Raw genomic sequence first — 72,089 nt, forward strand, 5'->3', positions numbered from 1 at the left:
CAAGCTCCATTAGATTTTGGATATTTGGTTGGAACACCAAGGGAACAAGCAAGTATTTTATGGGATAGTGGGTGAATGGATGAGGGATATGATAGTAATAGATAATGGATTAGTCTTAGTACACAAGGTGCCTGAATTACCAGGTTTTCACCAAGGTACCTATCCAAGGCACTTGAATTGCCAAGTTTTCACCATTGGATGCTTATTTCTCTTTACTATTTTTTTTTTTTTTTTTCAAAAGATAGGTATACCAAGGATCTTCAAGCATAGAACTTCGTGAGATGAATGATGTTAGTAGGATCATTCAAGAGTTCTCCTTTCAATGTAGATAGCTGATAGGCTCCGAAGCCAAAGGAAGTAGTGACAACATAAGGACCAAGCCATGTAGGTTCAAACTTGCCTTTCTTTTCTCAATCCACTTGGACTTTCATGTTTTCTTTGAGAACCATGTCACCTGGCTGAAAGTGTCATGGAAGCACCTTCTTGTTAAAATTCCTTTTGAGACGAGTTTGATAGACTGTGAGATGATCATAGGCTTGTTGTCGCTTCTCGTCTAAGAGATCTAGCTGGGTGAGCCAAGCTACTCTGTATTCTTCATCTGATATTTGCCCTTGCAAAGATATGCACAAGGAGGGAAGTTCAACCTCTATAGGTAGTACTGCTTCGGCACCATAGACTAGGGAGTATGGAGTTGTGCTTGTGGATGTACAGAAGGAAGTTTGATAGGCCCATAGGGCTGGATTTTTTTGTAGGTGCCAATCACAGCCGGAATCATTGAAAAATTTCTTTAGGATTTTGAGGAGGGTTTTGTTAGTTGCCTTTGCCTGGCCATTACCTTGTGGGAAATATGGGCTAGAAAAGCGGTGATGGATACGGAGGGAAGTGCATAATTCTTCCATGTTGATATTTTCAAAGTTACCTCAATGGTTGGTGAAGATGGTGGATGGGATGCCGAAGAGGCAAACAATGTGGTACAAGATGAACTTGGAGACATGAACTCCTGTTCCTGAGACTAGGGGGACTGCTTCCACCCATTTAGTGAAATAGTCTGTAGCTATTATTATCCATTTATGTCCATCAGACGAGAGGGGTGTGATAGTTCCAACTAGATCAAGGCCCCAACAAGCGAAAGGCCAAGGTGGTGCAATAGGTTGTAGATCCTGTGCTGGAGCGTGCACAAGATTTGCATGCTGCTACCATGGGAGACACTTTCTAACAAAGTCACAGGAGTGTACTTCCTTTAACACCATCGTGGCTTTGTTTTGGTCTAAACATCGAGAGAGAGAGTATTGTGATAACCTCGACGATATAGGGTATTGGCTATGATAACATAGCAGGATGATTTTCAGAGGAGGTTCTGGTGTTGGGTACGTGTGAGGTGAGGGGATATGATACCATCGTTAAGGTAAGCATGAATCTCATGGTACCAAGGGGATTAGGGACCAACCAAGATACAAACACAGTTTGAATCCTCATTCGCATAGGCGGGTGTGAGGAGTTGCTCCACTAAAAACTCATACTGTGTAGCTGCTTAGGGAATTTCCAAGAGTGATCCTATAGTATCCATAGCATCTGATGCTTTGTTCTGTATTCAAGTCACTTGTGTAAACTGAAGCCTTATAAAATGCTGGGTTAGCTGATCAACTAGCTCTTTGTAGGGTAATAGTTTTTCATCTTTGGTTTGATATTCATTTATGGCTTGCTTGATGATGAGCTGAGAATCGCCAAAGATTTGTAGCTTAGCAATGTTCCATTCTGCAGCTATCTTTAATCTTGCTATGAGGGCCTCATATTCAGCTAGGGAATTGTAGCTTGAAGGCTTTTGGAATGTAATATCCTTGAGGTGTGACCAACAATATTCCTACCCCTGATCCATGAGATGTGTATGAGCCATCAAAATAAAGTTTCCATGGGTGTTGTTCTTCAATTAGACAGATATGCTCATCTGGAAATTCTGTGATCAATGGATAAGCATCTATTAGAGGTGCATCAGCTAGGTGATCTGCTATAGCTTGCCCTTTGATTGCCTTTCTATCCACATACTGGATGTCAAATTCACTAAGGAGCATAACCCATTTTGCCAAATAGCCTGTAAGTGTTGTTCTGGAGAGCATATACTTGAGAGGGACAATCTTGGAGACTAGTTGGATGGTATGACTTAGCAAGTAATGGCGAAGCTTTTGAGTTGAGAAAACAACTGCCAAACAAGCTTTTTCCATAGGAGTGTAATTGAGTTCATAACCAACTAGGGTTCTACTGATGTAGTAGATGGCTCTTTCTCTGCTATAGTCATCAAGTTGTGCTAGAAGTGCCCCTAGAGCAGTAGGTGTTGCTGATATGTACAAAATCAAGGGATGACCAGGAACTGGTGGAACCAAGATAAGGGGATTGATGAGATACTACTTGAGATGGTCGAAGCTGCGCTGACATAAAGGATCCCACTTGAAGTTCTCATCCTTCTTCAGTAAATTTGAAAATGGTGTACATTTATCTGCAAGTTGGGAGATGAAGCGCCGAATAGATTGGAGCTTTCATTGAAGAGAGCGAAGTTGTCGCAGTGTCTGGGGAGGAGACATGTCTAAGATAGCCTTGACATTCTTGGGGTTGATCTCTATACCTCATTTAGAAACTATGAAGCCTAGAAGCTTGCCAGATGTGACCCTAAAGACACATTTCTTGGGATTCAGCATGAGATGATATTTGGCTAACCTATCAAAGACTTTCTCTAGGTCAACAAGATGATCCATGAAGGTATGAGACTTGACCAAGATATCATCCACATAATCCTCCAAAATGCTATGGATGAGATCATGAAAAATGGCTGTCATTGCTCTTTGATAGGTAGCCCCAGCATTCTTTAGGCCAAAAGGCATCATGTTGTAGAAAAAGGTTCCCCAAGGGGTAGTGAATGCTGTCTTATGCTGATCCTCTTTTGCAATCTTGATTTGATTATACCCAGAAAATCCATCCATGAGGGACAAAATTTCATGTCCAACTGTAAGATCTACAATCATATCTATGTTGGGCAAGGGAAAATCATCTTTTGGACAAGCTTTGTTAAGATCTCTAAAATCAGTGCCGATTCTGATGTCACCAAAAGGCTTAGTGACGGGGACCATGTTGGAGATCCACTCTGAATAGTCGATATGTCGGATAACCTTAGCAGCTAACATTCTTTCTAATTCAAATTTGACAAATGATGCCACCTTGGGGTGCATTTTTCTAAGCTTTTGTCTGACGGGCTTGATCTTTGGATCGACTGCAAGATGATGAACTACAAGCTTTGGATCAAGCCCTAGCATGTCCTGATATGACCATGAAAATTGACCAATTTTTTCTCTTAAGACTTCAAAGAGGAGATTAGCTTGGTCTTGTGATAGGGATGCAGCAATGTGAACAATTCTGGGGATCTATGAAGAACCAATGTTGACTTCTCAAGTATCCTCAATTAGAATAGAAGACACCTCTGGTCGATTATCTTAAGGAGGCAATGCTAAATCCTTATGTTCTTCTTGTGGCTCTAGATTTTCTTGCTGAGGGGTTCTCTTCGCTGCCTTAGCTAGTCCTGGATTCACCTTAGTTCCAGGTTTGGGTGTATCGAAACTAGGTTGGGGATTTTCTCCAAAATACCCCTTGGGATCTAGCTTGTAGATATAGGCAAAATCTGGCTTTGTTTTCTTGTGAGGTGTTTCGGCTCTCATGAATCTCAGAAGTGCTTCCTCTGATGTGAACTCATCAATGTGTATGATGCTTGGTTGGTCCCAATATATGAGTTGTGGATGGGCGAGTGCTAGGTCAATGAGGTGGATGGATAGTTCTTGGAGAACAGAGTCTCCAAGGGATATTTGGTCTAAGATATCATCGTAGGCTCTCTTTTCAACTTCTTTAGGAATGTCTTTGATTTTGACAAGGTCACGGTGAATGTTCAAAAAAGCGTGACCGTTCGTATTGGTGCCCTCAGTTGTGGGTATGCCAAAGCCAAGACCTGACTTCGATTCCCACTTGTGTGTGTCGATGGGGCACTACATGCCTCATTCTTCTAGTCCTAGACCACCACCTCAATAGTTCCATTTGTCAGTGATGAGCTTATGTTCTTGGGGATACTTTTGGCTGAAGTGATCAAGGCATGCCTGATTCCTTTGAGGTGCATCCTTATGTAACCAATTGTTGATATCTGGAGTGAGCTCCTCATGAAGAGGGATTTTTGAGGATACAAAGGTTGTTGGGCCAAACTATTTGTATCGAGGAGGTGGAATCTCCTTTGCTTTGTGATATGTTGATCATCCATGGGCATGTGGATCAAGTGGGGGTGCCCCGACAGCAAAGGCATTTGATAGACTATACTCTCCATAGCCTTTGTTATTGATCTTCATGGTAGATAGGGTGGAGGCGAGGATGGTTAGTGGGTCATTACAAGTGTGGGATGACCTGGCGATGGCTGTGCCGATATCAATTCTAGGGCAATGGTTTGTATATGAGGCTTCAAATGGATTGCAGTAAGCAAAGGGTTCTGGATCGGCATGGATGGTTACCTCAATGCCTTGATGTGAAAATTTGACGCACTGATGGTAAGTGGATGGAACAACTTTCATGGCGTGAATCCATGGGCGACCAAGGAGGATGTTGAATGGTAGGTTTAGATCAATAACATGGTAGAGTGTTTCTTGGATGACTGGCCCAACCTTGATTGGCATCAAAAGAGTTCCTTCTATGGTTCTTTCCAAGTTGTCATAAGCTTTGATGGTGATAACCTCACTGATGATATCTGCCTCAGTATACCCAGCTTGTTTTATGAATTTTAGGGTGCAAATATTCAAGGCTAATCCATTATCTATCATTACTCTTTTCTCGACAAAATTGGATACCATGATGGCTATGCGAAGTGAAAGGGTGTGATTTGGCTCGACCACGGGTATATCGGTGGGTTTGAAAGATAGGGCACATGAGGATGAAAGGTGTCCAACAAGATTATGAAAATCAGTAGCATTGATATCAGAAGGGACAAAGGATTCTATGAGAGCACTATTAAGGATGTTCTTGTACATAGGTCTAGTGCGAAGAAGGTCTAAAATGGAGATTTGAGGTGGCATGTTCCCAAGGTGTTCCAAGATATTATACTAGCTTTTTGATGGAGCTGATGGTGCTGGTGAAACTGGTGGGCCTGCAATGTTAAATTGCGCTCTTCGAGTGGTGACTGCACACTCATTGTTTGGTCCTTGGATATTGATAACATTGACAAAAGGCTCTTTCTTTGATATACAACCTATAAGGCTACCATAGTCTATATAGGATGAAGTGTGGTCATTGTTCTTCCCATGCTATTGGTTTGGCTAACGGTTGTTGGTGTTGTTGTTGTTGGTTTGGATAGGTGCTTTTCCAGGATCTTGGTTGTTGTGTGGAGGAAAAGCATTTTGATAGATTTGTAAGCCTGCATTGGGAGAGGTTGGGCACCAACAGTGATTTCTTTTCGATCAATGAGGTCTTGCACATAGTCTTTCAGTTTCATGCATCTGAGGGTAGTATGACCTTTTATCCTATGAAATTTGTAGTACTCATTATCTTTGTACGATGTAGCTTTAGGTTGGCTTGGGTCGATTTTCTGGGTAGGAGGAAATTTGATGAGGTTTTCCTTGACTAATTTCTCAAAAATGACATCCAAAGGTTCACCAAGGGGTGTATAATTTCTAGGTGCAGGTTGGAATTCGAGCTTTTGTCTTGCAGCTACATTGATGGCATTAGCTTGATTGCTAGACCCTTGAAAGTTGGGTCTTGGATTTTGGTTTTGATAGCTTTGGTGATTATTCTTTTGGTAATTGATAGCTTATTGACTGTTAGGTTGATATGGTGGGTTGGACATGTTTTGAGAAGGACCAACAATATTCACATGTCTGGTGTCACTGACACCATCTGTTGCAACGTGCTTTTTTTTGTTCCAATACCTAGACTTGTCATTGGAATATGATTGATTTTGATTGGCTTCCTTGTAAATCTTGACCACACCATCTTTAATGAGTCCTTGCTCAATGATCATTCCTTTCTCTTTGATATCTTTGTAGGTCTGCAAATAGTTCATGGTCATGTGGTGAGCCAAGCTAGTATGGGCATTATCAATAAACATTTTCACCACATGGTGCTCTGGCAAGGTGCAGGATATCCAGGTGGTAAGGGTTTGCCATCTTTGCAGGTATTCAGCAAGGCTTTCTCCACCTTTTTGCTTAGTGTGGACAAGGTCAACTATTGATAGCTATGTTTCAACAAGATGGACATATTGGGCTATGAATGCCTCAGATAATTTAGCAAAGTTTTTAATTGTGCCATAAGGGATTCTATAAAACCATTCAAGATCTGGTCCAGCCAAGCTTTTGGGAAAAAGGTGCAAGAGGAAGACATCATTGTATGCTACGTCCTGGCAGTGCATGTAAAATTCTTTGATATGTGTGACAGGGTCTCCTTTTCCTCTGAATTTGTCAAATTTGGGTACCTCAAAGTGTTTGGGAAATGGTGTCATGGTAATGGCTTTGTCAAATGGGTAAGGACACACATTCTCAAACTTGAATGTCTTCGGATCATTCCCTTCTTGGATGGCTTTTAGAGCTATCTTCATTTGGTCCCATTCTGAATTGACAGGTGATGGCTGGGGTGCCCCCAATGTAGGAGTGCCTTAAGGTAGGTATGTGCTAGATGAGGCCACTGAATACAGATGGCTATGAGGAATTTGCTGATAGGGATTTTACAGTGTTTGGGCAGCTGCATGGTGGATGACAGGTTGTTGAGGGGGAGTTTGCGCATATTGCTGCATGTGTTGCGAGGCTTGCTGTTGATATGGGATTTGAGGTTGGGATTGAAGAACATAAGTTGGCTATGGGATAAATGAATGGCTTTGTGGAGGTAAGGTATAAGATGGCTATGAAGCTTGGGGAAAGGATCGCGGGGCTTGTGGGGTTTGACCAAGGTATGTGGGTTGTGCCCCCATTTGGGATGGTACCTACAAATAATTGGTGGTTGGCTAGATTGGTGGATTACCTCCTAGAAGTGGCATTGAAAAGTAGTTGGTAATAGGAGGTAATGGATTAGTTGGTGGTGGAGGTGGTGGGAATTGAAAGCTTGGGAATGGAATTGATGGGGTTTGATAGCTTGGTGGCTAGATTTGAAAGCTTGGTAGAGTGGTGGCGGGAGCTGGGGTTACTTGGGAGCTTGGTAGAAAATTGGTAGTAGCTTGTGGGGTTTGATAGCTTTGTGGAATGAGGGTAGTAGCTTGTGGATTTGTGGCTGATGGCACTGAGCTCCCAAGACCTAATGGAAATGATGGGATTGTGCTTTGGGCTATAGTGAACAAGCTAGGGGTGACGAAAGGTTGATTACTTGGCCCATGGGTGGCATCCTTGTTGTATATTCCTGAGGTTGGCCAAAGATGCTAGCACTGATTTGGGAGATGGGTGGATTTGGAAGGCTGGGTTGGGGAGCAGCAACAACAATAGTGAAGGGGGTGAACGGTGAGGTTTTTTGGGTAAAGGGGGTTTGGAGCAGAGAGGTATGAACCAAGGACGGAGTGGTGGTGGCTGGGTTGGCTTGTGGCATGGAGATTTCAACTTGGGTGGATGATGGTATGTTTGGGTCTGTTGGATCATATGGATTGGCTGGAGGCTCTTCTTTTGGCATATATTGAGGATAATTTGGATCATAAGAGCCTATGGGTGGTGGTAGCTTCCCAAACAATAGGTGAGATGGATCGGATAATGGAGGGGGTCTTCTAAAGTCAAAGGTTCCTACATTGCCCCTTCAAAAATTAGACATGATTGTCTCTTTGTTCTTGTCTATAATGGCATTTACCAATACTGCATTTCCTGGTTGGTTCATGAAAGCTTCAATGTCAGCAGATGATGGCATAGCTTTCTCTGGGCTGAAAGATGGTTGAATGCTCAAGGGGGGTGAGGCTGTTTGATCCAAATGATAGGGCTCCATTGTTTCTTTCTTCTTGGCTAAGTAAGTGATGGGTGGCATGAAAAATGCTCCTAGGGATGAGATGCAATAATGCTAATGGATGCAAAAGGGAGAAGGCTTCTCTATGCAAATGATTTCCTAGGTTAAGGAAAAGCTATATGAAAAAACCTAAGGAGGATTGGGTTGGAGATTCTAACTTCAAAGATATGTTTCCAAAGCATGAAAGGTCTACTTTCCTATGTGCAAGCTTGGTGGTGATTGTGTCAACTTAAGGATAGACTGATGATCCTTTAGGAAGAACACGAGATTGACCACTTGTGGATCCCAACCTTTAACTCAAGGTGATGAGGGATAACAAGTGACAAAGCTGGATTACCCTAGAAAAAGCTCTGTCAAAGGGATAACCTTGGTGAGATTGATGGATTTGGAAGATTTTAGGAGTGGAAAACTTTAGGCAAAAGTGACAACAATTTTGAAGGCTTGGATGTGAGGTTTTGATTGCTGGCTAGATGGTTTGGTTCTAAATGAGATGAATGAGCTAATAATGCTTAAGGGGATAACCTAAAATGGCTGGCTTTTTTACAAAGATGACTCTAAAGTGAAGCTTATCCAAGAAGATGTGGAGAAACAAGGGGGTCTAATCATAGAAATCATGCCTAGTTGGTAAGGCATAAGCAGGATTAACTCCTGGATTTTGGCTCAATTTGGTGGTGCGCTCTAACCAGGCCTCTTGAAGTTCTTTGTCGGCAGGTTTGTCCTCTACTTTGTGGAGTTTGGAAATTTGAGGACTTGGTGTTAGTTCCCTTCTCTTGGCTGAAAGTTCTTGGTATGCCTGAGATGGTTTGAGTTTAACTTTGTGGTACTTCTGTTTGGGTTTGGGTTGCTCTGACATCAATTCTTGAATCTTCTTGGCTTTGAGAGACCTTGGTTATTTTGCTTCAACTCTGGGATAGGCAATGACTATGATAAATGTGCCCTAAGCTAGGAATGACCAAGTTTGGCAAACATGTATTCAATAAGTAAAAGACCAAGCAATAGATAGAAACAACCAGATAGAAGTTTTGATTCCAAAAATGTGATACTGGCACCAAGGAGTGTGTGTGTTCTAAAAATGATTCGATCAGTCACTTCAAACACATTAACATCCTAGATGGTTGTCTACAAGGCTAACAGTTGGTTTAGCTAGGGAGTCCTCAATATACACAAAGGTACGTGAGGCCCAAATCCGTAGATGAAACCAAAAATATGTCACATAGCCGAGAGGAGCGGTAACCCACTTCTCCTCTTTCACTTCTCAAGGGTATAATGTTCCTTGAGGCTTAGCCCGAGTGACAAAAATCTTGATTCCAAGAGAGGTGTCTTTGGATTCACCTCCTGATCTTTATACTCCGTCAGAACGCTGGAGTTGAGGTCATCCCAAGGGGTGATGAAATCCCCAAACAAGCCTCCTAAAAAGAAACAAGGTTTTGGATCCTAATCTTATGCACCCAAGATGGCCTCAAAAGACGACAAGGGGAGAGAAGACTTGGATGACCTTGGGATAAAAAAAATGCTTGTTCTTTTACCAACTAACTCTTATGTGTGCTGATCTAGACTTTGCAAGCACTCATGTTTAAGAGACAATGTTCAATTCCAACTTGAAGCGCCAACAAAACAAAATCGAGCGAAGAATGAATACAAGAAGAAGAGTTAGGGTCAAAAAAAAAGTAAACCCGCATACCCGGAGGCCCTCCACGTTAAGTATCAATTAATTTCCTTTTAAAGCATTCAAGAGTTGGTGTTATTTTGTTTTAAAGCCCAAAGAAAAGATGTGTGAGACTCGATTTGTCAAGCGTGCGCCCGGAGGCCCTCCACGTCAATAGTTGTTCAATTTTATTGCCCAAACTTGAAGTCTGATTGATTTAAACTAGAGTTTTGATCATTTAAGAATTTTTATAAAGTTAAAGCAAATGTTTAAAGACCAAGTGAGTGAGTTATATTGTGGAACATTTAACACCTTTTTCAAGTAGACCCATCCCCTTAAATGGTGCTGAGATTGCAACCAATGGTTGAATTGATGGGTGATTAGAAAAGAGGTGAGTCCAAGGAACTACTCAAATTGATTTTTATAAATTTGTATTTAACTTAACAAAGTTTCTTAAATGTCCAAAAATCAAACTTTACCTAGATTGCATGTGGAAAAGGGATTTTTTTGTTCAATTTTAGAAGCTCCAAATGAAGTGTTTGATATTGCAATGGTTAATTGATCATTGGCATTCAAGATTGGATTTGTTGTTTTAATCATGCATTCAAGGTTAATTTGATTTTAATCCATGGCATTCAAGAGTGTGTTTAGCAACATGCATTCAAAGACAAGTGATTAAACATTCAAGTTTTTTACCTTTGAGCATTCAAGATTGAGATTTTGTATGTTGTTTTAAGAACTTTGAAGTGCTTTGTTTTAACCTTAGATCATTCAAGATTGTTTTGGACTCAAAAGTGAAAATGACTCTTTGGAATTTAGTTTTCATTCAAGATTTTGTGTTCTAGTTTGCATATTTTAAGCCCAAAAATGATATTCTTAGATTGTTTTGATGCATGAAAAATCTAAGAAACATTCAAGATTTTGCAACAAGACATTTGTTTGGAAAAAATAACAAAGCTTTTAAGACAATTTTTGGCAACCATTTAGGATCCTTAGTTTTCATGAGATTTTTAAAAGAACTTTAAACTATTTACAAATGAGGTTCATTTTATCCTTGATTGATGCTTTGAGTTTGACTTAGATTTTAATGTGCACTTAGTGTTGATTTTGAACCTTTTGAAATGGAAACATGAAGTTCTTTTTAAATTCTCAAAAATGAAGTGTTCCTAACTTTGCATGAATGCATCTAAAACCTTGATGTTGCAAGGATGCAAATGATTGGATTGGTTTAGTTTCACTTGTTAAAATGCTTTTTTTTTTTGTTGCAAATTTTTAATTTTTAATGGATTTACGTATGATTTAGGGGTTCATTTTAAGCACTAAAAAGAAGTGTGTATGATTTTTCTTCCTTCAAAAAAAATGGCCAAGATCTCCCACAAGAAGAAGAAGAAGAAGTAGATGGAATAAGAAGAATATAGACAAGAAGAGGAAGAAGAATTCCAAGTGCTTTGTCCACCTATAAGCTTGAAAAATTTGCAAACGCTATGAGATTGACTATGAGTTCCTTTGTCTTTTTCATGCTCGTGTGGACCTACAAAACCAATTTATACAATCCTACCAATAAAAAAAACAAGCAAAATTAGCCAAAATTAGCAAATGACATACAAAACTTGACTAAAAAAGCTAATGAAGATGACCCATGTGGGCTCCCACCGGGCGTGCCAAAATGTATATGAGTAATGTTAGTATGCTAATAGAAACCAAATTTAAATAAAGCTTCTACAAACTAAACAAAATTCATAAACTTCAAGATAGACTAAGACGATCTCTCAATTGAAAATATGAGCCATTAATGGGCTCTCTCAATGAGAAGCTCTCTTGTTGAGTAGCTTTGTCTAAATAGATAGGATGTATGATCAAGCTTATGCTTCAAAAAGGGCTTCAAAAGGAGTTGGAATTTGGGTGTGAGTGTATGGTTTTGATGTAAAATGGCTTCTTAAAATGGCATTATGACATTACTTCATGGATTGTGTTATTTTTCAAAGGGGAAGGATCCAATTTATAGGCAAGAGGCTTAAGGGATTGAGGGCTAAGATGCAAGGATGGAAAAAAGCTCATAGAGGGCTTAGATTGCATGAGAGGAGAGCACATGGATTGTGCTTCCTTATAGCTAATCAGGGAGTGACACATGTTACAAGGTGAGAGGATGGAGGAAAGGGGAAGGATGAGTCAACAAAGGAGGCTCAAGGAATAAAATCTTCATAAAGACCCTCATAATGACTTGTAAGAGCAATAAAAGGCCTCGAAAGAGTCATTTATGGCCTAGTGGGCTTCATAAAGTTTTATGGTTGAGACATTTTGAGGGAGATGAGAGGACTTTCAACTTGGGCTTGATTAGGAGGGTTTTAAGCTTGCTTAGGCTTGTGCAAATAATTAGAGGATGGATTTGGATGGTTTAGGATTAGCTTAGGGATAGGCAAGTGGATGGCATTTAATGAGGGTGGGTGAAGGAGGAGATATTTGTTAACTTTGGCTTGGGTTAGGAAGTTTTAACTCATGTTTAGGGAATGTGACAAGGTTAGGAGGGGATTAGGATTAGGTTTAAAGACATTTTCTAGAAGAGTCTAGACTTTGGATGAGGACAAAGACTTTCTAGAATAGTCTAGAATTTCCTAGGATGAGGATAAAGACTTTTTAGAAGAGTCTAGAACTTCTTAGGATGGGGATAAATTAGATTTTTAGGAAATAAATAAAGTTTTATTTATTTCAAGGGTTTGGGTTGAGGAGATATTTATTAAAACTTTTTTAATAAACATGAGGATTAATATTTAATCTTAATTAAATATTTTGAGTTGGGATTAGGGGTAGAAAATGATGGGATTAGCCTTTAATCAAAATTAAAGAAGGATTAGAAGATTTTGGAAGAGGTTAGCGGTCTTAAGGAAATTGGCCAAGTTTTGGGCAAAAAATAAATTTTTAATTTATTTTGAATTTTTTGGTCAATTTATTAATTAAATAATTAATAAATAAGGAAATAATGTTTAAATAAGATTTAAACATTTTTGGGAGGGATTCCTTAATTAAATATTTTTAATTAAGATAAAGGGATTTAATGACATAAAAATAAATAAATTAATTAAATAAATAATTAATTAATAAATGATGATGTCATCAAGACTTTTTCAGAAAATAAAAATACTTTATTTTCTAAAGGTTTTTAGGTGTCTACAGTCTCTATTGAGCTAGGTTGGCTGACAAAAGAATTTCCTATTTTGGCATATTGATCTTAATTAATTTATCTATTGATTCCAGCCAACTAAGATGATCAATGCTAATTATTCTAAGTTGTATTTTAGCTATCTTGATAATAAGAAGGATATAAGTATAAGGTCAATATGTGATATAGTGGATGAGTGTGAAAGAGGATCATTATTGAAGATTTTAAGATTACTCTAGGAAAGAGAATCTCAAGGTCAGAAAGATGTGTTGAGGAGCTAAAAGGATGCATTTGATTAGGAAGGATCCTTCATAGGCCAGAACAAAGATTTGTAATATGTAATTTAGTTGCATCTAAATTAGGTCATCTTTTTGTTACTCTCTAACCATTGTAGAAAAGATCTAAATCTTTTAACAAAGTTTCCTTAACAACTATCTGTAAATCCTCTAACAAGGTGGTAGTTCTATTGAATTGTATGAAGACCTCTAACAAGGCCACTCATAATAGGGTGATTAAATCTTCCAATAGGGTCACACCTAACAATGTGTTTTGTAACCTTTAATAGGGCTGGCTCCTAACAAGGCTCACTTTAGAAGAGTGAAAAGAGTATCTAGTTACAATTGGTGGTCTTTCCCAAATTTGGTTTCCACATTAAATCCTGGTGTCAAATGTGTCCATGCTATTTTATTTTATGTGTTTACAACTAAATTAACATAATCGTAATAATAGTTAATATCTAAAGTTTGTATATTAACAATTTACTAGGTACATTTATTAATTACTGAATTACACCATTTTTATGTATGTTTACCGAGCATCAACAATATTAGTTTTCTTAATTTGCAATTTACATTGACATCTAAGAGATCTAGGATTTATTTTAGTAGTTACTAATTCACCCCTTCCCTCTTAGTTTTTCCTCTTATATTTCCAACAATTGGTATAAGAATCTTTGTTGCTTGTAGAGAAAGTTTCAAGGACCTAAGCTAAAGATCAATATTTTTAACAAAAGAGAGATTCCCAAGCTGAACAGAGATGATTTTGCAGCATGGCAAGGAATTATGAGGTTAAATCTAGCTATTATTAGTGATTTAGGTTGAAGATATTGGTACAAGGAAGAATCATAACATCATGATGATTGATATTGCATCTGCTCTTAGTTATGTTGAAATTGATGAGGTAAAGTACTATAAAACTACTCATGCAATGTGGACCAAACTAAAAGATGTCTATGGAGGAGATGACAACGTAAGAAGAACCAAAGCATAAAGTCTTAGAACAAAATTTGACCAAATGGGAATGAGAGAAGATGAAAACATTGGAAAATATGTGGAAAGAATCAAGGCCAGTATAAGTGCAGCCAAAGCATCTGGAGGAGACACTTAGGAGGAAATTGTTGTAAGTAAGGTACTCAAAACTTTTCTTCCTTTATATGAAATTAGAGTGTCTACTATTCAAGAAATGAGATGTGATCCAAATAACAAATTAATCTTGGATGCTCTAGTTGAAAGACTGACATCTTTTGAATTAGACAACTATGATAACTATGTTCCTATTTCAAAGAATATTGAATCTACCTTTGAAGCCAAACTCTTACTGAGAGAAAGGAGCAAGAAATCAAAAGCCAATCAATTAGGAAGTGAGGAAGAAACTGAAGAAAGTTCTCATAGTGATCTATAAATTGTTAAAGTCCCACTTGTAAAGAAATTTTCCAAAGGCAGAGGAAAGTAAAAAGGTAAGATTCCTCTAATCTATTTCTATTGTGAAAAAGTTGGTCATATTGCTACTAGGTGTCCAAATAGATAAACCAAGGATGAAAAGAAAAGCCAGAAGAAAAAAGGAAAGAAGGAATTCAAAAATCATAAGAACTACAATGATAGAGGTAAGAAAACATGTTTTATGGCTAAAATTTTTAATAATAGTGAAGATGAAATGGTGTGTCTTGTTGTAAAAGATGAATTTGATGATTAAGGAGATAAGATGGCACTTGTCTCTCATATTACAAAAAATGATACATGGATTATTGACAGTGGATATTCACACCATATGACTAGAGAGAAAACAAAGTTTGAACACTTTGAATACTATGATGGAGGTAGTGTAAGGTTTGGAAAAAATGAACCTTGTTGCATAAAAGGAAAAGATCATAATTCATTAACCAATAAACTTATATGTGATAATACCTATTGGTTTGAAGGACTAAAGCATAATCTATTGAGTGTGGCATAGTTAAACAACATTGGATCCAAGGTAGAATTCATGAATGACAAGGCAAAATTTTTGGATGACAATGGAAACCTGACTGGATTATGCAAGCAAACAAAAGGTAATCTATTTTATCTTGATCTTGGCGAATGCTCATGTTTTATTTCTCAAGTAGAAGGAAGTTGGTTATGGCACAGGAGACTATGTCATGTAAAGTTTTATAATTTGGTCAAGATACGAAAACATAAAAGAGTAAGAGGTATTCCTAGTTTAAAGAAACTTGATGTTGGTTTATGCAAGAATTGCCAAATTGGTAAGATGGGAAAGACTAGTTTTAAAAGAAAAAACTATCAGTTAGAAGAAGTCTTGGAAATTATACATACTAACTTATGTGGACCCATTGAAATAGAGAGTCATAGTGGAGAAACATTTTTCATTCCTTTTGTTGATGATTATTCTAGAATGATGAATGTGATGTATCTAAAAGAAAAATTAGAAACTTTTGTTAAATTCAAATGGTATCTAGCAAGAGTAGAAAAAGAAACTGGAAAAATATTAAAATGTTGAAGATTAGATAGAGATGGTGAATTCATCTCTAATAAAATCAATAGTTTTTGCATTGAAGGAGGAATGAAAAGACAAGTATCAACCCCTCGTACACCTCAACAAAATGGTATAGTTGAAGGAAGAAATAGATCCATTGTGGATTGTGCAAGGACACTAATGATAGAAAAAAATGTTTCTATCAAATACTAGAAGGAAGTTACCAGCACTATAGTTCAAACTTTGAACCAAGTTTAGTTGAAGAAAGACTCAAACCAAATTCCCTATGAACTATGGTATGACTACAAACCCAATCTAAGTTATTTGAGAGTATTTGGCAGAAAATGTTATATCTTGAAAGAATCTAGGAAAGGCAAATTTGATGTAAAAGATGATGAAGTCATTCTTCTAGGATACTCCTATAGAAGTAAAGCATACAAATGTTTGAATTTTTCTATTCATAAGAACATATAAAATACACATGTGAGAATTGACAAGTTTGCAGAAAAGAGTGAAGAAGAAAGAAAAAAGGACCTAGAGGATTACAAAAGATTTATCTAATATGAACTTGATACATTACCAAATCTATTTGAATGAAAGGATGCTTCATCTCTCAAGTCCCCTAAATGTCCAACGATTATCGAGTTGTAGGAAGTGCAAATTGAGTCACATTTTGAAGGACTCGAGTTGCAGTCAGAAGCTACTGAGCTAGTTTAAAATGAGTCTAAAAGACTTGACTCATAGATAGTGAAAACAATGGAATTCACACCAAAACTAAGGAACCTATTTTAGGAAGCTATGTTAGAAGGCATCATGCACCTGATTAGATCATTTGAGACACAACTAATGGAAAAATGACAAGAAACAAATTGAAAGGTACATGTTTAATTGCTGAATTTAAACAAAAAAATATTAAAGATGCTTTAGATAATGAAAGTTGGGTTGAAGCAATGAATGAAGAGATAGAAAAAATAGAGAAGAATAAAACTTCGACTCTTGTTCCTAGAATAAAAGATAAAAATATAATTTGTACAAAGTGGGTATTCAAAAACAAGCTAATTAAAGATGGAAAAGTGCGTAGAAACAAAGAAAAACTAGTAAGTAAATGTTATTCTGAAGAAGAAGGTATTGATTATGGTGAAACCTTTGCAGTTGTTGCAAGATTAGGTGTTAGAACTCTACTTGCATGTGCAACTCACAAAGGATTCAAAGTGTATCAAATAGATGTTAAATCTGCATTTTTCAATGGAATTCTTGATGAGGAAGTTTACATAGAACAACCAAAAGGCTTTGTAGATCCTAACAAAAGGGACATGGTCTTCAAATTACACAAAGCACTATATGGTCTCAAGAAATCTCCTAGAGCCTATTTTGAAAGACTACAAAACTATTTGATATAGCTGGTTTTCAAAGAAGAAATGATAATAGTAACCTATATATCAAAGGACCCAAAAAAAGGATTGTGTTAGCAAAAATATTCATTGATAACACATTATTCATAGGAAATGAAGACTTGTGCGAAATATTTTCAGAAGAAATGTGCAAGGAATTTGAAATATATATGTTTGCAAAAATAAAATTCTTTATTGGATTATAGATTCAACAAAAGAAAAATGGTGTCTACATCACTCAATCCACATACATCAAGGAAATATTGAAGAAATTTAGAACCCCTATGTCTACTGGACATACACTTTCCAAAAATGATGATTCCAAAGAAGTAGATCAAACCACATATAGATGAATGTTTAGGAAATTGCAATAAGTAGTACGTACAAGGCCTGATATTGCATTAGTAGTAGGTATGGTTGCAAGATTCTCAACAAATCCTAGAGAAAAGCATATGATGACAATCAAAAGAATCATGAGATATCTGAAAGGTATTGAAGACTATGGCTTATGGTACAAAATTAGAGGTAATTTGGACTTAAAAGTAATTACTAATGTTGATTAGGCAGGAAGTCTTGATGATAGAAAAAGCTCTAGTGGTGGAGCATTCTTTCTTGGAAAAAGACTAGTGTCCTTGACAAGTAAGAAACAAAATTGTATCTCTCAATCCACACCAGAGCCAAAATATGTAGCAACAACAATCAATTGTTCTAAATTATTTGGTTCAAACAACTATTAAAAGGAATGAAGGTAGAGATCAAAGATCTAGTAGTCCTATATTGTGATAACACCAATCCAATCAATATATCAAAGAACCAAGTGGTGCATATCACAACAAATCACATTGCTATAAAATATCACTTCTTAATAGAATTGGTGCAAGATAAAGAAGTTAGATTCAAATATGTAAATGCAAAAGAACAAGTTGCAAACATATTCACCAAGACATTACCTAAAGATTCATTTCTATATCTAAGAGGTAAGCTGGGGGTCATTCCCCTATCTGAAGCTCACTAAATGAAGATTTAGCGATGCATCAACTAGAGAATGTTGAAGATTAAATAGTTGATGTAGTATTGAGAAGGGAACATTGCAAATGAATAAGTATTTTAGGTACATTGATATTATTAAAAATGTTGTCTTCGGCATGTGTTTTCAAAGAGGGAGAAGTTTACTATCATATCTTTGACAAATTTTTGTCATTCCAAAGCAGCAAAAGTTTGTTGTAAGAGGGAGAAAGTTATGTGAATGAACTTGGCAGAAGTTGTGGTAGATAGAGAAAGAATCTAGTGAATGGAAGAGCTCATACTAATAGTGGGAGTGAATCCCAAATTTCATTGTGCTATGACATGTTTTGTTTCCATCAATGGCAAAGAGGTAGATTGTTGGATACAACTAATCAATTGTTTATTTTCTTTGCTGTTACACAAATGTCATATCATTATCAGTCATTATATGTTGAGCTCACTTAGGTAGTGAAGATAGTTTATTGTGTCTACCAAGCATTCCTATCATTTTCTAGTTTAGAAGGCAGTGTCTAACAAGTTCACTTGGACATTGAAGGAAAGACTATAGAAGATTAGTGTTAACTAAGCTCACTTAGTTAATGAAGGAAATTTGGATGGAACTAGTGCTAACTAAGCTCACGTGATTACCAAAGGATTTTTGCAAGCTTGTAGTGTTAACCAAGCTTTTGTTGGTTAACATAGGAAATCATTTCTGAGCTAGTGTCTACCAAGATGGGTTAGCTAATGAAGGAATTTCATATTTCAGCATACTGAGCTTAATTAAATTATTTATTTATTCCAGCTGACTAAGATGGTGAATGTTAATTATTCTAAGTTGTACTCTAGCCGACTTGATAATAAGAAGGATATAAGTATAAAGTGAAGATGTGAGATAGTGGATGAGTGTGAAAAATGATCATTATTGAAGATTTGAAAATTACTCTAAGAAAGCAAATTTGGAGATTAGAAAGATGTGTTTGAGGAGTTAACAAGGTACGTTTGATCTGGAAGGATCATGTACAAGATAGAATAGAGATCTGTAATCTTCAATTCAATTGCATCTAAATCAATTCATCTTATTGTTACTATCTAACCAATGTACCAATGATCTAATCTTATTATTACTCTCTAACCAGTGTCATAGTGATCTCTTAATAGAGTTGGCTTAACAGCTATTTGTAAATCCTATAACTAGGTGACAATTCTATTAAATTGTCTAAAGGCCTCTAACAAGGAAACTCCTAGTAGGGTGATTAAATCCTTTAATAGGTTCACACCTAACACTATGTTTTGTAACTTTTAATAGGGTTTCGTCCTAATAGGGCTCACTTCAGAAGAGTGAAAAGAGTAACTAGTTACAATTGTTGGTTTTTCCCAAATTGGGTTTCTATGTTAAAACCAAGTGTCCAATGTGTGCATGATTTTTTTTTTATGTGTTCACAACTAAGTTAAAGTAATGGAAATCACAAATAACATCTAAAGTTTGTATGTAAACATTTATTAGGAACATTCAGTAATCACCGAATTACAAAATTTTTATGTATGTTTACTGAGCATCAACAGTATTCATTTTTTAGTTTGTAGTTTGTATTGACATCTAAGGGATTTGGATTTATTTTAGTATTAATTGATTCACTCCTCCCCTCTTAGTTACTCCTCTTATATTTCCAACAAGATGATAAACATTGAGATGTATATGAGAGGATTTATGCTATTGAAACCCAAGTACAAGAGATGTGTATTAGTTGAGTGTATAGATGTATGATAAAGTCATGATCAACATCTATAGGTATTCATGATGGTGAATCTTCTTCATATGGAGATATGTATTTGGAGCTTCACATATCATTTCCACTACATGTGTCAAAGAGTCTTTAAAAGATCATTTGAAGTCTGTGAGAACATCTTTATCTATTGATCTTCTTCCATCCTATCAAGTAATTCACTTGTTGACTAGACAACATCTTAGTGCAATACCATCATATGTGACTAGTATCATCAGTGGTAGATTTGAGGCATAGGATAATCAGGGCTAACAGGGTACACATGCAATAGCTACAAGTCCATGATAACCCATACTTGGGGAGGGTGTAATTCCTACTACCTAGGTAGCTCAAAATCTCCCTTCATATGCACCACAATGATCACTGTTCATGGAAATTCTCACAAATCCTACAATTGACATCCTAGATTTCAACTTTAGTGATGCCAACCTAGGTGACATAAGTAGACATATTATGGCTATGATGATGACATATGGGGACTATAGGCACCTACTCACCTAGTGCAAAATGACACATAGGTAAAACTCTAATATATGTATATTTAATTTATAATATAATATGTATTTTATTAAATTATAAATTTGAATGCATTTTATATATATATATATTTATTTTTCTCCATATAGGTTACATCTGTAGCTCAAGAGGGTGGATATGTAGAGAGCTCTATCTACCCAAGTCATCTTGTGTCATGGGTAATTTTGTTTGTACATATGTTTTGCATTATAAATGATCAAATAAATTTAATTTACTATATATATACATGTACATTATACATTTTTTCTTATATTACACATAGGGCTCAAAGTCTCAAAGTGATCGATCACATTGTGGATCATGACATGATCCTTTTTTATATTTATACATGTAATTTACATGAATTTGGTTCATTTATTTTAGATTTGATATTCATGTGTCATGAGATTATTTATATTTATACTAGATGTTTTCATTTTTCATAAATAGACACCTATTATGTGATATTTTACATTTAAGTACACATATTTGACACATTTGATATTTTCATGTGTTATGTGATTATTTAAATTTATAGCTCACATATTTGATATTCATTTTTTATGTACATGTTCCTGTTAGAATGTTTAGAATAACTAAGATGAGTTGAATCAATTATCTAAGGTATAGATGTACCAATTGAACTTGAACACTTAATCAAGTTCAAATCTTAACATCTTATAGCTTGGTTTATATAGTAAACCTTCAATAACATCTGTAGACACTTTAAAAACCTTTAGAAAATAAAGTATTTTTATTTTTTGAAAAATTCCTGATGACATCATCATTTATTAATTAATTAATTAATTAATTTTTTTATTTATTTTTATGCCATTAAATACCTTTATCTTAATTAAAAATATTTAATTAAGGAATCCCTCCCAAAAATGTTTAAATCTTATTTAAACATTATTTCCTTATTTATTAATTATTTCATTAATAAATTGACCAAAAACCCCAAAATAAATAAATAATTTATTTTTGCCCAAAACTTGGCCAATTTCCTTAAGACCACTAGCCTCTTCCAAAATCTTCTAATCCTTCTTTAATTTTGATTAAAGGCTAATCCCATCATTTCCCACCCCTAATCCCAACTCAAAATATTTAATTAAGATTAAATATTAATCCTCATGTTTATTTAAAAAGTTTTAATAAATATCTCCGCAACCCAAACTCTTGAAATAAATAAAACTTTATTTATTTCCTAAAAATCTAATTTATCCTCATCCTAAGAAGTTCTAGACTCTTCTAGAAAGTCTTCATCCTCATCCTAGGAAATTCTAGACTATTCTAGAAAGTCTTTATCCTCATCCAAAGTCTAGACTCTTCTAGAAGATGTATTTAGACCTAATCCTAATCCCCTCCTAACCTTTTCACATTCCCTAAAAATGGGTTAAGACTTACTAACCCAAGAAAAAGTTAACAAATATCTCCTCCTTCACCCACCCTCATTAAATGCCATCAACTTGCCTATCCCTAAGCTAATCCTAAACCATCCTAATCCATCCTCTAATCATTTGCACAATCCTAAGCAAACTTAAAACCTTCCTATCAAGCCCAAGTCAAAATTTCTCTCATCTCCTTCAAAATAACCCAACCATAAAACTTTATGAAGCCCACTAGGCCATAAATGACTCTTCCAAGCCCTTTTATTGCTCTTACAAGACATTATGAGGGTCTTTATGAAGGTTTTATCCCTTGAGCCTCCTTTTTTGACTCATCCTTCCCCTTTTCTCCATCCTCTCACCCTGTGACATGTGTCACTCCCTGATTGGTTGTAAGGAAGCACAATCCATGTGCTCTCTTCTCATGCAATCTGAGCCTTCCATGAGCTTTTTCCCATCCTTGCATCTTAGCCCTCAATCCCTCAAGCCTCTTGCCTATAAATTGGATCCTTCCCCTTTGCAAAATAACACAATCCATGAAGTAAAGTCATAATGCCATTTTAAGAAGCCATTTTACATCAAAACCATACACTCACACCCAAATTCCAACTCCATTTGAAGCCATTTTTGAAGCATAAGCTTGAGCATACATTCTATCTATTTAGACAAACCCACTCAACAAGAGAGCTTCTTATTGAGAGAGTCCATTAATGGCTCATATTCTCAATTGAGAGCTCATCTTAGTCTATCTTGAAGTTTATGAAATTTGTTTAGTTTGTAGAAGCTTTATTTAAATTTGGTTTCTATTAGCATACTAATATTTCTCATATACATTTTGGCACGCCTAGTGGGACCCCACATGGGTCATCTTCATTAGCTTTTTTAGTCAATTTTTGTATGTCATTTGCTAATTTTGGCTAATTTTTCTTGATTTTGTGATTGGTAGGATTGTATAAATTGGTTTTGTAGGTCCACATGAGCATGAAGAAGACAAAGGAACTCATAGTCAATCTCATAGTGTTTCCAGAATTTTCAAGCTTATAGGTGGACAAAGCACTTGGAATTCTTCTTCGTCTTCTTGTCTATATTCTTCTTATTCCATCTACTTCTTCTTCTTCTTCTTGTGGGAGATCTTGGCCATTTTTTTTGAAGGAAGAAAAATCATACACACTTCTTTTTAGTGCTTAAAATGAACCCCTAAATCATACTTAAATCCATTAAAAACTAAAAATTTGCAAAAAAAAAAAAAAAAAGGCATTTTAACAAGTGAAACTAAACCAATCCAATCATTTGCATCCTTGCAACATCAAAGTTTTAGATGCATTCATGCAAAGTTAGGAACACTTCATTTTTGGGAATTTAAAAAGAACTTCAGGTTTCCATTTCAAAAGGTTCAAAATCAACACTAAGTGCACACTAAAATCTAAGTCAAACTCAAAGCATCAATCAAGGATAAAATGAACCTCATTTGCAAATATTTTAAAGTTCTTTTAAAAATCTCATGAAAACTAAGAATCCTAAATGGTTGCCAAAAATTTTCCTAAAAGCTTTTTTATTTGTTCCAAACAAATGTCTTGTTGCAAAATCTTGAATGTTTCTTAGGTTTTTCATGCATCAAAACAATCTAGGAATATCATTTTTGGGCTTAAAATATGAAAACTAGAACACAAAATCTTGAATGAAAACCAAAGTCCAAAGAGTCATTTTCACTTTTGAGTCCAAAAAAATCTTGAATGATCTAAGGTTAAAACAAAGCACTTCAAAGTTCTTAAAACAACACACAAAATCTCAATCTTCAATGCTCAAAGGTAAAAAACTTGAATGTTTAATCACTTGTCTTTGAATGCATGTTGCTAAAAACACTCTTGAATGCCATGGATTAAAATCAAATTTTCCTTGAATGCATGATTAAAACAACAAATCCAATCTTGAATGCCAAGGATCAATTAACCATTACAATATCAAACACTTCATTTGGAGCTTCTAAAATTGAACAAAACAAATCTGTTTTCCACATGCAATTTAGGTAAAGTTTGATTTTTCTACATTTAAGAAACTTTGTTAAGTTAAATACAAATTTGCAAAAATCAATTTGAGTATTTCCTTGGACTCATCTATTTCCTAATGACCCATCAATTCAACCATTGGTTGCAATCTCAGTGCCATTTATGGGGATGGGTCTACTTGAAAAAGGTGTTAAATGTTGCACAATCTAACTCACTCACTTGATCTTTGAACATTTGCTTTAACTTTATCAAAATTTTGAAATGACCAAAACTCTAGATTAAATCGATCACACTTCAAGTTTGGGCACTAAAATTGAACAACTATTGACGTGGAGGGCCTCCAGGTGCGCGCTTGACAAATCGAGTCTCACAAATCTTTGCTTTGGGATTAAAACAAAATCACACCAACTCTTGAATGCTTTAAAGGAAATTAATCGATACTTGACATGGAGGGCCTCCGGGTGTGGGAGTTTGCTTTTTTTGACCCTAACTCTTCTTCTTGTTTGCATTCTTTGATCGATTTACTTTTGTTGGCATTTCAATTTGGAATTGAACATTGTCTCTTAAACATGAGTGCTTTCAAAGTCTAGATTAGCACACATAATAGTCAGTTGGTAAAAGAACAAGCATGTTTTTTTTAGCCCAAGGTCATCCAAGTCTTCTCTCCCCTTGTAGTCTTTTGAGGCCATCTTGGGTGCATAAGATTAGGAACCAAAACCTTGTTTCTTTTTAGGAGGCCTGCTTGGGGATTTCATCACCCCTTGGACGACCTCAACTCCAGTGTTCCAACAGAATATAAAAAATGGGAGGTGAATCCAAAGATACCTCTCTTGGAATCAAGATTTTTGTTACTCGGGCTAAGCCTCAAGGAACTTTATACCCTTGAGAAGTGAAAGAGGAGAAGTGGGTTACCGCTCCTCTGGGCTGTGTGACATCTTGTTGGTTTCATCTACAGATTTGGGCCTCACGTACCTTTGGGTGTATTGAGGACTCCCTAGCTAAACCAACTGTCAGGCTTGTAGACAACCATCTAGAGTGTTAATGTGTTTGAAGTGACTAATCGAAACATTTGTAAAACATACACACTCATCACCACAAGTATCACATTCTGAGAATCAAAAACTTCTATCTAGTTGTTCCTATCTATTGCTTGCTTTTTTATTTGTTGAATGAATGTTTGCCAAACTTGGTCAATCCTAGCTTAGGGTATACTTAGTGTAGTCACTGCCTATTCTAGAAGTTGAACAAGTTGAAGAAAAATAACAGAGGTCTCTCAAAGCCAAGCAGATTCAAGAATTGATTTCAAAGCAACCCAAACCCAAACAAAAGTTCCACAAAGTTAAACTCAAACCATCTCAGGCATACCAAGAACTTTCAGCCAAGAGAAAAGAACTAACACCAAGTCCTCAAATTTCCAAAATCCACAAAGCAGAGGATAAAGCTATCGACAAAGTACTTCAAGAGGCCTGGTTAGAGCGCACCATCAAATTTAGCCAACATCTAGGAGTTAATCCTACTTATGCCTTACCAACTAGGCATGATTTCTATGATTAGACACCCTTGTTTCTCCACACCTTCTTGGATAAGCTTCACCTTAGAGTCATCTTTGTAGAAAAGCCAGCCATCTTAGGTTATCCCCTTAAGCATTATTAGCTCATCCATCTCATTTAGGACCAAACTATCTAGTAAGTAATCCAAAATTTTCACATCCAAGGCTTCAAAAATTGTTGTCACCTTGCTAAAAGTTTTCCATTCGTAAAATCTTTCAAAACCACCAATCTCACCAAGCTTATCCCTTTGACAAAGCTTTGTCTAGGGTAATCTACCTTTGCCACTTGTTATCCCTCATCACCTTGAGCTAAAGGTTGGGATCCACAAGTGGTCAATCTCGTGTTCTTCCTAAAGGATCATCAGTCTATCCTTAAGTTGACACAATCACCACCAAGCTTGCACATAGGAAAGAAGACCTTTTGTGCTTTGGCAACATATCTTTAAAGTTAGAATCCCCAACCCAATCCTCCTTAGGTTTTTTCATATAGCTTTGCCTCAAACTAGGAAATCATTTAAATAGAAAAGCCTTCCTCCCTTTTGCATCCACCAGCATTTGTTGCATCTCATCCCTAGGAGCATTTTTCATGCCACAAATCACTCGCTTAGCCAAGAAGAAAGAAAAAATGGAGCCCTATCATTTGGATCAAATAGCCTTACCCCCCTTGAGCACTCAGCCATCCTTCAACCTAGAGAAAGCTATGCCATCATCTACTGACATTGAAGCTTTCATGAACCAACCAGGAAATGTAGTATTGGTAAACGCCATTATAGACAAGAACAAAGAGATAATCATGGCTAATTTTCAAAGGGACAATGTAGGAACCTTTGACTTTGGAAGACCCCCTCCATTATCAGATCCATCTCACCCATTGTTTGGGCAATTGCTACCACCCATAGGCTCTTATGATCCAAATTATCCTCAATATATGCCAAAAGAAGAGCCTCTAGCCAATCCATATGATCCAACAGACCCAAACATACCATCATCCACCCAAGTTGAAATCTCCATGCCGCAAGCCAACCCAGCCACCACCACTCCATCCTTGGTTCATACCTCTCTGCTCCAAACCCCCTTTACCCAGAACACCTCACCGTTCATGCCCTTCACTAATGCTGCTACTGCTCCTCAACCCAGCCTTCCAAATCCACCCATCTCCCAAATCAATGCTAGCATCTTTGGCCAACCTCAGCAATATACAACAGGGATGCCACCCATGGGGCCAAGTAATCAACCTTTCATCACCCCCAGCGTGTTCACCATAGCCCAAAGCACAATCCCATCATTTCCATTAGGTCTTGGGAGCTCAGTGCCATCAGCCACAAATCCACAAGCTACTACCCTCACTCCACAAAGCTATCAAACCCCAGAAGCTACTACCAATGTTCTGCCCAGCTCTCAAGTGACCCAAGCTCCCGCCACCACTCTACCAAGCTTCCAAATCTAGCCACCAAGCTATCAAACCCCATCAATTCCATTTCCTAGCTTTCAATTCCCACCACCTCCACCACCAACTAATCCATTACCTCCTATTACCAAATAATTTTCAATTCCACTTCTAGGAGGTAACCCACCAATCCAGCCAACCACCAATTATTTGCAGGTACCATCCAAAATAGGGGCGCAGCCCACATACCTTGGTCAAACCCCACAATCCCCCCGATCCTTTCTCCAAGCTTCACAACCATCTTATACCTTACCTCCACAAAGAGATTCATTTATCCCATAGCCAGCTTATGTTCCTCAATCCCAACCTCAAATCCCATATCAACAACAAGCCTCACAGCACATGCAGCACTATGCGCCACCTCCCCCTCAGCAAACTGTCATCCACCATGTAGCTTCCTATTGTATTTCCACTTCTTGCCAAAATTTGCATTTTATATTGCCCTTCCCGCCTTCGATATGCCCATATTCAAATAACCGTGGAGATATTAGAATTACCAATGTTTTAAACCTTATAATATATTCTTACGACCCACGAGTTTCTGGCCGTCAGATCAACTGAGATCAGTGAAGGGCGCTATCTCTCTATGGTGGAATTACGTGAGGATTATATCAACAACATCGTGCCCTGGCGACACGTCGTGGGGTGCGGTCCAGAATTTGGGTATGTCGCTATCACGTTTTAGCCAGAGAATCTCCATAGCAACATAACGCTCGATGGAAATATTCACGGTGGGCAGGTCATGTTGCCGAAAAAATGTTTCGGCGGTCGGGTAAAGTCGGGCAGGCCAGAGAAGATAAATAGAGAGAACTTCAGGCAAAATATTGGGCCCCATTATGTACCTCATCTTCCTAGTTGGCGGAGCCTGGTGCCACGACAACGAATCAGAAGGAACCACGCACAGATAGGGACATGTCATCGGTTTTGGGCTATGGTGCTATGGGAATTTAACCTCAATTTTCCCATAGCGACATGGTGCCTGGTCGACACGTGGTCACCCTGTGAGGCCAAGTCGCAAGTTTGCCTGGTGGTGTTTCACTGGGCCAGTAAGGAACCACCATGTGTAACCTGGCTAGAATTTTTGATAGCACAGCTAGCACAACCAGGTTTAGGATCTCCCTGATAGATCAGGGCCGATCGACGGCAGGTTCCATCGCGTTATGGCAAAGTTGCAGGATTTTTATCATGGCGACATAACACCTGTGCGCCGCATGTCCTGGTGGGACCAATTTCATGCAGCCAAGAATTGAACGACCGACAGACCAACATGATGATGCCACATATTAGCGGGCCTGGTGAATCAATAGAAATGGAGGGTTGTGGGAGGTCAAGTTCTATGACCGTCAGATTAGAAGAGATTGGCGGCAGGTGCCATCTCGCCATGGTGAAGTTGTGAGTTTTTTATCATGGTGACATACCGCCCATTTACCACGTGTCATTTAGGTGCAGTGCAGATGCTGAGGTGTCACCAGATATGATGGGTCTGGGGTAAAGACAGCACAAAGCACGACGAGTCTTTGTGATCATCAGATGGAGATAGATCTATGGTTGGCGTTGTCTTGCCATCGGGAACTGCTCAGACTTTAGCATCAGTGACATAGCGCCCGTGCGCCACGTGTCCTGGCAGGGTTGCATTTCATTCCACCAAAAGAAGTTAGGGTTGGATAACCGACAAACAAATGGACAGATGCCACGTATCCATGGGCTCGATGAATCACGAGAAAAGGAAGGACGCGAGAAGTTAGATCTGTGACCGTTAGATGAGAAAAGATCAATGGTAAGTGCCATTTCGCCTTAGTGAAGCTGCAAGATTTTTACCATGGTGACATCATGCCCAATTGATGCGTGTCGGTGGGGTCAGGTCTCACCGGATGCATCACTAAGGTGGCACCAATTCGGATGGGCCCAGTCACAGGAAAGAGGGTCTACGGTGAATCAGAAACAACCACGTGTGCCAAGTTAGAACACAGATATGTTGAGGGGCCAAATTTCTTGATACGACCAGTGCATTAAGGGGTGGGTTCTCCACCATCAGATCTACAAAGATCTAGGGTCAGCACTATCTCGCCATAGAGGAACTGTGCAGATTTTACAATGGTGAGTTAGCGCTCAAAGGACATGTGTCCTCGCGGGTCCAATTTTTGACGTGGCAGTTAGCTAACGGCTAGCAGTTAGATGGTAAAGGTGGCATGGTTAGTTCGATGAAGGTGGTCAACCATGGAAGGACTCTCTAGGTGGCAAAAAAAAGAGATATGATTGGCTTGCATGGCCTAGTCGACATATAAGAAGCCTGGTCAATTGATAGGCTAGGTCAATTCATGAACCAAGAAGCAGAGATGATCGACGTTATCTTGCAATTTGATCTTTGCGATCATTTTTGACCTGCCAGGAATAAATTCAAGATATAAGGACACTCCACCCATTCAGTCGGCTCATCTACCCTGTCAGGGAATGTTGTGGCACCGTTCTATCTCCTCCGAGCTCCTTCTCAGAAGGATATGAGATTTCTTGGTATGCAAGTCAGGATTCAATCAGATCTCCGATTGGATTTTTAGTATGGAGTTAATGCTAGTAGGTAAGAAGTGAATGTAATGCAGAAATCTTCAGTTATGCCTGAGCTATAAAGGCAATTTTGTGATCTATTCTTGAGGTCGACTCTTCCTAATTTTCTCTGCTACTGCTTGCAGACTTGCAGTGTAAAATCCCTTTATCTTTGAGCCATGTAATATCCTGTATCATCTCTTTCAACCATCAGTGTGCATGAGCATCATTTTGCCTCCCATTGGTGTATTGTTGAGATCAGTGATCTGCATACTATATCTATCTTTGGCCTATTGGATAATTTACAAGTGAAATCCCCTTTTCCTGGTGTCATTCAGTTGGTCCTCTGATTTGTATGTGATTATTGATCGATATAAGTCTGGACGTGTATGACTTTTGTATGTTACCCTAGTTTTGTAATGTATATATGGGCAGGAATGAGTCTGAACACTCTATTTTGGTGCATCACCGCCTTAGATTAGACTAGGTAGATTTTCTTTAACTCTCTCTTTCTCCCTTTCCCTTCTCAGAATAGATAGGTGTGCCCTGACAGTAAGAGGAAGCCGGCCTTCTCCGAAGACTCAACCTTGTAGTTCAAGTCCCACAGCTTGGAGGTCGTTTCCATGTTTCACTAGGTTGTCCTCGCGCATAGGCCTTGGACAAGGGTGCAAACCTAAGTGACAACAGTTTTTGGCACGCTCAGTCGGACTCATGTCAGAAGATTTCATGTCTACTAGTGTCAAAAGAAGAAAGAATTCTAAGATTAATGCTAAAGAAGTAGTGTTGGCTTTAGTATTCAAGCCTTCAAGAGGCTGATTCATCAAGTTCTTGGTGACTCTGAACATCAACAAATCTGATTTCAGGCCAAAGTTGCAGAAATTCATGCCCAGAGTTGAAACAAGGGCGTCTTCTAGAGGTAATTTTCAATATCAAGAACTCTCACTTCCATGTCCTAGAAGAAGGAGGGCTAGAGCTTCATTATCACTAGTTAGAGGTGGAATAATAGTTAATATACCTATAAGATCTATCTCTACTCCTCCTACTATCCGAACTCAGCCTAGATTGCCATCAGCAGTCATCAATAGAACACTTGCTTATATGGCACACCCTCGAGTTCATGCTTTTTCCACCTTTAATGGTTGAAGTCCTCTATTGTTAGCCCAAAGACATGATATACCAGTAGTTGCACTAAAAAGAATACCTGATTTTACTGGTGAAACTTCTATTTCCCCCCTAGAGCATATCCAAGAGGTAGCGAATGTCTGCAATATTCATGGTATTATAGAAGATGATGTTGCCGTCAAACTTCTAGCCTCATATTTAAAAGGAAAAGCATTACAGTGGTATAGAGGCTTAGCTCATGGTTCCATAACTGATTGGGATGGACTAAGAGCAAGATTATGCAAACATTTTGAGGATAAGAGTGACCATTTGTCACTATTAGAGCAGCTAACTACAATAAAAAGAGCCCCCCATGAATGTATGACTGATTTTAATTACAGATTCCAAAAGACATGGGATAGAATACCTACTATAGTGAAACCTACCCCTGGTAATCCCTTCTTGCATTACCTTAGAGCTTTTAACAGTGATATTGCAACTACAATCCAAACTATGGGAGGAGATACATTACCTAATGCTTACGAGACAGCCATAAAAGCTGAGAACATTCTAATACAAGGAGGAAAGTTGGCTCCAAGGCCTCCTATGCCTTTCTTTCCTGATGTTCCCAACCACCAACTAGTGATAGCCACTCTTCCTATAACTCCTACGTCACAAGCCCTTACTCCAGTTCCCCAAGCTTCCACATCCTCAAATGGAATAGATGAACTCAAGGAAATGCTCCAAGGTCTAGTGCTAAGCACGGACAAAAAAGAGAAGACCCTGGATAAAAAATTACAAGAGCAGGGGAGGGAGTTGAAGGACCAAGGGAAGAGACTAGAGGATAGTTTTTCTCTAATACAAAAGATGAGTAACAAGGTGGTGGCCTTAGAAAGGCAGTAGGCCCAGGGTGGCAAGCCTCCCCAATTGCAATATCAGGCTCCAAGTGGTGGTAGGCCTCCTAATCAGTGGAATAGCTCTTTTGATCGGAATAGGCAGAATAGTCATGCTTCTACTTCAAGCTCAGATCAAAACAGAGCTATAGTCCCTCAAAATAGCTTGGCCCAAGACCAAGATTTTTGTCCCTCATGTAACTATTCTTATACCTACTGCCTATGTCAGAAAGTAGAATCTTATTTGGCCCTAATTGTCCAGGAGTCCATAGTAAAGTAATCACACAAGGAAGATCATCCCAAGGAGGCCTCATATGTTCAGAGGTAGGGTGATTGCTCTTTTATGAATCACCAGATGGAGGAGCATTGTAATGTAAACCAGGATTCCGTTGCTCATAACACAAGAAGCAAGAAGAGAGCCATGGAACATGCTGCTCCTCCTTCTCCTAAGCAGGCCTCAACTTCAAGTTTTATACCTAACACACAAATAGCAAATGAGCAGACAAACACTTCACAACAACAAAAGCAAGGTCCAAGAAATGAGGATGCAAGTGATCCTTTTGCTGCCCCATCTCAACCTCTCATAAGTGCAGCTCCCAAAGTTTCTACCAAAATTCCTAACACACCATTGAGTGTGGTAGAGAAAATGAAGAAGACCAATGTAAACATCTCTATGTGGGATGTTGTTGCTACCATACCAATGCAGAGGAAGATGCTGCAGCAAGAATTGGAAATGATTGAACCCAAGGATTAGTCATCTACCATGGAGAGTGCCAATAGTTTAGTACAACCAGCAGGAGATGTGGAGGCAAATAAAAAGGTTAGACCTCCTCCATTTTATGTTTCTCTGATTATAGGGGGCAAATTAGTCCATAATTTCATGATAGATTCAGAGGCTAGTAGCTTAGTAATGCCTAGGTGTGTTGCTAATGCTTTAGGGATGAAATATAAGCCCATTGTTAGGGATGTGTTACAACTAGATGGGAGTACTGTCAAAACTGTAGGCATCCTTAGAAGTGTGGAAATGGCCCTACATGCATGCCCTGGTTGTACTGTGATTCAAGACATATCTGTTGCTGAGGTTAAGCCCTATTTTTCCATCTGTCTTTCAAGAGACTTCACTGCTCAAATTGGTGGATTCATATCTGCTGATTGGTCTTACATGTCATTTAAGACCAGATATGGGGCCAATGCTTCAATAAGAGCAGAACCTCAAGCCCTTCATCACACTGAACCCTACACTCCCAACTTCATCAATATGAATTGCCCTATCCTAGAGGTGGACAAAAATAACATAGTAAATGAGCGTGTCACTTCCATAGCAGATATTCCTGATTTCTTCTTAGATGAGTGGGTAAATACATGTCAGTTTGAGCCTATGTCGGAAACCCTTGACACAGGCCTCAGTACATATTGCATAATAGAGAAAGAGGCTCAAGTTCCTGACCTTGTTAAGACTAATGATGATGTAAATGGAGTATGGAGTATGTACTTTGATGGATCAAGGAATAGAAATGGATCAGGGGCTGGTGTTATGTTGATCTCTCCTGCACAAATAAGAAACTACTTCTCTTTTAGGTTCCAATTCAGTTGTACCAATAATGTGGCCAAGTATGAATCCTTGATCCAAGGTCTCATACTTGCCCAAAAGAGGGGAATTCAAGCCTTGAAAGTATATGGGGATAGTGAGTTGGTAGTGAACCAAGTGAGAAATCAAAATATCACCAAAAATGGCCTGCTCAAGTCATATAAACACAGAGTCTAGGATTTGCTTGAGGGTTTCCAAGCATTTAATATTCAAAGCATTCCTAGGAAAGAAAATAAATATGCTGATAGACTTGCAGCAGTGGGTGCATCTTATGATGTGCCAAGGAATATCAAGGAAGAAAAGAAACAACAAGTAAGGGTAGTGGTAAGGCCCGTTGTTCCTGATAATAATACTCATTGGCAAGTGTTTGAGTCTGATGAGCAAATTGTGAGCTTCTTGCAGAATGAAGCAGAATTTTCAGAAAGAAATCAGTCAAGACTACAAGATCAATATGGTTATCAGATCATTCATCTTAGTTCCAACAAGCTGCCCAAGGGTCTCATCACCTTGGAGAGTGTCTTTAATCCTGATGATCAGTCAAGGGATAAAGGAATGAATCTAGCTGCAGAAAAGGATGACCATGCCCCAGTTACAATTGCTGATGGAAAATCTCTTAACATGGGGAAGGTATGTTCTGAAGCTGAGCAAGAAAATTTCATTCATCTATGTCAAGAATTTAATGATGTATTTGCTTGGACATACAATGATTTAAAAGAGTTTGACCCTAGTTTGTTTCAGCATACCATAGATTTAGTTGATAGGGTCAAACTAGTAAGGCAAAAATAGAGGCCAGTAAATCCCAAGATTGAACCTTTAATGAGGAAAGAACTATCCAAATTGATTGAGGCTAACATAATTTTTCCTATCAAACACTCATCATGGGTAGCTAACCTTGTCCATGTAAGGAAGAAGAATGGAGAAATCAGATTGTGTGTGGACTTTAGGGATCTTAATCAGGCTTCCCTTAAGGATCACCATCCTCTCCCTTCTATGGAGAAAATTCTGTCCAAGGTCAGTGGGTCAAGGAGGTTCTCTTTTCTTTATGGATTTTCTGGTTATAACCAAGTGCTGGTTAAAGAATCTGATAGATATAAGACAACATTCACTACTAAATGGGGCACCTATGCTTATTGGAAAATGCCATTTGGATTAACAAATGCAGGTGCCACATTCCAAAAGGCAATGGAGGTAGCTTTCAGAAGATTAATTGACAAGTTTGTCTTAGTATACCTTGATGATATAACTGTGTATTCCAAGAATGTGGAAGATCATCTTGATCATTTGAGACAGGTATTTCTAAGATGTAGAGAGTTTGGGGTATCTCTCAACCCAACCAAATGTGTCTTTGCTACAAATCAGGGAAAACTATTGGGACACATTGTATCTAAGGATGGATTGACCATTGATCCAGAAAGAACAAAAGCAATACTTGCCCTTCCTCTCCCTCAACACAAGAAAGGGCTGCAAAGTTTCCTTGGTAGGATAAATTTTGTAAGAAGGTTTATTCCCAATCTTGCTACCATGGTGAACCCCTTACAGGCATGCTCAAGAAAGATATGGTATTCTCATGGACCAAGGAGGGGAAGAAGAGTTTTGAAAAGATCAAGGCAGCCATAGCATCGGCCCCTACCCTCATGAACCCAAATTTTGAGAAAGACTTCATCCTCTATACTTTAGGTGGTGAGTCAAGTATTTTTGCTGTCTTGACTCAAACAAATGACAAGAATGAGGAGCAGCCCATAGCCTTCTTTAGTGAAGGGCTCAAGGAATATGAGGATAAGTATAGCTTTGTTGAGAAGCAAGCCCTTGCAGTCATTAGAGCCTTGAAGAAGTTTAGACACCTCTTATCCCATAATAGGATCCATTTGTTGGTGCCCCATGCAAGTGTAAAAGACTTCCTATTGAGCAAGGACATCAGTGAAAAGAGGGCTGGATGGATCACTAGGGTAATGGAATATGATGTTGATATTCAGATTACTAAATTGGTAAGAGGAAGAAGATTATGTAAAGAAATGTTATCAGATCAGAATTCAGATGAAGAAGTTGCCATGGTAATAGCAGAGCAGCAGGAGGAAAGAAATGCTAATTGTCCAGGGAGCTGGATAAATGACATGAAGAATTTCTTATTAGGGAATGGGTACCCTGAGGGATTAGACAGAACCAAAAGAAGACAATATAGACTGCAGTCCATCCCTTATGTTGTAATTGATAGCATCCTATTCAGAAAGGATTTTAATGGGACCCTGTTGAGATTTATTGAAGAGGATTAGGTTGAGAGGATGATTAAAGAACTTCATGATGGTCCTGATGGTGGCCACTTCTTTGCAAGAACAACTGCCATGAAGATCATGAGGGCTGGATATTATTGGCCATCTCTGTTCCATGATTGTTACAGGTATGTGAGGAAATGTGAGAAATGTGCTTTTTTCTCAGGCAAACAAAGACTTGCAGCTCTTCCTCTTCATCCTATTCAGGTGGATCAGCCCTTCACCCAGTGGGGGTTGGATTTTATAAGCCCCATTAATCCTCCATCTAGTGTAGGTCATAAATGGATCTTGGCTGCTACTAATTATTTCACTAGGTGGACAGAGGCAGTTGCCTTGAAGGATGCCACAGAGCCATCAGTTGTTGAATTCCTTGATGGAATTGTATCTAGATTTGGTGCTCCTTCTACTATCATCTCAGATAATGCCAAGTCTTTTGTTGGAACCCAAATTTGTGCATGGACCATGAATCACAATATGTACCTGAGCACATCATCGAACTCCTATCCTCAAGGTAATGGTTTGGCTGAATCTTCCAACAAGAATTTGATCAGAATTATGAAGAGGACAATAGAAGACAATTAGAGGGCCTGGCACAAGAAATTAAGGACTGCTCTGTGGGCTGATAGGATAACACCCAAGAGATCTATTGGGAATTCACCTTTTGTGCTAGTATATGGTAGGGAAGCTAGACTCCCAATCTCATTGGAGTTCCCATCCTTGGAGTTAGCTCATTAGCTGGAACTAGTTGAAGATGATGCCATGTCAGTAAGAATGGCAGAACTAATTAAGTTGGAAGAAAAGAGAAACAAAGCCATGAAAACTCTAGAGATTGATCAATAGCAGATGAAGAAGAATTTTGATAAGAAGACAAGGGCTAGAATCTTCAGAGAGGGGGATCTAGTCCTCAAATGGGACTCAGACAGAGCAAAACCAGGAAAACATTCCAAATTTGATGCACTATGGAGCAGCCCTTATCTGATTTCTAGTTGCAAACAGGGAAATGCATTCCAACTGAGCAGACCTAACGGTGAAACTCTACCCATTCCAGTCAATGGGATCTATCTGAAGCCCTATTTCTGAAGGGTTATGAGTCCATGTACATATCTAATCTAGTTGCTTCTTGTTTGTTTTTGTTTTGCAATAAGTGCACGTGCACATGGCTCTCTTCTTGAGTTGCCGATTTCCAAAGTTTTGACATGTCTCAGGCTGTTGAGGAGGTTCTATTTTTCTTTTTTTCCAATCATTAAAGCAGAGCTAGAACCCTAAAGTTTTTCAATGTTTTGATTTCCTCTTTAAGGGTTAGGGTTTCTTGCAGTTCTCAGGTTCGTACCTTTCAGACCCATTTCCTGACTCCATAGCCCAATGGATTTTTTGTAGGCACTAGTCTTATGCATTGAGCAGGCTCATGCCCCCTGTGAGTTGCCAGAAATGTTGTATTTCCACTTCCCGCCAAAATTTGCATTTTATATTGCCCTTCCCACCTTCGATATGCCCATATTCAAATAACCGTGGAGATATTAGAATTACCAATTTTTTAAACCTTATAATATATTCTTACGACCCACGAGTTTCTGGCTGTTAGATCAACTGAGATCAGCGAAGGGCGCTATCTCTCTATGGAAGAATTGTGCGAGGATTATACCAATGACATCGCGCCCTGGCAACACATCGCGAGGTGGGGTCCAGAATTTGGCTATGTCGCTATCGCGTTTTAGCCGGAGAATCTCCATAGCGACATAGCGCCCGGTGGAAATATTCACGGTGGGCAGTTCATGTTGCCAAAAAAATGTTGCGACGATCGGGTAAAGTCTGGCGGGCTGAAGAAGATAAATAGCAAGAACTTCAAGCAAAATATTGGGCCCCATTATGTACCTCATCTGCCCAGTTGGCAGAGCCCGGTGCCATGGCAGCGAATCAGAAGGAACCACGCACAGATAGGGACATGTCATCAGTTGGGTGCTATGGCGCTATGGGAATTTAACCTTGATTTTCCCATAGTGACATGGGGCCTGGTTGACACGTGGTCACCTTGTGAGGCCAAGTCACAAGTTTGCCTGGTGGTGTTTCACTAGGCCAGTAAGGAACCACCATGTGTAACCAGGCTAGAATTTTTGATAGCACAACTAGCATAGCCGGGTTTAGGATCTCCCTGACACATTAGGGCCGATTGACGGCAGGCGCCATCATGTTATGGCGAAGCTGCAGGATTTTTATCATGGCGACATAGTGCCTGTGCGCCACGTGTCCTAGTGGGACCAATTTCATGCAACCAAGGATTGAACGACCGATGAACCAACAGGAGGATGCCACGTATTAGCAAGCCCGATGAATCAATAGAAATGGAGGGTTACGAGAGGTCAAGTTCTATGACCATCAGATTAGAGGAGATCGGCGGCAGGCGCCATCTCACCATGGTGAAGCTGCGAGTTGTTTTATCATGGCAACATAGCGCCCATTTACCATGTGTCATTCAGGTGTGGTGCGGATGCTAAGGTGTCACTAGATACGATAGGCTCGGGGTAAAGACAGCACAGAGCACGATGAGTCTTTGTGATCGTTGGATGGAGATAGATCTACGGCTGGTGCTATCTCGCCATCGGGAACTGCTCAAACTTTAGCTCAGCGACATAGTGCCCGTGCGCCACGTGTCCTAGCGGGGTTGCATTTCATGCCGCTAGAAGTAGTTAGGGTTGGATAACTGACAAATCAACAGATAGATGCCATGTATCCATGGCCCCGATGAATCACAAGAAAAGGAAGGTCACGAGAAGTCAGATCTGTGATCGTTAGATGAGAAAAGATCAATGATAGGTGCCATGTCACCTTAGTGAAGCTGCAAGATTTTTACCGTGGCGACATCGCGCCCAATTGACGCATGTCGGTGGGGTCAGGTCTGGCCGGTTGCATCACTGAGGTGGCATCAATTCGGATCGGCCTAGTCGTAGGAAAGAGGGTCCATGGCGAATCAGAAAAAACCACGTGTGCCGAGTCAGAACACAGATATGTCGAGGGGCCAAATTTCTTGATACGACCAGCGCATTAAGGGGTGGGTTCTCCACCATCAAATCTGCAGAGATCTAGGGTCGACGCTATCTCGCCATAGAGGAACTGCGCAGATTTTACAATGGCGAGTTAGCACTCGAAGGACACGTGTCCTCGCGGGTCCGATTTCTGACGTTGCGGTTAGCTAACAGCCAGCAGTTAGATGGTAAAGGTGGCATGGTTAGTTTGATGAAGGCGGTCAACCGCGGAAGGACTCTCCAAGTGGGAAAACAAAGAGATACGATTGGCCCGCGTGGCCTAGTCAACATATAAGAAGCCTGGTCGACTGATACACTAGGTCGATTCATGAACCAAGAAGCAGAGATGATCAATGTTATCTTGTGATCTGATCTTTGCCAAGAATAAATGCAAGATATAAGGACACTCCACCCATTCAGTTGGATTATCTACCCTATTAGGGAATGTTGTGGCATTGTTCTATCTCCTCCGAGCTCCTTCTCACAAGGATATGAGATTTCTTGGTATGCAAGTCAAGATTCAATCAGATCTCCGATTGGATTTTTAGTATGGAGTTAATGCCAGTAGGTGAGAAGTGAATGTAATGCAGAAATCTTCAGTTATGCCTGAGCTATAAAGACAATTTTGTGATCTATTCTTGAGGTTGACTCTTCCTGATTTTCTCTGCTACTGCTTGCAGACTTGCGGTGTAAAATCCCTTTGCCTTTGAGCCATGTAATATCCTGTATCATCTCTTTCAGCCATCAGTGTGCATGAGCATCATTTTGCCTCCCATTGGTGTATTGTTGAGATCAGTGATCTGCATACTGTATCTATCTTTGGCCTATTGGATAATTTACAAGTGAAATCCCCTTTTCCTGGTGTCATTCAATTGGTCCTCTAATCTGTATGTGATTATTGATCGATATAAGTCTGGACGTGTATGACTTTTGTATGTTACCCTAGTTTTGTAATGTATATATGGGCAGGAATGAGTCTAAACACTCTGTTTTGGTGCATCACCGCCTTAGATTAGACTAGGTAGATTTTCTTTAACGCTCTCTTTCTCCCTTTTCCTTCTAAGAATAGATAGGTGCACCCTGACAGTAAGAGGAAGCCGGCCTTCTCCAGAGACTCAACCTCATAGTTCAAGTCCCACAGCTTGGAGGTTGTTTCCATGTTTCACTAGGTTGTCCTCGTGCATAGGCCTTGGACAAGGGTGCAAACTTAAGTGACAACACTGCCCAAAAAATATACAATCCCTATCAGCAAATCCATTACAGCCATCCATATTCAGTGGCCCCATCTAGTGCATACCTACCTCAAGGCACTCCTACATTGGGGGCACCCTAGCCATCACCCATTAATTCAGAATGGGAAGCCATGAAAACAACTTTGAAGAACATCCAAGAGGGAAATGATCCAAAAACTTTCAAGTTTGAGAATGTGTGCCCTTACCCATTTGACAGAGCCATTACCATGACACCATTACCCAAGCATTTTGAGACACACAAATTTGACAAATTTAGAGGAAAAGGAGACCCTATCACACATATCAAAGAATTTTACATGCACTGCCAAGAAGTGGCATACGATGACATCTTCCTCTTGCGTCTCTTTACCAAAAGCTTGGCTGGACCAGCTCTTGAATGGTTTTATAGAATCCCCTATGGCACAATTAATTTTTTTTTTGAATTATCTGAGGCATTTGTAGCCCAATATGCCCATCTTGTTTAAACAGAGCTATCAGTAGTTGATCTTGTCCACACCAAGCAAAAAGGTGGAGAAAGCCTTCCCGAATATCTACAAAGATGGCAAACCCTTACCACCCGCATATCTTGCACCTTGCCAAAGTTCCATTTGGTGAAAATGTTTATTGATAATGCCCATCCTAGCTTAGCTCACCACATGACCATGAATTGTTTGCAGACCTACAAAGATATCAAAGAGAAAGGAATGATCCTTGAGCCAAGACTCATTAAAGATGGTGTGGTCAAGATTTACAAGGAAGCCAACCAAAATCAATCACATTCCAATGAAAAGTCTAGGTATTGGAACAAAAACAAGCATGTTGCAACAGATGGAGTCATTGACACTAGACATGTGAATATTGTTGGTCCTTCTCAAAACCAGTCCAACCCACCCTATCAACCAAAAAATCAGCAAGCTATCAAAGACCAACAGCAAAATAGCCACAACTATCAAAAGCACAATCCAAGACCAAACTTTCAAGGGTCTAGCAATCAAGCTAATGCCATCAATGTAGCTATAGGACAAAAGCCCAAATTCCAATCTACATCTAGAAACTATACACCCCTTGGTGAGCCATTGGATGTCATTTTTGAGAAATTAGTCAAGGAAAACCTCATCAAATTTCCTCCTACCCAGAAAATTGACCCAAGCCAATCCAAAGCTGCATGGTACAAAGACAATGAGTACTGCAAATTTCATAGGGTAAAAGGTCACACTACCCTCAGATGCATGAAACTGAAAGACTATGTGCAGGACCTCATTGATCGGAAGGAAATCACTGTTGGTGCCCAAACCTCTCCCAATGCAGGCTTACAGATCTATCAAAATGCTTTTCCTCCTCACAACAATCAAAATCCTAGAAAAGAACCTATCCAAACCAACAAAAACAACACCAAAAATCGTCAGCCAAACCAACAGCATGGGAAGAACAATGACCACACTTCATCCTATATAGACTATGGTAGCCTTATAGGTTGTATATCCGAGAAAGAGCCTTCTGTCAATGTTATCAATATCCAAGGACAAAACAATGAGTATGCAGTCACCACTTGAAGAGCCCAATTTAACATCGCAGGCCCACCCGTTTCACCAGCACCATCAGCTCCATCAAAAATCCAATACAATATCTTGGAACACCTTGGGAACATGCCAGCCCAAATCTCCATTTTAGACCTTCTTCGCACTAGTCCTGTGTACAAGAACATCCTTGATAGTGCTCTCATAGAATCTTGTGTCCTTTCTAATATCAATGCTACTAATTTTCACAATCTTGTTGGACACCTTTCATCCTCATGTGCCCTATCATTCAAACCCACCGCCATACTCGTGGTCGAGCCAAATCACACCCTTCCACTTTGCATAGCCATCATGGTATCCAATTTTTTTGTGAAAAGAGTAATGATAGATAATGGATCAACCTTGAATATTTGCACCCTAAAATTCATAAAAAAAGCTGTGTATACTGAGGCAGATATCATCAGTGAGGTTATCACCATCAAAGCTTATGACAACATGGAAAGAACCACAGAAGGAACTATTTTGCTGCCAATCAAGGTTGGGCGAGTCATCCAAGAAACACTCTGCCATGTTATTGATCTAAACCTACCATTCAACATCCTCCTCGGTCACCCATGGATTCATGCCATGAAAGACGTTCCATCCACTTACCATTAGTGCATCAAATTTTTGCATCAAGGCACTAAGGTAACCATCCATGCTGATCCAGAACCCTTTGCTTACTGCAATGCAGTTGAAGCTTCATATACAAACCATTTCCCTGGAATTGATATCGGCACATCCTTTTCCATCTCATCCCACACTTGTAATGACCCAGAAACCATCCTCGCCTCTACCCTATCTACCGTGAAGATCAATAACAAGGGCTATGGAGAGTATAGTCTGTCAGATGCATTTGCTATCGGGACACTCCCACTTGATCCACATGCCCATGGATGACCAACATATCACAAAGCTAAGGATATTCCACCTCCTCGATACAAACAATTTTGCCCAACAACCTCTTTATCCTTGAAAATCCCTCTTCATGAGGAGCTCACTCCAGATATCAACAATTGGTTACATAAGGATGCACCTCAAAGGAATCAGGCAAGCCTTGATCACTTCATCTAGAAGTATCCCCAAGAACATAAGCTCATTACTAACAAATGGAACTATCAAGGTGGTGGTCTAAGACTAGAAGAAAGAGGCATGCAGTGCCCCATCGATGCACACAAGTGGGAATCAAAGTCAGGTCTTGGCTTTGGCATACCCACAACTGAGGGCACCAATACAAATGGTCACATTTTTTTGAACATTCACTGTGACCTTGTCGAAATTGAAGACATTTATGAGGAAGTTTAAAAAATAGCCTACAATGATATCCTAGACCAAATCTCCCTCGGAGACTCTGTTCTCCAAGAACTATCCATCCACCTCATTGACCTACCACTTGCCCATCCACAACTCATAGATTGGGACCACCCAAGCGTCATACACATTGATGAGTTCACATCAGAGGAAGTGCTTCTAAGATTCATGGGAGCTGAAACACCTCACAAGAAAACAAAGCCAGATTCTACCTATATCTACAAGCTAGATCCCAAGAGGTATTTTGGATAAAATCCCCAACCTAGTTTCGATACACCCAAAACTGGAACTAAGGTGAATCTGAGACTAGCTAAGATAGCGAAGAGAACCCCTCAGTAAGAACATCTAGAGCCACAAGTAGAACATGCGGATTTAGCATTACCTCCTCAAGATAATCGACCAGACATATCTTCTATTCTAATTGAGGATACTAGGGAAGTCAACATCGGTTCTTCAGAGATCCCTAGGCTTGTTCACATTACTGCATCCCTATCACAAAACCAAGTTGATCTCCTCTTTGAGGTCTTAAGACATAACATTGGCCAATTTACATGGTCATATCAAGACATGCCAGGGCTTGATCCAAAGCTTGTAGTTCATCATCTTGCAGTCAATCCACAGATCAAGCCTGTCAGACAAAATCTTAGAAAAATGCACCACAAGGTGGCATTACTGGTCAAAGCTGAGTTAGAAAGAATGTTAGCTGCTAAGGTTATCTGACCTATCAACTATTCAAAGTGGATCTCCAACATGGTTTCCATCACTAAGCCTTTTGGTGACATCAGAATCTACACTAATTTTAGAGATCTTAACAAAGCTTGTCCAAAAGATGATTTTCCCTTGCCCAACATAGATATGATTGTAGATCTTACAGCTGGATATGAAGTTTTGTCCCTCATGGATGGATTTTCTGGGTATAATTAAATCAAGATTGCAGAAGAGGATGAGCATAAGACAGCATTCACTACCCCTTGGGGAACCTTTTGCTACAACATGATGCCTTTTGGCCTAAAGAATGCTGGGGCTACCTATCAAAGAGCTATGACAGCCATTTTTCATGATCTCATCCATAGCATTTTGGAGCATTATGTGGATGATATCTTGGTCAAGTCTCATACCTTCATGGATCATCTTGCTAACCTGGAGAAAGTCTTTGATAGGTTAGCCAAATATCATCTCATGCTGAATCCCAAGAAATGTGTCTTTGGGGTCACATCTGGCAAGCTTCTAGGCTTTATAGTTTCTAAACGAGGTATAGAGATCAACCCCAAGAAGGTCAAGGCTATCTTAGACATGCCTCCTCCCCAGACACTGTGACAGCTTTGTTCTCTTCAGGGAAAGCTTCAATCTATTTGGTGCTTCATCTCCCAGCATGCAGATAAGTGTATACCATTTTCACATTTACTAAAGAAGGATGAGAACTTCAAGTGGGATCCTTTATGTCAGTGCAACTTTGACCATCTCAAGTAGTATCTCATCAATTCCCCTATCTTGGTTCCACCAGTTCCTGGTCATCCCCTAATTTTGTACATATTAGCAACACCTACTACTCTAGGGGCACTTCTAGCATAGCTCGATGACTACATCAGAGAAAGAGCCATCTACTACATCAGTAGAACCCTAGTTGGTTATGAACTCAATTACACTCCTATGGAAAAAGCTTGTTTGGTAGTTGTTTTCTCAACTCAAAAGCTTTGCCATTACATGCTAAGTCATACCATCCAACTAGTCTCCAAGATTGACCCTCTCAAGTATATGCTCTCTAGAACAGCACTTATAGGCCGTTTGGCCAAATAGGTTATGCTCCTTAGCGAATTTGACATCCAGTATGTGGACAGAAAGGGAATCAAAGGGCAAGCTATAGTAGATCACCTAGCTGATGCACCTCTAATAGATGCTTATCCATTGATCAGAGAATTTCCAAATGAGCATATCTATCTAATTGAAGAACAACCCCCATGGAAACTTTATTTTGATGGCTCATACACATCTCATGGATTAGGGGCAGGAATATTGTTGGTCACACCTCAAGGAGATTACATTCCAAAAGCCTTCAAGCTACAATTCCCTAGCACCAACAATATAGCTAAATGTGAGGCCCTCATAGAAAGATTAAAGATAGCTGCAGAATGGAACATTGCTGAGCTACAAATCTTTGGCAATTCTCAGCTCATCATCAAGCAAGCCCTAAATAAATATCAAACCAAAGATGAAAAGCTATTACCCTACAAAGAGCTAGTTGATCAGCTAACCCAACATTTTACAAGGCTTCAATTTACACAAGTGCCTCAAATACAAAACAAAGTAGCAGATGCTATGGCTACTATAGGCTCACTCTTGGAAATTCCCCAAGCAACTACACAGTATGAGTTTTTAGTGGAGCAGCTCCTCACACCTGCCTATGGAAATGAGGATTCAAATCATGTTTGTATCTTGGTTGGTCCCCAATCCCCTTGGTACCATGAGATTCATTCTTACCTTAACGATGGTATCATATCCCCTCACCTCACATGTACCCAACACCAGAACCTCATCCAAAAATCATCCTGTTATGTTATCATAGCCAATACCCTAATATTGTCAGGGTTATCATGATACTCTCTCTCGATGTTTAGACCAAAACGAAGCCGCGATGGTGTTAAAGGAAGTACACTCTAGACTTTGCGGTGCCCACATGAGTGGTATTGTCCTAGCGCGACAAATCCTTGGAGCAGGCTACTATTTGCCTACCATTGAAGAAGACTCCTGTGACTTTGTCAGAAAGCGTCTCCCATGTTAGCAGCATGTAAATCTTGTGCACGCTCCAGCACAGGATCTATAGCCTATTGCACCACCTTGGCCTTTCGCTTGTTGGGGCCTTGATCTAGTTGGAACTATCACACCCCTCTCATTTGATGGACATAAATGGATAATAATAGCTATAGACTATTTCACTAAATGGGTGGAAGCAATCCCCCTACTCTCAGCTATAGGAGTTCAGGTCTCCAAGTTCATCTTGTACCACATTGTTTGCTGCTTCGACATCCCATCCACCATCTTTACCAACCATGAAGGTAACTTTGAAAATCTTAACATGGAAGAATTATGCACTTCCCTCCGCATCCATCACTGCTTTTCTAGCCCATATTTCCCACAAGGTAATGGCCAGGAAGAGGCAACTAAGAAAACCCTCCTCAAAATCCTAAAAAAAGTTGTCAATGATTCCTGCCATGATTGGCACCTACAAATAAATCCAGCCCTATGGGCCTATCGAACTTCCTTCCATACATCCACAGGCACAACTCCATACTCCCAAGTCTATGGTGCCAAAACAGTACTACCTATAGAGGCTAGACTTCCCTCCTTGCACATATCTTTGCAAGGGAAAATATCAGATGAAGAATACAGAGTAGCTCGGCTCACCTAGCTAGATCTCTTAGACGAGAAGTGACAACAAGCCTATGATCATCTCATAGTCTATCAAATTAGTCTCAAAAGGAATTTCAACAAGAAGGTGCTTCTATGACACTTTCAGCCAGGTGACATGGTCCTTAAAGAAAACATGAAAGTCCAAGCAGATTGAGAAAAGAAGGGCAAGTTTGAGCCTACATGGCTTGGTCCTTATGTTGTCACTGCTTCCTTTGGCTCCAGAGCCTATCAGCTATCTACACTGAAAGGAGAACTCTTGAATGATCCTACTAACATCATTCATCTCAAGAAGTTCTATGCTTGAAGATCCTTGGTATACCTAGCTTTTGAAAAATACAAAAAAAAATAGTAAAGAGAAATAAGCATCCAATGGTGAAAACTTGGCAATTCAAGCGCCTTGGATAGATACCTTGGTGAAAACCTGGTAATTCAGGCACCTTGTGTACTAAGACTAATCCATTATCTATCACTATCCTATCTCTCATCCATTCATCCACCATCCCATAAAACACCTGCTTGTTCCCTTGGTGTTCCAACCAAATATCCAAAATCTAATGGAGCTTGTAAATAACTCCTGTACAGCTTCTAAAATCTAGTACCTCAGCTTGTAAAATCTTGTACCAAAGCTTGTATTATACCTTGTAAATCTTGTATCATACCTTGTATATTCAAATCTTGTCAAAAGATTGTACCATATTCTATCTTATAAATAATCGTGTATCCTAGCTTGTATACTATCACATGCACACACAAAACCCCATTTTCACTTAAGCTTTTAGCAAACCATCTACCTATCCACCTATCACCTATTATAGACATCCCATCCTTCACAAACATTTCCATCTCACAAAAACCAAAACATGAACAAACTTGTACATCCTTTTTAGCTTAGTACCATTATATCTATCCAACGTTCGTGTCAGTTCATCCTTGATCAACATCTTGAACCCATCGCACATCTTGGTTAGCTATTCCAATGCATCCTTTAGCTAGATTTCCTGTCACCAAAGTGTTATCTTTATAAGCTTTCCAGATGCATCACTCATCCAAATCCACTAGCTTAGGTGCTCTCCGATAGGTCCTTGCAGGATATAGCTTTCCTCATGTCTGATCTTGGTCCGTTAGTACCTCGTCCTACCCATCTTGTTGGCAAATTGTTCTCTTTTGGATTTTTGCTTTCTTTTGATTTGGACTCTTCCCTGTTGGGTCTTGAAATATCTTTTCCAAGAAATCTCCTTGTTCCATCCTCAAGGTTGCCAAGATCTTCCATATCATGGTATATTGTGAATGGGGCAATCAGAGCATAAGGTCTTGATCATGTCTTTTGCTTATTTTATTTTCTGCTTGTGGGTTACCTAGTGTCGTTTCCACACTACTTCATCTAGGATTCATGTGTGATACTGGGGCAATCCTTGCATGTTTGTTTTGAATCAGTTCGTCAATCTTCTAGACGGTTGGTGAAAAGGCCTAGATGTTCTTGGTAACCTTGGTAATTAACCAACAGTCCTATAGCAAATCTAGTGCTCAACTACATGGTGGTAGTTCTCTTTGAAGTATCCCCCCGCTCAAAAAGCTTCAATGGTTTTCCTTCATCTACATTATCCCCCATCCATATCCAAAATCCATCTCTCCTACCCCAGCTTATGCATCGGTATCTCTTTGAATCACTCCTCACCTTTAGCTTTAGGGATCCACAATCCTAGTCTTAGGGATCCACCAATCCAAATCAATCCACCAAGCCTCATCTTTCGAGATCCACAATCCTAGTCCTAGGGATCTCCAAAACCCATCTTCCACCAATCTGACTCTTTGAAATCCTATTGCATCAGCTTTTTAATCCCCTCATCCATCTCCCCATCCTGGATTCCTTTTATAGCACTCCACTCCTTTATCCTCTGCAATCCCTGAGATCTTAAGCTTGCTTCCTCTTGTGCCTCTGATTCTCCTTTATTATTCTCCCATAGTGAGAGTTTGAGTTAACTAAACCTCTTCTCTTAAGCCAATATGAGTCTTCTTGCTCATCTCGGATTCTTGTACTTTTCAAGAAGTCGTCGAGCCTCGCTTTCTCTCCCCGTCACCTTCTTGAGGGGGCATCTTGCAGTCCATTCTCTTCTCTTCTACTCTAGCCTTGGGCATCTTATTTTCTTATCTTTGATGCCATGCCACTTGCGGCATCACATCAAAGAGGGGAAAATTGTAGGCACCTAAAAACCTTTAGAAAATAAAGTATTTTTATTTTCTGAAAAATTCCTGATGACATCATCATTTATTAATTAATTAATTATTTAATTAATTTATTTATTTTTATGCTTTTAAATCCATTTATCTTAATTAAAAATATTTAATTAAGGAATCCCTCCCAAAAATGTTTAAATCTTATTTAAACATTATTTCCTTATTTATTAATTATTTAATTAATAAATTGACCAAAAAACCCAAAATAAATAAATAAATAATTTTTTGCCCAAAACTTGGCCAATTTCCTTAAGACCACTAACCTCTTCCAAAATCTTCTAATCCTTCTTTAATTTTGATTAAAGGCTAATCCCATCATTTCCTACCCCTAATCCCAACTCAAAATATTTAATTAAGATTAAATATTAATACTCATGTTTATTAAAAAAGTTTTAATAAATATCTCCTCAACCCAAACCCTTAAAATAAATAAAACTTTATTTATTTCCTAAAATTCTAATTTATCCTCATCCTAAGAAGTTCTAGACTCTTCTAGAAAGTCTTGATCCTCATCCTAGGAAATTCTAGACTATTCTAGAATGTCTTTATCCTCATCCAAAGTCTAGACTCTTCTAGAAGATGTCTTTACACCTAATCCTAATCCCCTCCTAACCTTGTCACATTCCCTAAAAATGGGTTAAGACTTACTAACCCAAGCCAAAGTTAACAAATATCTCCTCCTTCACCCACCCACATTAAATGCCATCCACTTGCCTATCCCTAAGCTAATCCTAAACCATCCTAATCCATTCTCTAATCATCTTCACAATCCTAAGCAAGCTTAAAACTTTCCTAATCAAGCCCAAGTCGAAATTCCTCTCATCTCCTTCAAAATATCCCAATTGGATAAAACTTTATGAAGCCCACTAGGTGATAAATGACTCTTCCAAGCCCTTTTATTGCTCTTACAAGCCATTATGAGGGTCTTTATGAAGATTTTATCCCTTGAGCCTCCTTTTTTGACTCATCCTTCCCCTTTTCTCCATCCTCTCACCCTGTGACATGTGTCACTCCTTGATTGGCTATAAGGAAGCACAATCCATGTGCTCTCTTCTCATGCAATCTGAGCCCTCCATGAGCTTTTTCCCATCCTTGTATCTTAGCCCTCAATCCCTCAAGCCTCTTGCCTATAAATTGGATCCTTCCCCTTTTCAAAATAACACAATCCATGAAGTAAAGTCATAATGCCATTTTAAGAAGCCATTTTACATCAAAACCATACACTCACACCCAAATTCCAACTCCATTTGAAGCCATTTTTGAAGCATAAGCTTGAGCATACATCCTATCTATTTAGACAAAGCCACTCAACAAGAGAGCTTCTTATTGAGAGAGTCCATTAATGGCTCATATTCTCAATTGAGAGCTCATCTTAGTCTATCTTGAAGTTTATGAATTTTGTTTAGTTTGTAGAAGCTTTATTTGAATTTGGTTTCTCTTAGCATACTAACATTGCTCATATACAACATCAACTATCTCTCCACTATCCTAAATATAATAGATGTGTAGAATATAAAGAAAATTTGAAAATTCCATAAATAACATCCCCACCAGTTTGACACTAGAATTTAACATGGCAACCCAATTTGGGAAAAACTAGTAGTAGTAACATGCCACTAACTTTTCACTCTTCTGAAGTAAGCTTTGTTAGGAACCAACCCTGTTAAAGGTTACAAAGCACACTATTAAATGTGACCTTTTTAAAATATTTAATTATCATATTATGAGTGATCTTCTTAAAGGACTCTAGAACATTCCATTAGAATGCCACCTTGATTAAAGTGTTTACATATGACTATTATTCCAAACTTGATTAAAGGATTGCAAATACTAATTAAAATGGTTATAAAGTAATAATAGGTTTGAAGATTTGTTAAGTATAACTCACTTTTCATATAAAAATTTATGCTTGGCTCTCAAGCTATTTTATTATCTACCCTTTACTGTCCTTGTAGTCTCTGATTCGCTTGAAAATCCTTTGAGAAATCACACTTTTCCTCCACTTAGTTGATCTTGGCCTTCTATTTAAATTTTCCAATTAATAATATTAGCAAGTGCTCCAACCTTTAACCTTCAATCACCAATAATGATCAAAGTTATCCCTTATACCTCCTTAAATAGGTAATTTAGATATTTTTCCTAACTAAACACCAAAGTAGATCTTAGGGTTACAATTACATCCAATAAATTTAATGAATCTAAGTCTCATCTTGTTCATCATCTTCTTTTATAGAATTTTTGCTTAAATCCTTATGTAGAAATGTGCAAACATGGTTTCCCTTGACTTAAATGTTTTTGGTCTTCAATCCTTATCCTCACCACACTTTCCATTTTCCAAGAAATCAACTTAGTTGGTTGGAAGTTACAATTTCTCATAAGCTATTAAAATGTTGTTCCTCAGCCAACACTATGTTCTGACATTTTCTCAACACTAGATTTCTCAGTCACTACTAAATTTCTTGGTTGGCATATATATTGTCACTTAGTCAAAACTAATGCTCAATCAACACTAATTCTTGTGGGTGCTTATTGTGGCACAATCAACAATAGCATCAATCAGGATATACTTTAAATATTTAATCTTTTTCTTTACTACTTAGTCAAGCCTATGCATTTGATATATCTTTGTTCTTTTCTTCAAGGCTTAGTGTGATTGTCTTCTCCACTTTTAGCGTAATTTAAATAATCACTTTATCTTGTCAAAGTCCAACTAATCAAGTGTCTATTTGTAGTTTCCTCTTTGTAACTCAAGCTTTCCTCTAGAAAATTTTGTTGTGAACAACATCTCATATCCTCTTCATGAATAAAATAGATATGACACTTAAATTTCTTAGAAAATTGTCTCACCAATAATTTTTGACGTCAATGACAACATAATAATTGTTCCAATTTAGTTTCCAAAAATATCTATCTTTGGCATTGATGGAGACATCTCTAGTTACCATGCAATCCACAACATGTTTTGTCTTGATCAACTCCCTCTTTGTATAGTATTAGATCTTCATTAATATCCTTAGTTTCATTCAATTTGAAATCTCTATGTCCAACAATCTCTTTCCATAGTTTCATTCCGATTCTCATCCATGTAGCTTTGATATGCAACACATAAGCTTCCTCCATCATATCATATCATGAAATCAATAAGATTCTTCTATATTGCGGAAAACACTTTTTGTTTAGTAATCTCTCCCTTTTTTCATGATAATATCACTCATGATGAACCTCTTTTATTTTCTCCCTCTTTCTTATGGTAACTTCTTTCACAACCTCTCTCATTTTTGTATAGTTAACTTAATTTCATAATCTCCTTCTAGATATATCTCCCCCTTTGAAAATAATTTGAAAGACACTTCAACTCATACATATTTTCAATATAGATAACTTCATGCTAGTTTTGAATTCTTCCACTTGTTCTTTTTCTATCTTCAACATTTCCTATCGAATCAGAGTTAGTAAATATGATTAGTTCAATCTTATCATAGTTCTTGTAATACAATCCATAGTCTTCTTTTCCTTTCATATATCTCAATATTATTTTCACTTCCATCATATGTTTCTCCTTAGGACCAGTAGAAAATCTAGCGACTATCCCTAGTGCTAATGGAATATCAGGTCCTCTATGAACAACATACTTTACGTTTCCAATCATTGATCAATATAATGTCTATTTCATATTAGTAGGATCATCCTTCTGAGATAAATTATGAAATTTTATCATAGTACTAATAGGTATTGAATCTTCCATTCAATTTTTTTTTAGTATCTTCTTGATGTATTTGGATTGACTAATGAAGATAAATCTCTTCATTTGATATACTTGTAAGCCAACAAAGAATTCTCTATCACCAAATATTGACATTTCAAAATCCTTCCTCATTTCATTAGCAAATGATTTGCATAATTCTTCCTTGCCTCCAAATGGGATATCATAAACAAAAAATTTAGATAATAATGCCTCATTTTTCTTACCAGTCTTCAACTATAGATTGTTGTTATCATTAGTTCTTGCAAATCCAATCTTCACCAAATAGTTATGTAGTTATACATACCATTCTATAGGAGCTTGTTACAAACCATATGGAGAATTTTACAACTTTCACACCATGCTCATCTTTTTAGGGTTGAAAAATCCTTTAGGATTCTCTATGTACACTTCTTCAAGTATCCCATTCAGAAATACAGATTTGAGAACCATTTGATATACTTTAAATCCTTTATAAGAAGAATATACAAGCACTATTCTGACTTCTTTTCATCATTCTATAGGACAAAATGTTCCCTATCATCAACACCTTCCTCTTGTTCATATCTCTTACATATTAGTGTATCCTTGTTCTGTATGACTTCACCTTTTTTGTTTAGCTTCTTCCTGAGTACCCACTTGGCTACAATAACATTTTTATTTTTAGGTCTAGTTATCAGTCTCCATGTTTTTTTCTTTTCAATCTCCTCAATTTCTTCACTCGCTACTTGTATCCAATACTCATTTTCCAAAGCATCTTTCAAATATTTGGGCTCAAGCCCACAAGGTAAGTATATATTTGGGTCATTTACCCAAGGTCTAGATGTACCAATTGAATAGGAAAACACTTACATAACTTCATATCTTAACATTCCATAGCTTAGTTTATATAATCAACTTTTAGTAACATCAACTAGTTGTCGACTATCCTAAATATAATAGACTTGAAAAATGTAAATATTAATCAATAAAACACCATAAATAACATCTACACAAGTTTGACTCTAGGATTTAACGTGGAAACTCAATTTAGGAAAAACCATTAGTAATATGTCACCAAATTTTTTTCCTTCTCAAGTGAGCTATGTTAGGATCTAACCTTGTTAAAGATTATAAAACACAATATTAAATGTGACGAACTTGTTAAATGATTTAATCACCTTGTTAGGAGTGGCCTTGTTAGCAGACTTCTCAACATTCCCCTAAAATGCAACATTGATTAAAGGTTTTACATATAATTGTTAGGTCAACCTTGATTCAAGAATATCAAATTTTATTTACAATGGTTAGAAAGTAACAATGTGTTTGGATCTATCAAGTACATCTAACTTTTCATATAAAGCTCTTAGTCTAGCTTTAAATTTACTACAATGTCTAGGCTTTATTGCCATCTAAGTCTTTGAATCACTTGCAAAGCCTTCATACAATCAATTTTCACTTCCACTTAATTTATCTTATCCTTCTACTTAAATTCGCTAGTTAATAAAATTAGTAACTACTCCAACCTTTAACCTTTAACAACCAACCATGATGAAAGTTATCTCTTGTACCTCCTTAAATATGTAATTCTAATTTTTTTTGCATAAACACCACCATTAGGGTTAGAATTAGATAATATAGTAAAATGAATCTAATATCCATCCAATGATTTTAGGTCAGCTCTCAAGTTGCTTAACTATCTAGCCTTTATTGTCATCTCAGTCTTTCACTCTCTTGGACAACCTTCATACAATCATTCTTTCCCTCCACTTAATTCATCTCATCCTTTTGGTTAAATTAGCCAGTCAATAACACTAGCAAATACAACAACCTTTAACCTTCAACCACCAACCACAATGAAAGTTATCCCTTGTACTTCCTTAATTATGTAATTCCATCTTTGTTCTACTTAAATGCCACTATACATCTCAGGGTTGCAATTAGATCTAATACATTCAATGAATAGATCATCTTCTTTTCTAAAATATTTTTCATGAATCCTTACATAGAATTTAGAAGACACAGTTTCCCTTTATTTAAATCTTCTAGGTGATCCATCATTATCTTCCATGTGCTTTCCATATTCCAAGAAATCAACTCATTTGGCTAGAAATTACAATTTATCATAAATTGTTAAAATGTTGGTCCTCAATAAATAGTATTTTCTTACACTCGGTAATCACAAGGTTACTTGGTCAGTACTAAATTTATTTTTTGACACATATATTGTCTCTCAGTCAATACTAATGCTTGGTCAACTCTAATTACACTAGGCACTTACTATATCTTGGTTGACATTAGCATCACAAGGCATATACTTCAAATTCTTAATCTTCTTCTCTAGTGCTCAATCAAGCATATGCATTTGGTCTATCTTTGTAATCTTTAAGGATTTAGTATCACTATCTTATCTGGTTACAACATGATTTAAACCATGAGATTATCATGTCAAAGTCCAACTATTCAAGTGTCTATTTGCAGTTTCCTCTTCATAACTCAACCTTTCCTCAAGATACTTTTGTTATGAAAAAATTCTCAAATCCTTTCCATAAATCAAATTGATATGACACTTACATTAGATAGCGAGCTATTTCACCAATAACTTTTGACATCAATGAAAACATAAAAATTGTTCCAATTGTGGTTTCCAACAAATCTAGATATTTACATTTGAGTTACATATATATTTTAGAAATTTATAAAGAAAATGTTTCAGATATAAATTTACATGTCTTAGAAATTTGTATAGAATATTTTTAGAAATTTAAATGTCCAACAAATGCACATTTCTTAGAAATTTATGTCTTAGAAATTTGTAAAGAACATGTTTTAGATAAATTTAGATGTGTTAAATTTATGATTAAGCAAGGTCTTAAATTTACCATTAAGTAAGGTCAATAAAATTATAACATGTGTACACACATAAACAATAACAATTTAAGAAAATGTATATAATTAATATGACAAACACACTCATATATAAATTAAAAATTCATAAGAATCATAAATATATCTATAAATACAATTAATAAATGTACACCTATGTATAAATAATACATAAGAAATATGCACCTATATATTACTACTTCATCCAAACAAATGAATACCTATATCTACATTTGTAAACCTAAAGCAATATAGAATATATGCATGTATAAAGTAATGACACATATTTAAGAACTAGCACATATATTGATCACTTCCAAGTAGTCTTGAACTTGGTCTACACTAGTGACTCAATGCATACTGTGAAACTTGACATATAAACTGAATCACTTGATTCACATTGCATCACTCAATCATTTCTTCCACTATGAGCTCAATATAAATTAAATTACTTGGTTAACATTGAGTAGCTTGGTTAATGCTAGACTCATATTATATCAACTATGAACTCAATAAGTAGTGAGGAACTCAATTTGCACTGGTAAACTTGGCATACACTAAGATGCTTAGTTTACATTTTTTATCTTCACAATAGTTGTAACTAATTGGTACATACTAAAATTTATCCAAAGGACTCGGTAGCAACTATAGAACTCAATAACAACTAAAACACTCATTTGACGCTATTAATTGTACAATGAACTTGGTAGATACAATCTTAATAAGTGTCTGTCACTAATAAAAAACTTGACTAATATGTCAACAATCTCCCCCTTTGGCATTAGTGAAAAAAACACTTATCAACCAAAACTGAATTCAAAAAGTTTTTTAAATACCTTTGTCCATCACCTTGTATTTATAGCTTGGTAGAGTATATTATTTTTGAGATTTTTCAAAATTGGTTTCTTAAGATGTATTTCTATATAGTATACTATACATCTCCTTACTATATGTAATATACACTTGTTGTTCATGCTATACATTACACATCTTTCTCCCCCATTGCTTTTACAACTTTTTACATTTTCATACAATACACTTTTTTGGCATAGCTTTTTACATCTTTCTTCATCTATCTCCCCCTTTAGACAACTATACATCTTTCTCCCCCTTTGACATTGATGCCAAAGATTTATTCTATATATTAACATAGTAATGACAAAATGAGATAGGAAGTCTAAATGTACCTTTAATATGAGTGTTAAAGTTTTTTCCCAATTGTCCTACATGACCTTAAATTTGTGTAGTTCAATCTACACTTCTACTAACAACTCAATCATGTGGTCTACTATGGAGAAGTTTTTGTCATGAATTAGGGTTTTTGCATGTGCAATATGCTTTTTTACTGCATCCATGTTAGGAAGAATCATATTCTAAATATCTACCAATGTAGATCTGATTCTAGCATCTTCTCTAAACAATTCTACCTATAAATCTATAAAAAAATCTAATCTTATTGGAATGTATAGACTTTGAAGTTGGGTCAAGTTTCAATTGTCGAGCACCTGCATTGGGATCTTCATCAATCTTGGACAATTTTTCCAATATTTTTGTGGTAAAATTTGAAACATCACATAACTTACCAAAAAGTGATGATACATTAGGACAAGAATTCTCTAGAGAACTCAAAATAGTAGATAATTCTACTTGATAAATGGAAATTTGTTGATCAATGTGCCCTAATATCTTAGTTTCAAATTTTTATATACCTTCTATAATAATTTATCTTGTCCATCCAAATCTTCATTGAACTTGTGGTTTCCCTCTACTAATTGATACAAATTGGTTGAGAGGAATCAATCTCTATGCCTATAGCCTCTACCAAAATATTCTTGGCATCCTCAATGATTTTAAATTCTTTGTCTCTTTCCTCTCTTAGCCTTTTTTTCTTGGCTTTCTTTTGGAGAAGTTCACCTTGAATGTATGTATTTGATCTAGATTGAGTTTGGAAATGTTCCAATTTGGTATCACTATTTCCTCATCAAAGTATATTTCCTCCTCCTTTTCTTTTCCTTTACCCAAATTTTTTTTGCTCATTTAAGGCTTGATCTCAACTATCTTTGTACTTATTTCTTGATTACTAGAAATGCAAACAATAGTAGACATGGTAGGACTTGTGGCAAAAATTGATATTGCACTTCTAATAGAAATACTAGTAGAAATATTTGTAGTAGCCAAAATTGATGTAGCCAAAATTGATGTGTCGAAAACTAATGTCTTAATCATAGTTGAGGAGGGAAGAGTTTGTAGCTCAGTAGATGAAGTACTTGATACTTTATTCAATGATGTGTTGAGTTGAACTAGTGCTAAGATTGATTGGATGTTTGTGTTGTCAGTGGTAGTCACAATCAATCCTATTGAGGCTATCTCCATGCTTGATGTTGTCACTATTTTTCTTGGAGAGTGAGGAAGTGATGCAATAACTACTACAACAATCTTCACTAGGTCATTTTCCTGATCATCTTGTGTTCCTTTCTTTGTAGCCTCTTGCAATTATTCCTCTTCATAATCAATAGTATCTTCATCATTTCCTTCTTCATATTTTTCTTGATCATCTTTATCATCCTTGTCACTTATTCTAATTAGAAAATTACTTCATTTATGAAGAAGATATACATTCTTCCATGTATTTGTTGCACTCCTTACAACATGCTCAATGTCTTTTATCAGTACTAGACAAGTGTTAAGTTTTAGAGTTAATTTCTCTTCATTTTTCTTTAAAGATTCCTTAACCTTCTTATTTGTTAAGCTTGGTATAAGTTTCCTCAAGGTTTGCGCATAGATGTCTTTAATAGTTTGCATGGAAAATTCCATCTTGGCTTAATCTTATCTATCTAAATATTAGGAATCTGAGAGGTGAGCTGGTCAGGTGAGTATTTCCACTTACCCATTTTATCAAATACCAAATCTTAAATTTTCTTCTGTTCTTCCTTAGTCCTAATTTCATACTTTAGTTCTTTAAAAAAAATTATACCATCCCTTGCCTATAGTTCTTTTAATCTATCTTGGAAGGTGGGTGGAATTTTTTTCTATATTATATCTCCTCCTTCCTTATTAGCTTTCTTCCTTGAGGATCTCTTAGTAAACAAAGTAGTGGATGTCTTGGTAGGCTTGGTAATGATTACCTTACCCTTCTTCTTTACTGGTTCTTCTCCCTCTAATTCTTCCTCATCCTTTTCTTCTTCATCCTCAAATTTTACCTCAGTCAACAAAAGAGTAGAACTTCTCTTCAACTTGGCAATCTTTTTCTTGCTTTTGTTTATCGCCTAAGGGAGCTTGATCTCTAGTTCTATCTTGGCTTTGGCTTTATCATATGTACCAAAATATGTAGCCTTGGAATCAAATGGCTCATTGATCAGTGCCTCAATAATATCCCTAGTTTCATCTATAATTACCTCATATCTAAGAGGTTTCACGGATGTTATTCTGGGCCTAACTGCCTAAATGTATACCTTATCACTGTCCACCATGAAATATACATCATCCTTGTAATCATCAAGTTATTTCTTGGGGATTCAAAAAGATTTATTCATTTTCTTTTAAATGCATAAAAATGGTTTTCTAAGATACTTTTGTAATTTTCTCCCATCTCAACAATGTACTCATTAATTTGATAGAGTACTAGCACATATTTCCTCCATACAATAGTGCCTTTTGAAGGAAAGAATTTATAAACATAAAAGAATAAGCATGTCAATGGAGAGACAAAATTACATGGGTTGTTCTTTTATTTCCTAATGCTCTCCATGTTCTTGTTGAATTGATTCAACAGTAGCTTAACAAGTTCAAGAGAAAGGTTGTTCTTGACTACCTTGTATGCAAAGTTAACTACTTCACACAACACACTATTCAACCTAATTGAACTGTAGATCTTTGTGTGCAATGATATGAATACCAAACTTTAATTCCATATTAGTGACACTACATATCTTCATGCATCTACCATCCCATTCTACTAGGGTTTTCTTCTCTAGTTTAGCCCAACCTAAGGTTTTGGTCGTCTTAGCTTCAACCAATATTGGGAGACCAATGATTCTATGGATCATCTTCTTTGTGATCAAAGCTAGTTGTTCCAACCATAACTATCCATTATGCATTCAACTAAGAATAAAACTAATACATTTTACTTGGAATTCATAGGGCATGTGAGGAATATGCATTAATTCTTTCATCTTGAGGTATTGATGCTTGGGTTTCAAAATGCCATTTACACACAACTTTTCTAGGGCTTCATCCATTTCTAATGTAACAATTTCTTGAATAACACATTTAAAATAAGAATAGATGTTGTTGATTAATAGTACCTCCTACTAGATGCCATCTTCACTTGGTAGGGTTTGAGAGAATTCTAAAACTTTGATAAAAATTCATTTAAATTTCTTGGATTCTCTTGAAGATGGCACTGTGCAATAGCTCTTAAAATTTGACAGTGAAAATGACTTCAATTTTATTCCATTTTTCAAAATTTTCCATAAATGGTTGGTATGAATGGTAGATCAACTTGATAGACTATCATCCACTTCCTTTTATTGATTACTTGGTATGGTCTTCCATCATTTGGTAACCATATAAAATATAGTTACTCCTGACCTTGCTTGGTAGTGTCTATGACCGAACCTCACTTGGTAAGGAAAGTAACTCGGTAGTAACTAGTAACTTTTTACTCAGTAATCCCTTTGTATCTTGAATACTGATTTTGATCTTTCATCCTACTAATTGGAATTGATGTCTGATGCTTTATTTAGTATTAAAATTCTAGTTCTCCTTTGATAAATCAAGTAGAGATGGTGGAGCCACCCAATTCTTGAGTGACTAGTTCATCATTGTTTGGACTTGCATTCTTAGTAGACTTTGGAACCCATTGTTGTCTCATTTTTTTTCTGATGTTATCAGCCTTGGCCTTCATTTCATCTTCAATTCTTCCAATATTTTTACAATTCTTGGCAAGATGACCAAGTTTTATACAAATGAAACAAATTTTAGTAGTAACTCTTTTTCTCATATGATGTTTTACACAATTCATTCCAATCTGTCCAAATTCTCCACAATAATGACATCTACACAAGGTTTTGTATTCCCAACAAAATATAGCTTTTATAATTTTCTTTTCTAGATTCAATACCTTCATTTTTCATTCTAATGACTTATGTCCATGTTTCTTAAATTTGTGACATTTTCCTTCAATGTTTGGTTTCTCTTTGCATTCATTAGCCTTATGACCATGCTAGTTACAATCATAGCACTTTCCATTGATTTTTTCTTTCCCATTGCTCCAACATTTGGTTGATGTATGACTTATCTTACCATAGTGACTGCAAGTAGATTTTTGATTCTTTTGAGCTCCTTTCTTAGAAGATTCACCTTCTTTTGTATATCCAATTATTGCTTTTCCTTTTTGTCTATGATGATTTTGTTCATTCAAATTATTCATGTCTAATTGGGATTTCATCATTCTTTTATTGATTTTTCTTTCAGAGTTTAGATCATTCTACAATCTTCCATTTTTTGACCTTAGATTCATGATTTATTCATTTGCATTTGTGAGTTGATTAATGAAGTCAAACTTCTAGAGGGATAGATGTTGAATCTCATTATCCTTTCCTTCTATTTCTTTTTTTATCTTGTTTTTCTCTTCCATAACTTCACATAGTCTTACTAACTAAACTTACTAACTAAATTTCTAATTCTCTTCTTCATTTTCTTACTTATTTGTTTAGTGAACCATTCCTTTCTAGGAGTTCCTTGATTGCTTCATTGGCTTCATCTAGGCTTACTGAATGAAGGTCTTCAATTATTTCTTCAATGTAGAGTTGATCATTCATTTATATTGCAAGATATTTTCTTCTTTTAGGGATTGAGAGAGTTGCTCCTTTTCTTTCTTGATTTGGGCAATACCCATTTCCATGTCTACCTTCTCATTGTCAATAGCCTTGTCAAGTTTGAATATCTCCATGGCCTTTGATCTTTTCTCAAGTTGTCAAGAAATTCTCTAAGAACCACCAATGATCTCATACCAATTTTTGGAAATATTCTTAAAGGCTAAGTTACTGAGAGGAGAGGGGTGAATCAAGAACTTTTATAACTTCTAGAACTTTAATCCAATATGAAAATTCTGATCTAACTGCATGCATGAGAAACTAAAAACATGAAAGCATATAATATATTTTGACACATAGATTTGGTGACCCAGAAACCTTCCAAATACAATGTCAAACTGGGGTGTGGATGATACCCACAAGCTTTAGTACTGTAGTATAAATTTGGCCTATTGTGGCTTACATTGATCACTTCTAATGATCTACCTTGTTAAGAGCCTAAGGACTACTAGGTCCACCTTGTTTAAAGGATTTACAAACATACAATGAAGTATGCACTTAGTAAAGAGATTTACATAAGACTACTAGATCTACCTTGTTAAAGGATTTGATTGATCCACCTGTTAGGATGAAGTAGCAGCTAATCTTTAATCTACAACTTGGTTTGCCGAATGAGATTCCTTTGTGTGTATAAATTACCTTACTGTGATAGATATATCTTCACTACTCCTTATACTATTGTAGCCTTTGTAATTCCCTCTTTCTACTCTTCTTTGATTACATTTGATTACATTGTATTACTTTCCATACATTGGATATGATACAATATATTAGATATATACCAATCTATTTATATAATTACAAATTCAGCCACAATATATGTTTTCACAAATATTACAAAGTCAACTCAAGTGTAGACACTCAAGTTTTGAAGATTGAATCGATGAGGTTTTGATACTCAGAATCCACTGTGAATGCTTGGCCTCATCATGCACTTGGTATATGTAGAAGCTTGATCCATACTAATCACTTCCATGTAGTCTTGAACTCGGTTGACACTGGTGACTCAATGAATGCTATCAAACTCATCATATAAATTGAATCACTTGATTCACATTGCCTCACTCGATCAATGCTTCCATTATGAGCTTTGTATAAACTAAATTACTTGGTTCACATTGAGTAGCTCGGTTAACATTGGACTCACATTATATCAACTATGAACTCAGTAAGCACTACACAACTTAGTTTGCAGTGGTAAACTTGGCATACACTGAGATGCTTAGTTAACATTGGTGATCTTTCACAATAGTTGTAACTACTGAATACAAACTAAAATTTCTCCACAGGACTTGGTAGAAACTATAGAACTTAGTAATAACTAAAATGATTGGTTAACACTATTAAGTATACAATAAGCTCAATAGATACTTACAATCTAAATAACTATATGACACTAATAACAAACTTGACTGATATATCAACACTATGAAGCTACATACACTACCAAGTTTCTGATATGGAGAACCTCCACTATGTAAAACATGACCAAGTAGGGAAGACTAAGTCTAAAGATATGAACAATTGAAGATGTAAGGTATCTTCATGGCTTCCAATAATAGGACTAATATAATGTCTATATGTTATGTGATCAATCTAACTGAAATTCATAGGTATCTAGCTACTATAATCACCTAGTGCATAGGATCAAATTCTAAATATACAACTCACTCCATCAAACCAAGAAAGCAATAAACTAACATAACTATTCTATAATGTTAAGAGGTAAGATATGAATAGTGAACTTGAATGCAATATATCTTGTAGAAAGAAGAACTAGGAACATTGAGAATGCCAAAGAAGTATAAACAACTATAATGGCATGTGTCATCGATAAATCATGTGGCTAATATCATGGAATGATTGCTAACTTGACCAAGGAATATGAAAAATATGCCCAACATGAAACCCCCCAAGGCACTTTGTAATATAGTGTCAGTACAACAAAACACAAAGACATGCAAGATCTTGAAATGTAAAAGATTGATGCTTTATCTTAGTGCATTTGCAAAAATACTACAAAAGGATGTCTACAAAGATCAAAGAGACATGAGGCTAATACGAGAGATAGTAAAAAAAATAAAAAAATATTAGAAGCAACAAAATAGATATGTTTACCTAAAACAACCAAGACATCTAGTTGAATGCAAAAATGAAAAAACATGAATGAGATCTACTTGGAGCAGAATTTGGAAAATAGAGTGTCTCAAGATGTGGTTCTCAAAGTGCAAAATAGAACCTCTAACTTTGAAGGCATAAACTAGAAACCAAAGAACATCAAAATTATAAGTAAACAACACCCTCAAGACAAGATTAGGATAAACTTTACCACAATATATCATTTATGAAAAATGGAGTCCTGATGAGAAAAATACAAAAAATAAATTATACTTAGTTCCAAAATGAGCCAGAAGGGCAAAAAAAACCACTACCTTCGGACTGGTGAAAAATACCTCTGGAAGCATACCTATAAATACCAAAAATTACCCCAGGAAGCATGAGAATTTTTACCAAAAAGTATTTTAAGAAACATATGAGCTCTGTACCAAAAATTACATGAGAATGTGTGCTAGTTTGATACAAAATTTTTCTTAGAAAATGTGTTAGTTCTGTACAAGAAATCATCTCAATTTCTCTACCAATAAAATCAAATTTTGCTACTCAAATACCTCATTTTCGATGCCAAAAGTTTACAATTTTTGGCAAAAAATCTTGAATTTTCTATTGGAAAACCTCAATTTCTATTCCAAAATCTCAAATTTTGAACAAAAATATAATTTTTTGTGTCAAAAAATCTTAGGATTCCAGCCAAAAAATTTTAAAATTACCATCTTGGGAAATGTGCCCAATCTAAGGGCAATATTTTTTTCCTTAGATTCCATCTTTGTCCAATTTTTGGAAAATTTTATATGAAAATAGAGGTCTTTGGCCACTCTAACCTTAATGATGATGTCTGTTTGTGCTCAATGTCACCCAAAAACTAGTGACCCTCCTAATCTAAAATAATTGTTTAAGTAATTAATTATTTATACTTATTAATTAAATCACTCTAATTTAATTAAATAAGTTTCCTATTACTCTAGTTTTCTTAAGCTATCTCTTAGGTGCATATAATTAATATTTTATATTAATTATATTGTACAACCTAGCTTTTTCAGGCTTTAGGGCTTTCATTCACCTTTAAGGTTGAACTCTTGTAAGTCTTTTTTCAAGCATTCATTCAATGAATCTTGGAATACAGTTTTTCTCGAGCATCTTGTTGAGTTTTTCCAAGCTATGCTTTTTCCTTTTTTTTTGGTTTCTCTTCAGCAGGTTATTTGCATGCAAGTGATCTTAGCAAATTGTGAAGTTGGTTTTCACAACTTCTACTTGGTATCAAAGCCTCCCTACTACTTCTCTGTTGAATGATTTTTGAAGCTATGATTCAAAGACAGAAACCCCAGTTGTTTGTGCTATTTTCTTCAACCAGGAGGAAGAGCAAATTTTTAGAGCATTTTGGGCCCAAATTGACGTTGCCATTAGATCCAAAAGGCCATTTATAGTCAAGATCCATATAAAAATTTTCTTTATTGGCTTTCGTAGCATTAGAAATTTTTTTTTGCACCCTAGGAAGCCGTACGGAAGCATTTATTGCGATTTTTCAAAAAAATAAATTTTAAATATTAATTTTGGGCCACTCCACCCAACGGCCACTCAATGGCCACTCGTGCACCACCCATGTGCCACTGGAGGATTGCCTACTCCTAGCTTGCATGCAGCCGCTACTAGTGCGCCACCATGGCCTAGGCACCACCCCTGCAGCCACTGCTAGGCTGTTGGACCTCCACCCTCCAAGCGGTGCCCCTAGCTGAAGCCACCCCTATAGTCACTGGCGCCAACGACCACCGCCCTCCTACGGACCTACCATCTCAGCAGCACCAGCATGGACTACTGCTCACGTGGAACATTTTGCACCAGCCTATCACTAATACATGGCTTGGGTGCCACATTGGCCCCTATCATGTTAGCAGGTCTAGTCAACACTGCTATGTGGATGCCACATAGCACTGCCACGTGACCTTCTTTTTATTTGTGATAGCCCCTAGGCCATCAAATTTAAGGTAGGGTTTTTTTGATGTCAGCATGATGTCATCCTGTATTAGTACCCCTGCCAGCACTCCAGGTGCTTTTTTGACCTACTTGCAATTTTTTGGCCATATCTTGAGCATACAGATGTCTTTTTTTGATCCAAAACAAGCACAGGAAAGCTGGTTTTGAGATAGAGATAGTGGTGTAGGAGTTTTTTTAGTTTTGATGTAGTTTATTTTTCTATTTTTATAGTTGAAGTCTAAAGTTCTATTTTTGACTCCAGCGAGAGTTTCTTGTGCATCGCATCTTCATTTTTTGAAAACGTGATATTTTTGGAAAGATGGTTCTATCTACTTTTCAAAAATGATGTAGTTTCTTCTAGATTCTACCCCATGCTCTTTCTATCATATTTTTGGCATTTTTTCTCTATGATGGATATCTTGGGTATTTCAAGTCCAGGGATCATTTTATTGGCATGGGATCTCTTCTTCTAGGTTGTACTATCTTTTGTATAAGCTTTTTTCCTATTTTGATCATTGTTGATATCATTTGTAAGCATCTTTATGTAGATGCACTGAGATAAAGTGCCACTCTTGCGTTTTGGGATCCTTTTCATCATTGTGGTTTTTTGTACTCCCACTATTTTATAAAGTTCCATGGGGGGGATAGTTTTTTGCCAATTTTGTGCCCTCTTCCTCTTTTGCCTCATGCACTTTCAGTGACAAGTGCCTTTATAGGTGTCTGTACCTCATTCTCGATGTGTTTGGTTCTTGTGTTGTAGGAGATTTTTGGCCCAACTTTTTAGTTGCCTATCACCTCACCCCATCTGCATTAAGGGGGGGTTATATTGTTGGTTCTAATGCTTCCTTGGTTTGATGGTTCATTGGAGTGAGCTATGTATTCAGTATTTTGATCATATATACTAGGAGATTGTAGTGGCTGGCTACCTATGCATTTTATTGAGATGGATCACCTACCATATAGACACTGTCAGTTCGTGCCTTCTATTTCTATGGAGGATCCTCATATCATAAATTTCTTTCTGACAGAGTTTGTGGCTTCTTCTGCTTCAATGGTTTTCTTCATGATCTTCTCTTTGTTCCTATCTTCTAGAACATTCTTTTCTATCTCTTTTTGGAGAGGGATTTCTACCACTGGGTTTTCTCTTTTCTTCAGTTTACAAAGATTTCCTTGTTTTGGGTGTCTGATCAGGCCTTGTTGCCAAGACCCATTTTTGCTTGCTTTCTTAGTTGTTCTAGGTTAGCTTACCTCCTGAGCTTCACTTAAGTTGGGTTGTTAGAGTAATTAATTGTTTATACTTATTAATTAAATCCCTTTAATTTTATTAAATAAGTTTCCTATTACTCTAGTTTTCTTAAGCTATCTCTTAGGTGCATATAATTAATATTTTATATTAAATATATTGTGCAACCTATCTTTTTTAGGCTTTAGGGCTCTTGTTCACCTTTAAGTTTGAACTCTTGTAATTCTTTTTTCAAACATTCATTCAATCAATCTTCGAATACAATTTTTCTCTCATCTTGTTGAGTTTTTCCAAGCTCTTCTTTTCCCCTTTTGTTTAGTTTCTCTTCAGCAGGTTATATGCATGCAGGTGATCTTGGCAATCTATGAAGTTGGTTTTCACAACTTCTACAATAATTCTTCTAAAGTACCAAAGTCCTCTAAAAGGAGCATAGATGTAAAAGCCAAGCCAAACTTCTTATAAAGTAAACATGGGCATGAAGAATTGGAGCTCTAATACCATGTTGAAGTTGATGAAATGTCAACCTCACTATTCCCAAGAATCACCTAAATGCAAACCCTTGTCACAAAAAGAGAGAAGAAAAAGTTATCGAGGTTTGAATTCTTAGATCCATAGATGAGACATTCTTGATGAGGAAAAACAAGAAATTCCTATTATCAAAAGTTAATGATTTTATTGCAAAGAGATCAAGCCTTATGAAAGGATATCAAATCCCTAAGAGGAATCTAACCTAGGTTGCATGATAACAATTAGGAAAAGAATTAATTATTATATGCCTACAGTTTAGCTTCACTAAACTAGAGATAATACGTGACTTAATAATTAATTAATATGATTTAATTAATAAGGAAATACTTTATTACTCTAACAACCTATTTTGGCATATTCTCATCTTGGCATTTGGGTTGTCATTTTATAGAATGTCTCTCAACATAAATATGTATGTATCTAGACACATCTACATAAACAAAAAGTTATAAAATTTGTACACCTATCTAGACCATATAAATAATGAGAATACATATTGAAATAGATAAATATTATAAATACACACATATATTGAATAAGAAAATGAGAACATCATATATAATGTTTAAAAGCATGTACATATGTATGTAACCAAGACATATGTTCATCAAAGCAATATAGAGAAATAAGCAATATATCAATGTACTAAAATATAACTACTTATTCTTACCATAGGTTTTCTAATACATATTGTCTTGATCCTCTCCATCTTTAATTAGCTCCAACAACTTTTCATGCTCTTCAATAGATTACCTCCACTTTCGTTATCTACATCCTTCTTTGGGGATTGTCTCAAAGTAAATATTTGTGGCTTTAACCAAGTGGTCGCAATGTAAAACATTTTTCCAAGCATGTATTCAATAAATTGAACACCATTGTGGTCAATTTTCATTTGTTGATAATAGGTGCCTAAAAAGTAAGATTTACTTCTTTAGCTATTCTTAATAATCTAGATAGGAAATAAATATTCGCAATTAATACATAAATTAATTACTTTTATAGATTCCATAATGAGGTAATCAATACATTAAATAATAACTGAACTTGTTGGATATGATTGGTTATCATTATCTTGAGTTAGTTTAATCAACTTGTATTTCACTTGTGTGCATCTTAGTACATAGAAATCCATACCTTCCATAGTTTTCAAGATCATAATACACAACAAAGATTTTACTTAAGGATGTAAAAATGCAATGGAAAATATAAATTAACAATAACAAGACAATTAAATACAAGGGTAAAAGCACAATCCTGCATCACCCTTTTCTAAGGGAAAAGGCTGAAAAAAGTATGACAGTTTGCCTTCAATGACATAAAATTGGTATTATTATATTGAATTCAAAAATGAAGTAAATTAATACAATTTTTGTAGAAATTTATGAAGTTTAGGATTATAATTTTCCATAATTATTTGGTGTAAGAATTGATATATTGTCCTAATTTTTATAGATAAATTTTTAGCCATTGAAAAAACTAAAAGTTAAGGGTCTCATTCCCACTAGAAAACTATATGGAAATAAAATTATTTCCCTTTGATCTTAGACTATGTTGTAGATAACATAAATAGCTAGAACAATTAAAAATTAAAAATGACTTTAGACCTCTATTTTCTCTTTACAATAATTCAAATTTTAACTCACCTTGAATTGATAGTTTCATCTACCACCACATTATTCAAAACAAGTCTATTCTAACCAAAAGGAAAATTATACATTCTAGAAGTACATTCTCTCCTCTAGAATGCCATATAATTTTTAAAAAGAATTATATGATTTAACATTTTTTTGTTTCTCAAAATCAACATCCTTTTTAGTGTTGAAATATGTTCTTTTAGAATTTATTAGTTGAAATATACTATATCTAATTAAAACACTATAAACTCTATAAGAGAATTTTCTTGAATTTGAGGTCTATAAAATGTTGTTTATGTTATTAAAATAATATCATAAAAAATAGAAAGAGTTATTAAAACACTACTTTTTTGAAATGATTTAATTTCTTGAGTAATTGGATATAAACTAGAATACAAGATGCATTTAATTGACATTTCCAATTGGAAAAGTGTGAGACCATATATGACTTAAATACAATGAATTTATCTTAATCATATGTTTGAACAAAATTTATTTTTAGATAGAAATACTAAAATTGAATCGTTCTGATAAGTCAGCCTAAAAGGTGACACAACTTTGTACTTTTACCCACAAATTAGACATGTTTGTAAAAAAACACCTGCAACAACTAAATCAAAAACACATTCATAATCAAATCAATACTTAGCATTATGAATGTCTATGTCATTGTCATCTTCCTCATAAGGTGGAATTTTGATTATCTCATTCCACTTTCATTTTGAAATATATCCATTTGTATTATTCTCCCATTGACTTGGTGTATTTTTTCAAAAGTAGGCATCACAAACACATGTTTTTTATCTTACTTAAATTACTCAAGTTTTTTGTTGTCCTTTAGTCATCAATTGATGCAATCTTCCAATTCAAACAATTAGTTGATAATTATAAGGATTGGATTGATCAATATCTATAACAAATTAAAATTACAAATTTCTATGTGAATAATCTTAGCTTTAATTCACAACATAAAAGAAATAAGATCAAATAAAAATATAAAGCTTACCTTTCACTTTCCAAAAAAAATATTATATGTTTCATCTCATGGAGAAAAATGAGTTTTGCACCATTTAAAAAATTGATTTTCTTTCTTTATCTTTGCACTTGTATAGAAAAGAAAATTTTATGATTTTTTTGTTTAAAAGTTATATAAGATGCTCATTGATAACAAATTTAAGTAGTAAATATAAATGTTATACCTAAATGTTCATGTTAGTGAAGAGCACAAGTTACACATGATCCTACTCCATCATGCTCTTCTTTTCCATGACCACTTTCAATGAAGCTCCAGATAAACTTAACATTCAATCTGGCATGTTGTGCTGCTAGCCTATTCATTGCTTTTGTAGACATAAATTACCTTTCTTATATATATATATATATATATATGAGTAATCAAATGTTATGTACCTAATTGTTCTTTTAATTAAATATACAATAAATTTGAAATTTTTACCTTCAAATACACATACCTACACAACCATCAGACAAAATCCATTATTTGAAGAATTTATCCCATGATTTGAAAGATCATCAAAGAACATCACAATGCAATAAGCTACATAGATCCTATTGTAAACTATATTGTTGCTGATATAAATATAAACCTCCTTGATGATAATGTGTTCATTTGAATAAATACTTTATACCCCATCCACATCAAATTGTGCATCTCTATAGGTAACTTGTACAAATATTAAAAATTGATCAGAGTGATAATATTTAGCTTGAATTCAAGATTAAGGAGAAATTGTATACTTTTCAAAAAAATCTACAATTGATAGAGTACATGGTGGGAAATAATTTTTTGAATCCTGAAACTATTTAGCTTTTCATCTTGCACCTTGACATTGTCGAGTGTGTGGATAAAACACAATCCTCAATTTGTCCATAAACTCACTGTATGAAAAATTTCTCTACTTGAATTCTATTTTTTTAGACTCATCTTGATTCTTTATTTGGTATATCTCATACTCAAATATATTCCACACAACTAGTGTAGAAACATCAATATTGACCATTTCATATACAAATTGATACAAATATCCATAGTTTATACATGTATTTTTTATGCATTGTAAGCTGAACATGGAATAATCTTCTTATATATCACATAAAATAAACATCACAAATTGTTTTTTACTTCTAAGAATGATCTCATCTAGCTTAAGTGTTGGAATAGATTTTCTATAATTTTACAAACAAAAATGAAACCCAACATGATTTTGACAAAAATAAATTTTATGTACCTTATTTATGTATTCAAAATAGGGGGAAACCTCAAAACATTCCCTGATAAATATTTACATTTAAAAATTCTTTACTAAGAGCTTCAAACAATTTACTTTGTGTTGTGTCTACAAAGTGTTCTAGATGTATAATCTACATACTCTTTTCTTCATTTTTCATCTATCTAGTGTCTCCTCTATTTGAAGAAACACATTAGTGACTAGTCTAATATTCAACAACCTATCTTCTAACATCTTCAAAAATTCTATCTTTTTGATGAATCCTAAAAATATTAACCCAGTTCTTTTCAATGTTCCTACCTAGCAAATTTCTCGTTTGATATATCTTTGAAAATTCCTTCTATATAGATTCAAAAATTCATAATTTACTCAAAATTTATTTTTCTATGACAAGTTCTTTTTTGTGATCATAGTCATTAATGCTATCTATGCAACACTTAAATTGGCTACTCAACTTCTATTGTCAATAGCATTTAATGCATCTATCAAATTCTTAACTATTCTTTCTTTTACATGATCTTTAGGGCTTTTCTTATTATCTACATCCAACAACTCAAGACTAGGACTCATTTCTCTTTTACTAAATACCCTGATAAATAATTTTTCTTTACCAATCAAAGATAATATTTTCAAAATATTGCTCGACCATATTTTTTAGATGTAGCTTAATTATACTTGTAGGCATCATGAATTTAGATGCTTCAATTTCTCTAAAAGGAGATTCTTCATCTGTCTCCATCAAGTTTTTCAACCCAAAAGATAGAATTGTAGATCTACTACTTTCTAGAACTTCAACATGATTGTCTTCAACTTCAATTAATGGCTCTTCAATCAATGACTCTAAATTATGTTTTGTCTTTCCTTTCTTCTAGTCATCTCTTACTTGATAACATATTTTTTCTCTTTTTTACTTATTCCATAGTGCACAAAAACTTTAAAAAGAGAGCTTCGAATCACCTACATATAAAATCCTTTCAAATTCACCTATGTAATGAATAGGAGATGATAAATAATTTAGAAAAACTTGTTAAGTACTTGTAAATTTTGACTCATTTTTTGACCAGAATTGGTCGAATTTTTTGTTGGAAATGATTGAAATGATCATAAGAAAAGTTGTTGGAATGATATATGGAAATGGTAAAGAATGTTCTCAATCATTATTTTGTCATTGATGTCAAACTTGCTACTTGCAGGAATGACAATTGCTTTAGTGATCCAAATACTCTCAATTAGTTGATTGTCAAGGAGGAGGCAATCAATAAGATGTAACTAGAACACCTAGAGAAAGGTTGAAGTTATGATGTTGTAATGAAGTACAAGGATCAGCTAAGCCATTGATGAAAAAGTGTGTTGATGACATACTATAAGACACAGAGAATTGGCACATTGAAACATATCAAAGATGTAAGGTTTTAACTAAGTTCATTAGAGAGAAGGAGCCGAGCAAGCTAGTATGTGCCAAGCAAATTCCTAGTAAGTGCCGAGTAAACTTCAAGTGCCGAGAAAGTTCAAGTGCCGATTAAACTTCAAGTGTTGAGCAAATTCAAGTGCCAAGTAAACTTCAAGTGCCGAGCAAGTTCAAGTGCCAAGTGATATTGAGTGCCGAGCAGAGATAGGTGTCGAGTAACACAGAGATGCCAAGCACCAGTAAAACCAATAGTGCCAAGTAACATAGAGATACCGAGCACCACTAAAACCAATAGTGCCGAGTAATATAGAGATGCCGAACACTAGTAAATCAATAATGCCAAGTTGCTGCATTATTTTGAAAATCAAAGATTCACCAGATCTAAGCCGACAAGGTTGTTATCTAGAAGTTTGTGAATTAAAATGGAAGATAAGAATGATGAGATGGTGGCAAAGAACACCATGTAAAACATTTTTAAGAATACAACTAATGAAGTTTGAAGATAAGAACAAGATATGAGGTAGATACATTATATCCTACCTAATCCATTCGAAACTCTAAAATTAGAAAGGGAGAAATGAGCTGCAAAGGAAAATCAGATTTCTATCTAAGGAGTCATAAGTTAATAAAAAAGAGGGAGAGAGGCAGTCAAGCATAAAAGCATGAAATTCTGAAGGAGGTGCTAAGGAG

Source organism: Cupressus sempervirens, chromosome 8 (genome assembly GCF_028749045.1).
Source record: "Cupressus sempervirens isolate cs-2001-9-10 chromosome 8, ASM2874904v1, whole genome shotgun sequence".
Lineage (NCBI taxonomy): Eukaryota > Viridiplantae > Streptophyta > Pinopsida > Cupressales > Cupressaceae > Cupressus > Cupressus sempervirens.